The sequence below is a fragment of the Melanostigma gelatinosum genome (genome assembly GCF_949748355.1).
Source record: "Melanostigma gelatinosum genome assembly, chromosome: 21".
NCBI classification, from domain to species: Eukaryota; Metazoa; Chordata; class Actinopteri; order Perciformes; family Zoarcidae; genus Melanostigma; species Melanostigma gelatinosum.
The window spans coordinates 620,309-691,273 of record NC_136654.1 but is presented as its reverse complement, the minus strand read 5'-3'; the positions used below and the strand labels follow the sequence as shown (position 1 = coordinate 691,273).

The following is a 70,965-nucleotide window of genomic DNA, read 5'->3' as shown; positions in this document are numbered from 1 at the left end:
TCGCGGGTCTGGTCCTGGTCCTCGCGGGTCTGGTCCTGGTCCTCGCGGGTCTAGTCCTGATTCGCGGGTCTGGTCCTGGTCCTCGCGGGTCTAGTCCTGACTCGCGGGTCTGGTCCTGGTCCTCGCGGGTCTAGTCCTGACTCGCGGGTCTGGTCCTGGTCCTCGCGGGTCTGGTCCTGGTCCTCGCGGGTCTAGTCCTGACTCGCGGGTCTGGTCCTGATCAGCCCTCTTGTGTCTGTGTTTGGTGAGCAGGTGGTTCCGGGTGAGACGGCGTTGGCGTTCTACAGAGCGAAGAACCCGACGAACGCGCCGATCATCGGGATCTCCACCTACAACGTGGTGCCCTTCGACGCGGGACAGTACTTCAACAAGATCCAGGTAGTCTAGTGCTCTACGGTTCAGGTCCTGACCCGCTAATGCAGACCTGCATGATGAGCTGGTGGTTCTGTGCTGGTCTCTCCGCAGTGTTTCTGCTTCGAGGAGCAGCGTCTGAACCCCCACGAGGAGGTGGACATGCCCGTGTTCTTCTACATCGACCCGGAGTTCGCCGAGGACCCCCGGATGGCCCGCGTGGACACCATCACGCTGTCCTACACCTTCTTCGAGGCCAAGGAGGGTCAGAAGCTCCCTCTGCCCGGGTACAGCTACAACTGAGGACCGCCGGACCGGGAGCCTGGTCCTGGTTCAAGTCTCGGTCCGAGTCGGAAAGAAAATAATCATCCAAGACTGTTAATCTGGTAAAGCCCTGAAAAAGACTTTTACACTGAAAATCCAAACAGGAAATAGAGTTCTCAGTGCTGCGAAGAAATAAAATGTTCAGAGAAATGATTCAGGAAAAAAGTTAAAAAATGACTTTTACTGTGATGTGAGAGCAGTTATAAGTATCTTATTATTATTAATAGAATATATATTTGTATATTTAACAAGTGATGTGTTTTGAAGCGATCAACATAATCTAAATATCGTCATAACTCGGATGATGTAATGTGCTGAGGAGACGGAACAACATTAAAACGTTTCTGTGACTCTGTTTTATTAAGTGTGGTTTTAAAGTTCGATGAGAACAGAAAGTGAACGACGTGGAGCCTGTTAGTGATAATATACATAATATATGTCATAACTTGTATATATGCATGCATGTATGCATGTTATGACATATATTATATATATTATCACTAACGGGCTCCACGTCGTTCACTTTCTGTTCTCATCGAGAACATGCATACGAGAAGGCCGGCTCCATCATTGGCTGCAAACAAGACGATCTGGAAGAGGTGGTGGAGACGAGGACACTGAAGAAACTATGATCCACACTGGATAACCCGGACCACCACCTCCTGCAGGGACAGACTGATGCAGCTCCGCTGTCCCAGGACGGATACAGGAGAACAGTCCTGCCCTCTGCTATAAGACTCTACAATAAATCACCTCTGGACAGATCATCCTCCACATAACGACACACTGCTTCACTGTTTGCTGGGGTTAGTTCATTTAACACTATTCGATTTCATTGTATATACTGTGCATTTTAGTTTTATCTTATATATTCTATATTCTGGTATTTAATTTGTCCTACTCTGTTATTCGATTGTATATATTGTTTTTAATACTTAATATTTTGGTTACTCTGTTACTTTGCTTCTTGGTGTGTCTTGCTGCTGTAACATGTCCCCCTGGGGATGAATAAAGTACATATCTATCTATCTATTTTAGAGAGCGTCCTTAGTCCACACTCCAGTCCAGCAAGTGGCGGCAAAGCGCCCGACAGCCGCCATTAGGAAGAAGAAGAAGAAGCGGAAGAGAAGAAGAAGAAGTTGTGTATTATTGCTGCTAGCTTGACTCTGGAGCAACATTCAGAAGCAGTTTGTTTTTTAATGGTTTAAACCGAAGAGTTTCTTGTTTTCACGATTATTTTCATTGATAAACCCGGAAACGGATCCGTTATTACCGGTAACGTTTCATCAAATGTTAGCTCCACATTTACAGCCTTTATTTAACTTTGGTCTGTAAAGTTTAACCCAGCAGGTCATTGTGCTGTACTGGTGTATATATACATGTTATATATATGATACTGTATGTATACATGTTATATATATATATATGATACTGTATGTATACATGTTATATATATATATGATACTGTATGTATACATGTTATATATATATATGATACTGTATGTATACATGTTATATATATATATGATACTGTATGTATACATGTTATATATATATGATACTGTATGTATACATGTTATATATATATGATACTGTATGTATACATGTTATATATATATGATACTGTATGTATACATGTTATATATATGATACTGTATGTATACATGTTATATATATATGATACTGTATGTATGCATGTTATATATATGATACTGTATGTATGCATGTTATATATATATATATGATACTGTATGTATGCATGTTATATATATATATGATACTGTATGTATGCATGTTATATATATGATACTGTATGTATGCATGTTATATATATGATACTGTATGTATACATGTTATATATATATGATACTGTATGTATGCATGTTATATATATGATACTGTATGTATGCATGTTATATATATGATACTGTATGTATGCATGTTATATATATGATACTGTATGTATACATGTTATATATATGATACTGTATGTATACATGTTATATATATATGATACTGTATGTATACATGTTATATATATATGATACTGTATGTATACATGTTATATATATATGATACTGTATGTATACATGTTATATATATATGATACTGTATGTATACATGTTATATATATGATACTGTATGTATGCATGTTATATATATATGATACTGTATGTATGCATGTTATATATATATATGATACTGTATGTATGCATGTTATATATATATATGATACTGTATGTATGCATGTTATATATATGATACTGTATGTATGCATGTTATATATATGATACTGTATGTATACATGTTATATATATATGATACTGTATGTATGCATGTTATATATATGATACTGTATGTATGCATGTTATATATATGATACTGTATGTATGCATGTTATATATATGATACTGTATGTATACATGTTATATATATGATACTGTATGTATACATGTTATATATATGATACTGTATGTATACATGTTATATATATGATACTGTATGTATACATGTTATATATATGATACTGTATGTATACATGTTATATATATGATACTGTATGTATGCATGTTATATATATGATACTGTATGTATGCATGTTATATATATATGATACTGTATGTATACATGTTATATATATGATACTGTATGTATACATGTTATATATATGATACTGTATGTATACATGTTATATATATGATACTGTATGTATACATGTTATATATATATATGATACTGTATGTATACATGTTATATATATATGATACTGTATGTATACATGTTATATATATATGATACTGTATGTATACATGTTATATATATATGATACTGTATGTATACATGTTATATATATGATACTGTATGTATACATGTTATATATATGATACTGTATGTATACATGTTATATATATGATACTGTATGTATACATGTTATATATATGATACTGTATGTATACATGTTATATATATGATACTGTATGTATACATGTTATATATATATGATACTGTATGTATACATGTTATATATATATGATACTGTATGTATGCATGTTATATATATGATACTGTATGTATGCATGTTATATATATATATGATACTGTATGTATGCATGTTATATATATATATGATACTGTATGTATGCATGTTATATATATATGATACTGTATGTATGCATGTTATATATATATGATACTGTATGTATGCATGTTATATATATATGATACTGTATGTATGCATGTTATATATATATGATACTGTATGTATGCATGTTATATATATATGATACTGTATGTATGCATGTTATACATATGATACTGTATGTATGCATGTTATACATATGATACTGTATGTATGCATGTTATACATATGATACTGTATGTATGCATGTTATACATATGATACTGTATGTATGCATGTTATACATATGATACTGTATGTATGCATGTTATACATATGATACTGTATGTATGCATGTTATACATATGATACTGTATGTATGCATGTTATACATATGATACTGTATGTATGCATGTTATATATATGATACTGTATGTATGCATGTTATATATATATATGATACTGTATGTATGCATGTTATATATATGATACTGTATGTATGCATGTTATATATATGATACTGTATGTATGCATGTTATATATATATGATACTGTATGTATGCATGTTATACACATGATACTGTATGTATGCATGTTATACATATTATACTGTATATATACATGTTATATATATTATACTGTATATATACATGTTATATATATTATACTGTATATATACATGTTATATATATTATACTGTATATATACATGTTATATATATTATACTGTATATATACATGTTATATATATTATACTGTATATATACATGTTATATATATTATACTGTATGTATACATGTTATATATATTATACTGTATATATACTGTATATATACATGTTATATATATTATACTGTATATATACATGTTATATATATTATACTGTATATATACATGTTATATAAATTATACTGTATACATACATGTTATATAAATTATACTGTATACATACATGTTATATATATTATACTGTATACTTACATGTTATATATATTATACTGTATACTTACATGTTATATATATTATACTGTATACATACATGTTATATATATTATACTGTATACATACATGTTATATATATTATACTGTATACATACATGTTATATATATTATACTGTATACAGACATGTTATATATATTATACTGTATATAGACATGGTATATATATTATACTGTATACATACATGTTATATATATTATACTGGTATACATACATGTGGTATATATGTGTATATATATATATTTCATATATATATATATAAGTGGTGATATATTCTTTGTTATATTACAGGTGAAGATTGTTGTTGATGGTTATTTGTTGTTGAAACACAATATTATTATTTCTCTCATGCTTTGCTTCATAGTTCTTGAGCTGGTCTCATGATTGAAGTATAAAGTTATTAAAAGGAGAACTACAAAGTTGCATCAATGAATCGATCTGCTGATTAATCTGCTGATCGATTGGTTTGGTCTTAAATATGTGAGAACAATGAGCTGCAGGTCTTCAGTTTAAAATGATATGAAAGTGATTCATTGATGAGTTTAGATGAAATGAATCTTGATGAAATTAAAAAGAAGATTTAAATGATGCGTCTGGTTTCTCTGAAGGCTTCATGGCTCTCTGCTGGTTGTTGGTCCACATCTTCCTCCTCTCCTCTTCCTCCTCAGCTCACGACTTCTTCACCTCCATCGGTGAGTTCATCGTGTGTTCGATTCCCTCGTGTTCATCAGTACGTCTCCGTCCTCTGATTCACTCTGTGGATGTAAACTCGTGTTCAAAAGATATTCAACATTCACAGTAATGTGGAGCAAATATATGTTTATGACCCTGATATTAATAACTGATCGTTAATGATCCATATGAACAGATACAGATCCGTTGATGTTTGATTACAGCAGCTGGTCTACAAACATCACAATAGTTATGACGTCATCGTCCTAAACATCATTTCAACGCTCTGAAGTCAGTGAACCATCAAAAATATCAATGTTGTACTTTCACTTTGTTATGGTCAGTTATTCAGTGTGCTGTATATTCTCCATCGGGCTGTCTGTGGGATCAGTACGGTCCACTACGGTCCGTTTCACCACGAGCTGTGGATCGAAACAAACAACCTGGTCCGTGTGTTTCACAGGAGACTAAATATTTTTAAAGGGCCAAAACCATTCAGCTCCAGAACCTTCAGCTTCAAACCGGATCAGCGTGACTTTGTTTCTCCCGTTCTCTGATTCATAACAACATTAATAACTTTGACCAAATGATGAAACTGTGTGTTTTCAGGTCACATGACTGAGCTGCTGTCCACCGAGAAGGAGCTGGTCTCCGCCCTGAAGGACTACATCAGAGCAGAGGACAGCAAGCTGCAGCAGCTGAAGAGGTCCGTGTGTGTTCAGGGTTCAGTCTGAGGCTGAAGACCATCTCTGTCCACACTGAGACGTTCACGTCTGCAACCAGGTTTTTAAATGTGTGACTGTGTGCGTGTGTGTGCGTGCGTGTGCGCGTGCGTGTGTGCTTGCGTGTGTGTGTGTGCGTGTACGCGTGTGTGTGCCCGTGCGCGTGTACGCGTGTGTGTGTGTGTGTGCTTGCGTGTGCGTGTACGCGTGTGTGTGTGCGTGTACGCGTGTGTGTACGTGTGTGTGCGTGTGTGTGCGTGTGCTTGCGTGTGTGTGTGCTTGCGTGTGTGTGTGCGTGTGTGTGTGTACGCGTGTGTGTGCGCGTGTGTGTGTGTGCGCGTGTGTGTGCGCGTGTGTGTGTGAGTGCGTGTACGCGTGTGTGTGCGCGTGTGTGTGTGTGAGTGCGTGTACGCGTGTGTGTGCGCGTGTGTGTGTGTGTGCGTGTACGTGTGTGTGTGTGTGTGTGTGTGTACGCGTGTGTGTGTGCGTGTGTCCTCAGATGGGCCGACAGACTGGACCTCCTCTCCTCGGTGGCCCTCCAGGACCCCGAGGGTTTCCTGGGACACCCTGTGAACGCCTTCAAGCTGATGAAGAGACTGAACACGGAGTGGAAAGAGCTGGAGAGCCTGGTGCTGTCTGACATGTCTGATGGTAACACACACACACACACAGGATTCACGTCCTCCGACCGCGTCCACGCCACAGACGACCCACCGCTCTTCTTCTGTGGTGTTTTTTGTCTTTACAGCGTTCATCTCTAACTTCACCATCCAGAGGCAGCGCTTCCCCAACGACGACGACCAGACCGGAGCCGCCAAAGCTCTGACGAGGCTGCTGGACACCTACCAGCTGGACACCAACACCATGTCCACCGGAGCGCTGCCAGGTATCCTCATCCTCTCTCTCTGTGGTCCTGGTTTTCAAAATAAAAGTCCTGCTCCTCTATGAAAACAGAACCATCATGACTAGAAGTAGAGAGAACTAGAACATGACTTCAGTGAGAATAACTCAGTTATGATGACATCAATCGTACATAAAAGTTGAATTCCTTTGATCATTTATTTTACAAAAAATTGAAAAAAATGGAATCTAAATGTTCAACATGCTTCCAAGTGTTCCTTGTTGTCACATGACTGTTGGTCTCAGATGAATCTATCGTGACTCGTGATAGTTTCACTGAGGAGCTCACAAAACAGACGTCTCGTCCTCAGGCTCCTCGTCCCACCGGAGCGCTCTGACCGCAGACGACTGCTACGACCTCGGCAAGGTGGCGTACTCGGAGGCGGACTACTACCACACGGAGCTGTGGATGCTCCAGGCCCTGAGGCAGCTGGATGAAGGCGAGACCTCCGGCTCCGTGGACGCCGTCACCGCCCTGGACTACCTGAGCTACTCCGTCTACCAGCAGGGGGCGCTGGAGCCGGCGCTGGGCTTCACCCGCAGGCTGCTGGAGCTCGGTGAGTCACATGACATGAGTCTGTTTCTGTCTGAGGCCCAATCCCATTCTCCACCCTTTAGTTCTTCCTGACTGACTTCCTGTCTGTCTGACTGACTTCCTGTCTGACTGACTGACTTCCTGTCTGCCTGACTGACTTCCTGTCTGTCTGACTGACTGACTGACTTCTTGTCTGTCTGACTGACTTCCTGTCTGACTGACTGACTTCCTGTCTGTCTGACTTCATGTCTTTATGTCATGACGGATTATAAATGTCCCCGTTAGACCCGACACACCAGAGAGCCATGGGGAACCTGAAGTACTTTGAGTTCCAGCTGGACAAACAGAAGGGGGAGGAAGGGGGGAGGAGGAGGGAGACCCGGGGTCGCCCCCCCGACTACCTTCCAGAGAGGAAGAAGTACGAGCAGCTGTGTCGCGGCGAGGGCCTGAAGATGGTGAGTAGACTCTCACGGTGAAACACACACGCACTTCCTCTTCCTCCTCGTCATCCTGATGCCGTTTCCTCTTTCAGACTCCTCGCAGGCGGAGCCGCCTCTTCTGCCGTTACCACGACAACGACCGCCACCCGAAATACGTGATCGGTCCGGTGAAGCAGGAGGACGAGTGGGACCGACCTCACATCGTCCGGTACCACGACATCGTGTCGGACGCAGAGATAGAGAAAGTGAAAGAGCTCGCCAAACCCAGGGTGAGTTCACCTGTGGAGAGATCCAGATGTTTGGAGCTGCATTCTCTCTAGTGTCCACCAGGGGGCGACTCCTCTGGTTGTATAGAAGTCTATGAGGAAATGACTCTACTTCTCTCTTGATTTATTCCCTCAGTAAACATGAGTTTATGTCTCAATCTCTAGTTTCAAGTCTTCATCAATACAGCATGATGTTCATTTAGTACATTATGGTCCATTTACAGTCACACAGACCATAAAGCAGGGGATGCTTTAGGGCGGGGCTACACGCTGATTGACAGGTCTCTATGTCTCCACAGCTGCGTCGAGCCACCATCTCCAACCCGGTAACCGGTGTTCTGGAGACGGCCCACTACCGCATCAGTAAGAGGTGAGACATGAAGGGAGACGTCTGTCTCTATATATATTTCTCTGCACCTCCTTCTGATCAATAACTCTTCAGCATTAACGTCGGTCATGTTATTAAGTCTCCTCCCTCCTGTCTCCTGTCTCCTCCCTCCTCCCTCCTGACTCCTCCCTCCTGTCTCCTCCCTCCTGTCTCCTCCCTCCTCCCTCCTGACTCCTCCCTCCTGTCTCCTCCCACCCCCTCAGTGCTTGGCTCGGGGCCTTTGAACATCCGGTGGTCGACCGGATCAACCAGAGGATCCAGGACGTCACCGGCCTGGACGTCACCACGGCAGAGGAGCTGCAGGTAAGCAGGAGGAGGAAGAGGAAGAGGAAGATATTATTATTATTACTGTGTGCAGACACAAAACACATGGACCAGATCCAGAGTGAACATCATATTTGAATGGAACCCTAAATGTAACGTGACTCGAGTGTGTATTAAATGTTCCTGTATGCTCTTCTTCTTCTCCTTGTCTTTGTCGTCTCTTCTTCTTCTTCTCCTTGTCTTTGTCGTCTCTGCTTCTTCTTCTCCTTGTCTTTGTCGTCTCTTCTTCTTCTCTTTGTCTTTGCCGTCTCTTCTTCTTCTCCTTGTCTTTGCCGTCTCTTCTTCTTCTTCTCCTTGTCTTTGTCGTCTCTGCTTCTTCTTCTCCTTGTCTTTGTCGTCTCTTCTTCTTCTCCTTGTCTTTGTCGTCTCTGCTTCTTCTTCTCCTTGTCTTTGTCGTCTCTTCTTCTTCTCTTTGTCTTTGTCGTCTCTTCTTCTTCTCCTTGTCTTTGTCGTCTCTTCTTCTTCTTCTCCTTGTCTTTGTCGTCTCTGCTTCTTCTTCTCCTTGTCTTTGTCGTCTCTGCTTCTTCTTCTGCTTGTCTTTGTCGTCTCTTCTTCTTCTCTTTGTCTTTGCCGTCTCTTCTTCTTCTCCTTGTCTTTGCCGTCTCTTCTTCTTCTCCTTGTCTTTGCCGTCTCTTCTTCTTCTCCTTGTCTTTGCCATCTCTTCTTCTTCTTCTCCTTGTCTTTGTCATCTCTGCTTCTTCTTCTCCTTGTCTTTGTCGTCTCTTCTTCTTCTCCTTGTCTTTGTCGTCTCTGCTTCTTCTTCTCCTTGTCTTTGTCGTCTCTTCTTCTTCTCTTTGTCTTTGTCGTCTCTTCTTCTTCTCCTTGTCTTTGTCGTCTCTTCTTCTTCTCTTTGTCTTTGTCGTCTCTTCTTCTTCTCCTTGTCTTTGTCGTCTCTTCTTCTCCTCCTTGTCTTTGTTGACTCTTCTTCTTCTCCTTGTCTTTGCCGTCTCTTCTTCTTCTCCTTGTCTTTGCCGTCTCTTCTTCTTCTCCTTGTCTTTGTCGTCTCTTCTTCTTCTCCTTGTCTTTGTCGTCTCTTCTTCTTCTCTTTGTCTTTGTCGTCTCTTCTTCTTCTCCTTGTCTTTGCCGTCTCTTCTTCTTCTCCTTGTCTTTGTCGTCTCTTCTTCTCCTCGTATTTGTCGTCTCTTCTTCTTCTCCTTGTCTTTGTCGTCTCTTCTTCTCCTCGTATTTGTCGTCTCTTCTTCTTCTCCTTGTCTTTGTTGACTCTTCTTCTTCTCCTTGTCTTTGTCGTCTCTTCTTCTTCTCCTTGTCTTTGTCGACTCTTCTTCTTCTCCTTGTCTTTGTCGACTCTTCTTCTTCTCTTTGTCTTTGTCGTCTCTTCTTCTTCTCCTTGTCTTTGTCATCTGTTCTTCTTCTCCTTGTCTTTGTCAACTCTTCTTCTTCTCCTTGTCTTTGTCGACACTTCTTCTTCTTCTTGTCTTTGTCGACTCTTCTTCTTCTCCTTGTCTTTGTCGACTCTTCTTCTTCTCTTTGTCTTTGTCGTCTCTTCTTCTTCTCCTTATCTTTGTCGACTCTTCTTCTTCTCTTTGTCTTTGTCGTCTCTTCTTCTTCTCCTTGTCTTTGTCGTCTCTTCTTCTTCTCCTTGTCTTTGTCGACTCGTCTTCTCTTTGTCTTTGTCGTCTCTTCTTCTTCTCCTTGTCTTTGTCATCTGTTCTTCTTCTCCTTGTCTTTGTCGACTCTTCTTCTTCTTCTCTTTGTCTTTGTCATCACTTCTTCTTCTCCTTGTCTTTGTCATCTCTTCTTCTTCTCCTTGTCTTTGTCGACACTTCTTCTCCTTGTCTTTGTCGACTCTTCTTCTTCTCCTTGTCTTTGTCGTCTGTTCTTCTTCTCCTTGTCTTTGTCGTCTCTTCTTCTTCTCCTTGTCTTTGTCGACTCTTCTTCTTCTCCTTGTCTTTGTCGACTCTTCTTCTTCTCCTTGTATTTGTCGTCTGTTCTTCTTCTCCTTGTCTTTGTCGACTCTTCTTCTTCTCTTTGTCTTTGTCATCACTTCTTCTTCTCCTTGTCTTTGTCATCTCTTCTTCTTCTCCTTGTCTTTGTCGTCACTTCTTCTTCTCCTTGTCTTTGTCGACTCTTCTTCTTCTCCTTGTCTTTGTCGTCTGTTCTTCTTCTCCTTGTCTTTGTCGTCTCTTCTTCTTCTCCTTGTCTTTGTCGACTCTTCTTCTTCTCCTTGTCTTTGTCGACTCTTCTTCTTCTCCTTGTATTTGTCGTCTGTTCTTCTTCTCCTTGTCTTTGTCGACACTTCTCCTTGTCTTTGTCGACTCTTCTTCTTCTCCTTGTATTTGTCGTCTGTTCTTCTTCTCCTTGTCTTTGTCGACTCTTCTTCTTCTCTTTGTCTTTGTCGTCTCTTCTTCTTCTCCTTGTCTTTGTCGACTCTTCTTCTTCTCCTTGTCTTTGTCGTCTCTTCTTCTTCTCTTTGTCTTTGTCGTCTCTTCTTCTCTTTGTCTTTGTCGGCTGCAGGTGGCTAACTACGGAGTGGGAGGACAGTACGAGCCTCACTATGATTTTGGACGGGTAAATTAAATCATCATGACACTCTATGGGATTTTATTTATGATAATAATGATGATAATAATGTTGTTATTAATCGTTTAATGATGAACCTTTCAGCCCTGATCATTGGATGCTTCTCCTTTTACTTCCTGTTTGTCTCTTCCTCATGGTTTTGGTGTGATATTGATATTATTTTATATTCTTTATAGAAAGATGAACCAGATGCTTTTGAAGAGTTGGGGACAGGAAACAGAATCGCTACGTGGCTTCTTTACGTCAGTAATCATTATTAAATCAATATTTAATAATCATTACTCATTATTTCTGTTTATTGATCATTATTTGATGATAATTGAATCATTATTAACGGCTCCGTGTCTCCTCCTGCAGATGAGTGACGTACCAGCAGGGGGCGCCACCGTCTTCACTGATGTTGGAGCTGCTATTTGGCCCAAAAAGGTTCACTTTCATCATTCTCCTCATCAGTTAACCGACTATTTGTTTTGTCTTTATTCATGAAATAATGAAACATTTAAGGATATTACATTTATTATCATAAAGAAAACCAGAACATTTAAGAGTTACTGTTCATTCTTTCTTGTCCTCTGACTGCTCTGTTCTTATCTCTTGATATGAAACAATATTAAATAGTGCAGTTTATTGTGTAGTCTGCCTTTACAGATGTGATACTTATATTTAACAGGTTTATTATCTTTTAAACTGTATCCTATTGATATCTATTGGTGTTGTTATTTTTCACCATTGTTATTATTAAGAGCAATTAGAACCACTTCTGCATGTCACTGCACATATTGTACATGTTATTTAATGATGAAACGTCCTTTTATGAGGGGTGAGGATGATGAGGGTGGTGGTGAGGATGATGTGAGGATGATGATGGTGAGGATGAGGCTGATGAGGATGGTGAGGATGAGGATGGTGAGGATGAGGCTGATGAGGATGGTGGTGATGAGGATGATGGTGAGGATGATGAGGGTGATGATGAGGATGGTGGTGGTGAGGATGATGAGGATGATGATGAAGATGATGATGATGGTGAGGATGAGGCTGATGAGGATGGTGAGGATGAGGATGGTGAGGATGAGGCAGATGAGGATGGTGAGGATGATGATGGTGAGGATGAGGCTGATGAGGATGGTGAGGATGAGGATGGTGGTGATGAGGATGATGGTGAGGATGATGAGGGTGATGATGAGGATGGTGGTGGTGAGGATGATGAGGATGATGATGATGGTGAGGATGAGGCTGATGAGGATGAGGATGGTGAGGATGATGATGATGAGGATGGTGGTGATGAGGATGATGGTGAGGATGAGGCTGATGAGGATGGTGAGGATGAGGATGGTGATGGTGAGGATGAGGATGGTGAGGATGAGGCTGATGAGGATGATGAGGATGATGAGGATGATGAGGATGGTGAGGATGAGGCTGGTGAGGATGGTGAGGATGAGGATGGTGGTGGTGAGGATGATGGTGAGGATGATGAGGATGATGATGTTGAGGATGATGAGGATGATGAGGATGGTGAGGATGAGGCTGGTGAGGATGGTGAGGATGAGGATGGTGGTGGTGAGGATGATGGTGAGGATGATGAGGATGATGATGTTGAGGATGATGAGGATGATGAGGATGGTGAGGATGGTGAGGATGGTGAGGATGAGGCTGGTGAGGATGGTGAGGATGAGGATGGTGGTGATGAGGATGATGGTAATGATGATGACGATGATTCTTCAGGGCTCGGCGGTGTTCTGGTATAATCTGTATCCCAGTGGAGAAGGAGACTACCGGACCCGACACGCTGCCTGCCCGGTTCTGGTGGGAAACAAGTGGGGTGAGTTCAGAACACGTTTATATGTTCACGTATTAATATTATCAATACGATGACGTTCTGAATTCACACGGCTCATTCAAACCACAGAGTTCTGTCTCTATGTGAGGGGGCTACTTTTATTTTGAAAGGATTTGGTCCATCCCTGGTTTCCTGTTAACATACAGCGACCGTTGGGGATTTTTATTTTGAAAAAACAAGACTTGGAGTTATGTTTTCTGGTGCGTTCACTGCCTGACCAAAGAATCAGAGCACACGGCGCCAGACGTCCTCCTCAGTGACCTCGTGAGCCTTTAGAAGTGTGTTTTCTGGAGCAGAGCTTCCTCTCTTCATGCTCACCTCACCGAGAACAACCAGGACCACGTCCTCTATTCTCTGGTCCACACAACACACAACCCGTTAGCACGACGTTAGCACGTTAGCACCACGTTCACTGGCGATCCTCTGTGTAACCGCTAACGGTCATCCTCTTCTTCATCTTCATCTCTCTGTCTGCAGTGTCCAATAAATGGATCCATGAACGAGGGCAGGAGTTCAGGAGGCGCTGTGGCCTCCAGGAGATGGACTGACCTCCTCCTCCTCCCTTTCATATTTAAACACATTCAGTTCACTAAAGTTCATATCTCCCTCTTTGATCTTAATTACAACAGAAGTCACTTGAACGCAACACGAGTTATCTTGTCGATATCAATTTAAACCTGTTAAACGTCTCAAACATCAACTTTTAAAGCTTTGATCTTTTCCTTGTTGGGAGTTTAAAGGAGGTGGGATGTAATGAAGTACATTTACTCAAGTACAAACTCCTGGTACTTGTACTTTACAAGAGTATTCCCATGTTTATACTTCCACCCCTTCTCATATTTATTCAGCTTATCTTCAGTGACTTCAAAGATCGTCTTTTTGGTCACATGACCTGATCGCAGACTACAACCAGAATACACAACCAGGAAGTAAAAGTACTTAGTTACTTTCCACCACTAACTTTATTATCACGTAAAGAAACGTGTTGTTTGTGAGACACAACGGATTGTTTTGATGAATGTAAAATATGTTTCTCGTCAGAATAAATCAAGAACTGCTGCACACCAGATATTTATCCACAACAATCACCGTGTTTCCATTCACGTATTTTATGAAGTATTTAGTTGTGAATGAAAAGGAGCGTGTTTGAGTTATCAGCAGATATGAAAAACTAAATTATTAACATCAATAGAATTATTAATGTCAGTAAGATGATTGACGATTATTAATAATAACGGGGCTCCACCCTGAGAACAGGAACCAACAACAAACTATGAACTGATAATTAATACTCACTCACAATGCCAACAGTCAAAGTGCTGTTACACATTCAGAGTGAAGGTTTGATATCACAACACACAAAGTCATCACAGAAAGATGCTCTTCAGAGAACAGAGCTTATTGAGGTGGTGGTGAGGATGAGGAGGAGGAGGATGGGGATGATGATGATGATGATGGGGATGAGGATGAGGATGTGATGATGATGATGATGGGGATGAGGATGTGATGATGGTGATGGGGATGAGGATGTGATGATGATGATGATGGGGATGAGGATGTGATGATGATGGTGATGAGGATGAGGATGTGATGATGATGATGGGGATGAGGATGTGATGATGGTGATGGGGATGAGGATGTGATGATGATGGGGATGAGGATGATGAATGATGATGATGATGGGGATGAGGATGTGATGATGGTGAGGATGTGATGATGGTGATGAGGATGATGAATGATGATGATGGGGATGATGAATGATGATGAGGATGTGATGATGATGGGGATGAGGATGATGAATGGTGATGATGATGGGGATGAGGATGTGATGATGGTGAGGATGTGATGATGGTGATGAGGATGATGAATGATGATGATGATGGGGATGATGAATGATGATGAGGATGTGATGATGATGGGGATGAGGATGATGAATGATGATGATGATGGGGATGAGGATGTGATGATGGTGAGGATGTGATGATGGTGATGAGGATGATGAATGATGATGATGATGGGGATGATGAATGATGATGAGGATGTGATGATGATGGGGATGAGGATGATGAATGGTGATGATGATGGGGATGAGGATGTGATGATGGTGAGGATGTGATGATGGTGATGAGGATGATGAATGATGATGATGATGGGGATGATGAATGATGATGAGGATGTGATGATGATGGGGATGAGGATGATGAATGATGATGATGATGGGGATGAGGATGTGATGATGGTGAGGATGTGATGATGGTGATGAGGATGATGATGATGGGGATGATGAATGATGATGAGGATGTGATGATGATGGGGATGAGGATGATGAATGGTGATGATGATGGGGATGAGGATGGTGAATGATGATGATGATGGGGATGATGAATGATGATGATGATGGGGATGATGAATGATGATGAGGATGTGATGATGATGGGGATGAGGATGTGATGATGGAGATGATGATGGTGATGATGATGGTGATGGTGATGATGATGATGATGGTGATGATGATGATGATGGTGATGATGATGATGATGATGGTGATGATGATGATGGGGATGATGATGATGATGATGGTGAGGATGATGGTGATGATGGTGGTGATGATGATGGTGATGGTGATGATGATGATGATGATGATGGGGATGATGATGAGGATGATGATGATGATGGTGATGGGGAGTACTCTGTCTGACAGCTCAAGTTTCCACACAACAAGGTTTTTACAGCAGAACAAAAAGCAACATAAATGTATGATATTTAATATTCAAGCTGGAAACTTTACATGGAAACAAATGAGAAATAAAACAGGGCTGATCACTCAGACTGTATCACAACGTCATGTGCAGATAGAAATAAACCTTTTACCGTCATGAGGCGAGTTAGCTGACGAGCTAACGAATGGGGAAAGATGCTTCGACATAACGTCAGCGTCATCATGGAAACATAGCAGCAGCCTCCAGTTCCCCCTCAGGTAAACACTGTTAGCTGTGGTTAGCACTGGTCAACTGAACTATCACAAAAATATCAAATATATATATATATGTGTGTGAATGTGTGTTGTCGTGTCACGGGTTATCCCTAGGGTGGGGCAGTGCAAAAGAGAGCATCAAACAGGCACAATCAGACCGTATAAACAAAAATAAAGGTTTTATTGGCCCATCTCACTGGCAGTTCCTTTAACTCCAAAAATCACACCTCAAACAAAAAAGCCATGAATAACTCCAGGCCCCTCCAGGCATATATGTAGCGCCCCTCCACAACCTGTCCCCTTGTGATGCCACAGTGTGTATATATATATATATATATATATATATATATTGTTAGATCCTGGGGTACTTCTGGCCCGATACGGGGCTACTTACTGACTCAGCTCTCTATTAAAAGATTGTCGAGCTGGTGTTCTTGCGAGGGAACTCGCCTGGCTCCGCTAACTGCCGTTACTCCCAACGTCTACCCTGCTTCCTCCGGTCAGAGCGCACTCGGCCGAGAGACCAGTCCTGGCCCCGGGCGCTCCTACCAGTCGCGTCGGTTATGGCAGCTTCCCTCTTATGGATCCATGCTCTTGGTAAATGCCAGGTTAGGTTTTAACGGCTAGGATTAATTCTTGCTAAAACCGTAAGGGATTGTTAAGTGGATTCGGTCTCTAGAATAACCTTTCAGAACTCAGTTGTTAGACATACAATAGCTTTAACTTTTTACTGTCACGAGGAACTCTTTACTACTCGAGCAAATTAATGCACTTGAGAATTTCACTTTAAATGCAGATTAGATATTTATTGCAGGTTATATTTAGTTAGTTTGCAAGGGTTACAGCTACAGCTCACATAAAATGTCACTACACATGATTAGTCAATTTAATTATCTTCTTCGATTATACTCATTAGTTTTAGTTGCCGAGACGGCTCGGTTGGAGCTGGATTTCAATGGTGCGATGATGGTTCTTTTGGAGTTGTTAGGAGCGAAGGTCCGGCCGGACCCTCGGTCCTCCTGCTCTGCAACGGAGCCCGTTCAACAGTTCCTCAAAACTCAGTACAAAGTCTTTCTAGGCTGCCGCGGCTTCTCCGTCGTCCAGATGTTAAAAGTCAAGCAGTGGGGAGAGTTAGAAACTTCGTCTTTTAATCTCAATGTCCACGAACAGAGGTCTCCTTTCCGTGAACAGAGACGAAGCCCTCAATACATCAGTTGCAGGCGTCTGTATCTTCCTCCGATGCACTTGGTACGGCATCCGCGATGAAATCCCGTCTTGCTGTTTGCAAGTTACTTCTTTTATAACACTTTTGGGCTGCCTCTCGCGTCTCTCCCCCCTCTTCCTCAACACGGGGTCCCTCAGCCCGTGATTAACATGACATCATTGATCTGGTGCCTGTGCTTCGAAAAGTACCTAACTTTTGTGTGTGTGTGCATGAGGAAATCACCCCAACTTCCCTGTCTGGGTGTTCAACATCTGTTGCACTTCCCCTTTCTCTTTTTGCCAACTCATCCTGACAAAACACTTTTCTTACATCGCAGCTCCGGTCACACAGAACATTTGTTAATCAGTTTTTACATTTGTTAAATCGGTTTGGTTAGTACACATTTGCTTATAAAATGATTATTGATCTCATCCTTCATCATTATTGTGCTTTGTGTCTTTTCTTCTCAACCATCATTATTTCCCAATCCCTTGAAGCCAACACCCTGCTTACTTCCTCTTTCTCCGTACTTTCTACACTCAGACTGCACTATACTCAGATACACATATTATTATCAGGTTTACATTTGTTAAATCACTCTGTGTATTAAACATTTGTTATGTAACGATCATACACTTTATCTTTCGATTACACTTTAACTATTGATTTCTGATTATATGCTTTTTATATCCTGACCTTCCCCTGATCGTGTATGCATGTTTTCGAGGCAGCTCTGTGGGCTCAACTCTTCTTGACATCCCCTTCTTGAGGTCACAGGCTGCCTCGCCTTAGCTAGTAGGAATCTCACAGGAAGCTTTCGTCGGCCAGGGCAGTGATGACGAGCACGTCGTCCTCTGGTGAAGACGGTCCTGATGCCTGCTCCCAGCTGTCGATCACCACTAGGTGATGAAGGTTAACCTTGTTAACTTCTCCACACGGCATGTACCGCATATGCATGCATCCATAACCTTCACCGGTTTATGGCGCATGCGGTTAAACTCTTTTCTTTTTCCTGTGACCCGGAGTGGTTTCTGGTCTCCGGGTCCCTGCCATGAAACGGCTAGGGTGGTCGGCAGCAGGCAGACCACACAGTCATTCTTAATTTCTCTCCATTGCAACACTTCTTTTTTCTCCGGAGAGAAATCACTTCTTGCACAACCCAACTTCCTCAGGGCTCTTCCTGCCCAGAGCCCCGTAGTACTCCTTCTCATGTTAACCACCCCTTTGACATTGGCCACTCTGACAAAGGGTGGTAAAGCTTGTATGTTGGTGGCCATTCTTGAGTTCCTGGTTTTCTCCTAATACGGAACTGGCTTCAGCTGCCCTACTCCTTGGATTCCTTTCTTCTTGAGTTGAACAGCATTACTGTCCAAAATCTTGACAATTATGTCTGATTTATCGTACTTGGCTTTGACTGCAGAGTTAGAAGCACCGACCTGAGCCTTGATCCAGACGCGCTGTCCTACTCGAAGTGGCACCTTTTGCTCAAGCTTGGGCTCTTTGTCTTCTGAGCCCCGCCCCACTTCCTGTGATGTGAAGGGGCGGCGCATCAGCTCCTCCGCAGGGGAGGGCCTGTCACTTCGGTAGCGGTCGTTCAGGGCCTTGGCGATCTCCAGGGTCTTAGTGCTCCATTCTCTCGAGTTGGCATTTTTCCCAATCCAACTTTTCACCAAGCCAATGGTCCTTTCCACCACCCCGTTAGCCTGGGGGGTGTATGGGGGAGAGTAGATCCTTATTACCCCATGCTGTTGGCACCACTGGTCCACTTTTGCGTTGCGAAAATGCGTTCCGTTGTCGTTGCAACTGACCTCTGCCACCAGCTTTGTTGTAAGGCTTCGTGGCTCCAGCCGCAAAGCTTCTTTAATGGCTGTCCGCAGGTTTTCCAAACTGTTTTGATCCGTTGCGGTCCATTCCCACTTCTTGTGGGCATCTTCTGGCTTTTCTTTTCGTAGTTTTACATACAGTGGTCTTGCATACTTCTGGTAGCTAGGGACATGGTCCCTAACGTAGTTGCAGAGCCCCAGCACCTTCTGTAGTTCGTTCAGCGAGGTTCCACTTTTTCCCGGAATCCGTCTGAGAGTCCCAGGTCGTTGGAGACCTGGAACCCCAGGTAGTTCACTTGGAATCGTCCAAATTGGCATTTTTTCAGATTCAATTTCAAGCCTGCCGCTGTTAGTCGTTCTGTGACTTTTCTCAATTTTTTCAGATGTTCTTCTTCGGTGTCATCCGCAATGAACACATCATCGATGTAGATTGTTGTCTCTAGGCCGTCAAGTATGTCCATTACTGCCGACTGGAAAACATTCGGAGAGTTTTTGTAGCCTTGCGGTAGCCGCTCCCAGACGTACGCTTTACCTTTGTGGGTGAACGCTGTCTTGCCTTGGGAGGCTTTGGCTAGCCTCAACGAGAAAAATCCGTTTGCCAGATCTATGCAGGATTTGTACCTTTTCAGTCTTAGTGTCTTCAGCGTCCCTTGGGGGTTGATCAGGCTGGCTCGGTTGGCGACAGTCCTGCGGTTGAGGGCCTTGAAGTTGATAACAGGTCTCCATCCTCCTCCCGATGACTCAGGCTTCTTGACTGCCTGTATTGGGCTGTTTGTGATGGGATTTGGCTCCTCGCGCACCACTCCTAGTTCGCTGAGTTCCGTGACTATTAGGTCCATTTCTGCAACTGCCCCTGGATTCAGGGGGTATTGGCGGACGGGCGGGTGTACACCCCCTTCTATGGTGTGGGTGTACTTCGCACCCATGTCTCCACAGTCATTTTTGAACCTAGCCACTCCGGCTTTGGAAAGTATGTCTTCTAGCGTTTCTTTTCCCTCCGGAGAAAGGTCGCTGTCTTCGATTTGTTGCTTGGTCACTTCTGGAACGTTCACTGGTTTGTACCACTCTGGTGATAACGATCCCATCTGGATTAGTTTTGCCCCGAGGACTCTGAGTCGCTGTTGTATTGGGGTACGATTTCCTGAGCTGCTATGCAGCTCTTTTAGGTCTGTTATTGTCATTAAATTGTAGGGTCCTAGAGCCCATACAACTCCTTTCCAGACGCCAAACGGAATCTTTTTGATGGTTCCGTCGGCTAGTTGAACAGTCAGGTGTCCTTTTGTTTCAAGGCATTTGCGGGTCATCGACACTTCGGCACCAGTATCTACCTGATAGGGGATTCCATCCACGTCGGTGTATATGTCGTCCCCCACCCAATAGGCATGATCCACTGTGACCCGCGCCCGCTTAGCCATTACTTTCTCTGCCCTTCGCTCCCAGCTTCCATGCGGGAGACACGAAGGGCCTGTTTCTGTTCTGTCGTCAGCTTGTTGTAATCCTCGGAAGAGAGAAAACCGCTCTTGTTGGCTGGTGGGGGCCGTGGCCCCTCCTGTTGTTGATCCGGCTGGGCCCTGTGGTAAACGCCCTGCCTCTGGAAGCCTTCTTGCCTTGGAGCTCCCTGCTCCCTCTGGTTGCCTTGTGGACCCCTCTGAGGTCCTTGCTCTCGCGGGTAGCCTTGGTAGCCTTGAGAACCCCTCCGGAATCCTGGCTCACGCTCGTAGTTTTGTGGACTCCTCTGGAATCCTCCCGACTGCCTTCTCTGTGTCTGTGAAGGACCGGGTCCCTCGGTGGGCCTCGCGTTGTCATACGAGGGCCTGGGAGCCGGCGGCTTCGGCTGGTTTCCTTTTTCTCTTTTGTCTTCCAAGTGTTTTTTCTTCAAATCCCACTTTCTTACTGTTTCTTGGATTTGCTCTGTGGTACTTTTGTTGATGTTTAGGGTCACGAAATCGATGTCATTCATTAGGCCCTTTGTCAGCTTCCTAAGGACTTGCACACTTCTGTCCGGCGGAATCGCCTGTCGCAAGGCGTACCACGCCTGGGTGAGAGTTTGCCCTTTGTCTAAGCTTTTTCTTGCCTTGTCGATGTGTGACTCCTCGTCTTCGCAGTCTTCCAACACTAATCTTCGGTAGTGCTGTTCCGCGGTTTCTTCGGGACCCATCGGTTGGTCCGTCACATGAGCCAGCCACAATCTTTTCGCCTCATCGTTTGTGGAGCTAGCTTTTACCATAAGCCATTTCTGCGTCAGATATTCTTGCACTGATTCTTTTGGGTCTCGGTTTGTCACCATCGCCTTGATCTTTTTGAACTCACCAAAGCTCTGGGTGGAAGCCTGCATCTTTGTTATGCAGTCATTTTCTTCAGCGGTGGCGAGGCAGCTGCTTCGTGCGAGGCTCTGCCCTGGAGGTGGCTGTTCGTCTTCGCTGTCCGAGATGTCGTGCCGCAGCGCTTTTTCTTCCTCCGCAGCCAGCTTGTAGGCTGCTTTCTTCAGGCGTCTCAACATGACGTCGTACACGATTGTCACAAAGCCTGTGCGAAAGTTACCCGTTAGCTCCGTGGCTGTTGCGAGGGAGCCGTAGGTCGGGGTCATTAGAAAATTCGCCCATTCTCCTTTTTTCGCGTAGACCATTGTTCCTTTCATTCCCTCGAGGTCGTGCATCCATATTTCTGGAATATCATAACCTGTTTGACCGACCTCTGGAGCATAGGCTTTTCTTCCGTCTTTGGTGGTCATGGGCCCGTAGCGTTCGTCTCGGGGGAATTTCTGCGAAGCCGTGTACACTGAAACAAGGGGCAGCGCGTTCTTCTTGCCTTTTCTGCTTCCCATCTTCAGGTCGGTTATTCCTCCCGGAGCCTCGTATTCGATGGAGGTCAGGCTTGGCGCCGTTTCTTCTTCATCTGAACTTACATCTGCGGCTTCCTCCTGCGCCTCTCGTTCTGGTTCTGCTGACGGCGAGGCCGGCTGAACTGGTTCTGGCGTTCTCTGTGGAGTCCTGGGACTTTTCCTGATCCCGCCGGGACTTTCGAACCTTATCATGGGCGCTTCTCCTCCTCCGGAGTAGCGCATTGTCTGCAGGCCGACGGACTCTGCTGGGCTGGTGATCCCCCGTGGTGGTCTGGTTGGCCCGGGGGTTTCCTCTTCTGTCTGTACCGCTACTGTCCGGGGAGAGGGGATTGGAGTTTTTCTTTCCATTGGAGGTTTTTCCTGGCTTAAGCTGACCGGTGGACGTCGCTCCTCTTGTGTAGAGGGACCGGGTGTTGATTCCTGGTAGCTCCTCTGCTCGGTCCTGGCTTCTTTCTTTAATCTTGCTGATTGCGGGAGCCGTGGCAGAACTGCTTTCACAACTGGGGCGTTCTCGTCCTCGTATGTCGGCGGTCCTGCCCTCCAGTTGTTTGGCCCCTCAGTTTTGAAGAGGGGTTTCAGTATTCTCTCTTTTCTCTCGTGGTATTGGGCCACCGAGGTGACTATCACCAACTCGCGGATGTTGTACCACCCGTGGGAAGCTTTCATCAGGAGCTGCAGAATCCTCATTGCCGCTTCTTCTGCTACCTCCCATGGTAGGTTGCCGGACCGGGCCCCGTCGTTGCATATAACGACTCTTTTGAAGGCCAATTCGCTTGCTCGGGTGACACCTTTTTCTAATGCCTCCTCTATGCTGTCCCGATAGACGTCTTGATTTTCGCCATCCTCATATCTTTCGATCGGTACGTGTAGCACCGCAAAATGGCTTGATTCTCCGCCGCTCGTAACCACCACCTCCTCTTGTCTTTGTCTGCATCCGTGGAGGCGCCCCTCAAGTTCTTCTTTGTAGGGGCTGCCTGCCTCTCTTACCAAACTCTTTCTGAACCGGGAGATATGCGGCTTTAGATGTGAGTTAGTTAAGACAACCAATCCATGGCTGTCTATGTCCCAAGGCTCTCCGAAGTGGTTATATGCGGTTAACCCGGTCTGGTTTGCATATTTTTTGGTCCCCTCGGGCATCTTTTTCAATTTTTGAAGATGCTCTTCTGGGTTCGGGGAGTGAACGTGTCTGGTCTTACCCCGAGCCTTCTTGGGCCTCCCCGTCACCGGGCCGTTGTAGTCCTGCAGGACTTTTTTTACTGCAGCGGCAGCGGGAGTCCCGATTTGCATGAAGGGCGGGAGCGGTTGGTACGCATCGCTTCTGTCCAGCGTTGAGTCGTCCCTCACTTCGTCCTCCTCCGAGATCTCCCCGTCGCCGCTGCTGTCCTGTCCGTCTCCTTTGTCGGATTCCGAGGACGCCCCCGCGGAGGAGTCCGTGTGCACCTCGGTCCCTTGGGTGCTGAGCTGATCTTCGTGGGGAGCCGCGTGGTAACTTGGTTGTTCGGCTATCCATGCCGCTATGGCTTCTCGCTCTTTTTCACTTTCTTTGTAGCGGTTGGTGGCTTTTACATTCTTCTGTATAGTTATTGCCCCCGCTTCTATTTCTGCGGCCAGCATCTTCACGACTGAGTCGTATTATTTTGACGGGCTGATTACGGTGGTTATTCTTCCTTTAATGACTTTCATTACCTCCAGCCACCAACGTAGCCATTCTGCTACCTTCGGTTTGCTTTTCGGGGGTCCTTCACACCCTACTACTGCTGCCACCAGTCCTGACTCAAGGGCAAGGGGAGCAAGATAACCCCCCTTTTTTTCGCATCCAGCTTTTACTTTTTCTCCCACCTTCGCCTTATCTGCTTCTTCATGCAGCACGATCAGGTGTTGTTGAACAGATTTGTCCCAGGTGTCCCATCCTCTGCCATTCAGGATGATCTGATGTTGGACGTTGATTCTGTGTTGTGGCCCCGGTCTCGGTTCCGGCGATGCCGCTCCTTGTAGTCCAGCGTCGCTCTCTCCCTGGTTCCCGCTGCTATCTGCTGCCTGGTCCGGGGTCGATGTCGCTGGCGCGTCCTGCTGAGCCGTCGTCGTCTGCGGGCTGCCTCCGTCGCCGTCGGGTCCGCTCTGCTGTCCGTTGGCGAGTCCTCCATCAGGGCCGTTGGCTCGTCCCGCTGGGTCGCCTCCGCCGCTATCGGATCCTCCGGGCGATATGTCCATCTTGGACTTTGTCTTTGTCTTTGTTGTCTCGAGTCGCCTTCCTCCCAAAGCCTCTCGTCGCGCGTTGAGGAAGGGATGGGATCAGGCTCTGGTCCCTCTACAGGTCGGGCGAGTCTGGTCGATGCTCCCCGTCGCCTGCGGATTCTCCTGTGTTGGCCTGTAAATACCACACACAGCTTCGATTCGTGGATGTCTTCGCAATCGGACTTCTTCGAGGCTTGGGCAGCTTTGCTTTCTACCCCAACGCCTCACCTCAGGTCTTTTCGTACACGAACGACAGCCTCTCTTGGCTGCCGGGGTTCTTCTTTTAGACTCAACGTACTCCTTTTCCGTCGAGCCCCACGTTATGGGCGCCACGTGTTAGATCCTGGGTACTTCTGGCCCGATACGGGGCTACTTACTGACTCAGCTCTCTATTAAAAGATTGTCGAGCTGGTGTTCTTGCGAGGGAACTCGCCTGGCTCCGCTAACTGCCGTTACTCCCAACGTCTACCCTGCTTCCTCCGGTCAGAGCGCACTCGGCCGAGAGACCAGTCCTGGCCCCGGGCGCCCCCACCAGTCGCGTCGGTTATGGCAGCTTCCCTCTTATGGATCCGTGCTCTTGGTAAATGCCAGGTTAGGTTTTAACGGCTAGGATTAATTCTTGCTAAAACCGTAAGGGATTGTTAAGTGGATTCGGTCTCTAGAATAACCTTTCAGAACTCAGTTGTTAGACATACAATAGCTTTAACTTTTTACTGTCACGAGGAACTCTTTACTACTCGAGCAAATTAATGCACTTGAGAATTTCACTTTAAATGCAGATTAGATATTTATTGCAGGTTATATTTAGTTAGTTTGCAAGGGTTACAGCTACAGCTCACATAAAATGTCACTACACATGATTAGTCAATTTAATTATCTTCTTCGATTATACTCATTAGTTTTAGTTGCCGAGACGGCTCGGTTGGAGCTGGATTTCAATGGTGCGATGATGGTTCTTTTGGAGTTGTTAGGAGCGAAGGTCCGGCCGGACCCTCGGTCCTCCTGCTCTGCAACGGAGCCCGTTCAACAGTTCCTCAAAACTCAGTACAAAGTCTTTCTAGGCTGCCGCGGCTTCTCCGTCGTCCAGATGTTAAAAGTCAAGCAGTGGGGAGAGTTAGAAACTTCGTCTTTTAATCTCAATGTCCACGAATAGAGGTCTCCTTTCCGTGAACAGAGACGAAGCCCTCAATACATCAGTTGCAGGCGTCTGTATCTTCCTCCGATGCACTTGGTACGGCATCCGCGATGAAATCCCGTCTTGCTGTTTGCAAGTTACTTCTTTTATAACACTTTTGGGCTGCCTCTCGCGTCTCTCCCCCCTCTTCCTCAACACGGGGTCCCTCAGCCCGTGATTAACATGACATCATTGATCTGGTGCCTGTGCTTCGAAAAGTACCTAACTTTTGTGTGTGTGTGCATGAGGAAATCACCCCAACTTCCCTGTCTGGGTGTTCAACATCTGTTGCACTTCCCCTTTCTCTTTTTGCCAACTCATCCTGACAAAACACTTTTCTTACATCGCAGCTCCGGTCACACAGAACATTTGTTAATCAGTTTTTACATTTGTTAAATCGGTTTGGTTAGTACACATTTGCTTATAAAATGATTATTGATCTCATCCTTCATCATTATTGTGCTTTGTGTCTTTTCTTCTCAACCATCATTATTTCCCCATCCCTTGAAGCCAACACCCTGCTTACTTCCTCTTTCTCCGTACTTTCTACACTCAGACTGCACTATACTCAGATACACATATTATTATCAGGTTTACATTTGTTAAATCACTCTGTGTATTAAACATTTGTTATGTAACGATCATACACTTTATCTTTCGATTACACTTTAACTATTGATTTCTGATTATATGCTTTTTATATCCTGACCTTCCCCTGATCGTGTATGCATGTTTTCGAGGCAGCTCTGTGGGCTCAACTCTTCTTGACAATATATATATATATATATATATATATATATATATATATATATATATATATATATATATATATATATATATATATATATATGTATATATATATATATATATATATATGTATATATATATATATATATATATATGTATATATAATGATATACACTTATTTATTTAACAAACATTGGCTGCTTCATATCAACAGAATATTACATTTTTTACAGATTAATAATCAAATCAAAAAGATAATTGATAGAGTAGATTAATCAATGCACAGTATGATGTGTAAAGTTGAACTTCAGGAACATCTGATTGTCCTCTGATTGTCCCTTTAGTGATTAGAGGCGTTCAGGTGTCCGTCGGTACAGTCGGAGAGCCCGGCGTCGTCAAGGCTCGGGCAGGCGGTAGTCCAGCGGGTGGTTTCCACCGCGGAGGCGTCCGAAGCAGGCGAGCAGCAGCTCCACCGCCGTGCTGACCGTGGACCGGACGTCCTCTTCGGTCTGACCCCTCAGAGGATTCACCTCCACCAGGTCCACCGCCGACAGGAGACCTGCAGGACGGGCACAGACTCAGCGTGGTTCTCCGGTCTCTATGCTAAGCTAACTGGCTGCTGCAGCCCACCTGTCTGACTGAGGTGTTCAGCGATGTAGACCCCCTCTCGGTAGGTCAGCCCCCCCGCTACAGGTGTCCCCGTTGCCGGGGTAACCGAGGGGTCGATGGCGTCAATGTCGTAGCTCAGGTGGATCGGTTTCTTCCCTCTGTACAAGTAATGCATCACATGTATTAGTGGTATTAATATTATTATTGTTATATATATATATATATATATACTATTATTATTATCAGAATTATTTTAATATTATTGGTATTTTTGTAATTCATTTATTGTTATTATTTTCAGATCAATGTCACTTCTGTAAAAGCAAAGAAGAAGAAGAAGAAGGAGAAGAAGCAGCTTTGATTTCATTGGTGGATGTAAAGAGTGAAGGTCTACCTGGCAGACAGGTAGTCACAGGTCTCCTCCATGACCCTGGAGACCCCGAGCTGATCCACCTCCGACATGGAGAACACCTTCACACCCAGAAGCTTCAGGATGTAGCTGTGAAACACAACTCGTCAGCTCTTTTACCATTTCATCAGCGCTCCCTGAATGTTACCCGAGAGAGAATGAAGGAGATGAAGACCTACTGCTCTGCTGGATCCACGTCTCTCAGACCCACGTAGACCAGGTCTTTGGCCCACACACACGGTTTGATCCATGAGAAGTTGGGCAGGACGGGAATCTGGGGACACAGAACAACAACAGGTCTGTGTGGGGCCAAGAGTTTCTGAAGAGCTAGTAGTGCTAACAGTGCTACCAACGCTAACAGTGCTAACAGTGCTACCAACGCTAACAGTGCTAACAGTGCTGACAGATGACGAGTTTCTGAAGAGCTAACAGTGACAACAGTGCTCGTCCCCCTCAGGACGGACTCTCCCCCCTCAGGATGGACTCTCGTCCTCCACAGGACGGACTCTTCCTCCTCAACAGGATGGACTCTTCCTCCTCAACAGGACGGACTCTCCCCCCTCAGGACGGACTCGTCCCCCCTCAGGACGGACTCTCCCCCCTCAGGATGGACTCTCGTCCTCCACAGGACGGACTCTTCTTCCCCCTCAGGACGGACTCTTCCTCCTCAGGAAGGACTCTTCCTCCTCAACAGGATGGACTCTTCCTCCTCAACAGGACGGACTCTCCCCCCTCAGGACGGACTCGTCCCCCCTCAGGACGGACTCTCCCCCCTCAGGATGGACTCTCGTCCTCCACAGGACGGACTCTTCTTCCCCCTCAGGACGGACTCTTCCTCCTCAGGAAGGACTCTTCCTCCTCCTCAGGACGGACTCGTCCTCCCCCTCAGGACGGACTCTTCTTCCACCACAGGACGGACTCTTCCTCCTCAACAGGACGGACTCTTCCTCCCCCTCAGGACGGACTCTCCCCCCTCAGGACGGACTCTCCCCCCTCAGGATGGACTCTCGTCCTCCACAGGACGGACTCTTCCTCCTCAACAGGACGGACTCTTCCTCCTCAACTGGACGGACTCTTCCTCCCCCTCAGGACGGACTCTCCCCCCTCAGGACGGACTCTCCCCCCCTCAGGATGGACTCCTCAGGGGCGGACTCGTCCTCCTCAGGGCGGACTCCTCCCCCCTCAGAACGGACCCCTCCCCCTCAGGACAGACTCCTCCCCCCCATAACTGACCCCTCCCCCTCAGGACGGACTCCTCCCCCCTCAGAACGGACTCCTCCCCCTCAGGACGGACCCCTCCCCCCTCAGAACTGACCCCTCCCCCTCAGGACGGAATCCTCCCCCTCAGGACGGACTCCTCCCCCTCAGAACGGACTCCTCCCCCTCAGGACGGACTCCTCCCTAATAAACTGACCTTTGTGTGCAGCTCGTGGAGGAGGTAAGACATCGGCTGGCCGTGGATGTTTCCCGTGTACGAGCTCAGCGGCGTGTTGATGTCGGCGTGGGCGTCGACCCAAACGACGCTCAGATCTCCCACCGCCGCTGAGTGACCGTGAATGGAGCCGATGGCCAGACTGATGGACACAGAGACGGAGACGTTTACCTCAGACGTTCTGAGAAATGGTTTCATCAGGACTAGTACTAGTACATCTCTAGTATATGTATATATATATAATATTGTACTTTTTACTACGGTGATGAAAAACAGTGATGACTTTTGCTACTTTAATAAGTATATTTTAATGCAAATACTTCTGTGAGTTTTTACTTATCTTTTATATCACAGACGTTTCTTTTCATGCAGGTTTATTAATGTGAAATCAACTGGATCCACTTTAAGGTGAATTTAAAGGAGTTTATTACAGTTAATTATTTGGTTTTATTATTTAAAGTTTCTTCATAAATCGTTTGAATTGAGAAATATCCTCTTTGTTTCAACAGCAACATTTAAAAAATGAAAGATATGAAAGTTTAAAACAGGTTGTAGAGATGCTACTTTCTACTTCTACAGTGTAGTATTAGTACTCTTACAGAGTGTTTTCACAGTGTAGTATTAGTACTCTTACAGAGTGTTTTCACAGTGTAGTATTAGTACTCTTACAGAGTATTTTCACAGTGTAGTATTAGTACTCTTACAGAGTGTTTTCACAGTGTAGTATTAGTACTCTTACAGAGTGTTTTCACAGTGTAGTATTAGTACTCTTACAGAGTATTTTCACAGTGTAGTATTAGTACTCTTACAGAGTATTTTCACAGTGTAGTATTTGTACTCTTACAGAGTATTTTCACAGTGTGGTATTAGTACTCTTACAGAGTATTTTCACAGTGTAGTATTAGTACTCTTACAGAGTGTTTTCACAGTGTGGTATTAGTACTCTTACTGTAGTATTTTCACAGTGTAGTATTAGTACTCTTACAGAGTGTTTTCACAGTGTGGTATTAGTACTCTTACAGAGTGTTTTCACAGTGTAGTATTAGTACTCTTACAGAGTGTTTTCACAGTGTAGTATTAGTACTCTTACAGAGTGTTTTCACAGTGTGGTATTAGTACTCTTATATAGTATTTTCACAGTGTAGTATTAGTACTCTTACAGAGTATTTTCACAGTGTGGTATTAGTACTCTTACAGAGTGTTTTCACAGTGTAGTATTAGTACTCTTACAGAGTGTTTTCACAGTGTAGTATTAGTACTCTTACAGAGTATTTTCACAGTGTGGTATTAGTACTCTTACAGAGTGTTTTCACAGTGTGGTATTAGTACTCTTACAGAGTGTTTTCACAGTGTAGTATTAGTACTCTTACAGAGTATTTTCACAGTGTGGTATTAGTACTCTTACAGAGTGTTTTCACAGTGTAGTATTAGTACTCTTACAGAGTATTTTCACAGTGTGGTATTAGTACTCTTACAGAGTGTTTTCACAGTGTAGTATTAGTACTCTTACAGAGTATTTTCACAGTGTGGTATTAGTACTCTTACAGAGTGTTTTCACAGTGTAGTATTAGTACTCTTACAGAGTATTTTCACGGTGTGGTATTAGTACTCTTACAGAGTATTTTCACAGTGTGGTATTAGTACTCTTACAGAGTGTTTTCACAGTGTAGTATTAGTACTCTTACAGAGTATTTTCACAGTGTGGTATTAGTACTCTTACAGAGTGTTTTCACAGTGTAGTATTAGTACTCTTACAGAGTATTTTCACAGTGTGGTATTAGTACTCTTACAGAGTATTTTCACAGTGTAGTATTAGTACTCTTACAGAGTATTTTCACAGTGTGGTATGAGTACTCTTACAGAGTGTTTTCACAGTGTAGTATTAGTACTCTTACAGAGTATTTTCACAGTGTGGTATGAGTACTCTTACAGAGTGTTTTCACAGTGTAGTATGAGTACTCTTACAGTGTTTCCACAGTGTAGTATTAGTACTCTTACAGTGTTTCCACAGTGTAGTATTAGTACTCTTACAGAGTATTTTCACAGTGTAGTATTAGTACTCTTACAGAGTGTTTTCACAGTGTGGTATTAGTACTCTTACAGAGTATTTTCACAGTGTGGTATTAGTACTCTTACAGAGTGTTTTCACAGTGTGGTATTAGTACTCTTACAGAGTATTTTCACAGTGTAGTATTAGTACTCTTACAGAGTGTTTTCACAGTGTGGTATTAGTACTCTTACAGAGTATTTTCACAGTGTGGTATTAGTACTCTTACAGAGTATTTTCACAGTGTAGTATTAGTACTCTTACAGAGTGTTTTCACAGTGTAGTATTAGTACTCTTACAGAGTATTTTCACAGTGTGGTATGAGTACTCTTACAGAGTGTTTTCACAGTGTAGTATGAGTACTCTTACAGTGTTTCCACAGTGTAGTATTAGTACTCTTACAGAGTGTTTTCACAGTGTGGTATTAGTACTCTTACAGAGTATTTTCACAGTGTAGTATTAGTACTCTTACAGAGTGTTTTCACAGTGTGGTATTAGTACTCTTACAGAGTATTTTCACAGTGTGGTATTAGTACTCTTACAGAGTATTTTCACAGTGTGGTATTAGTACTCTTACAGAGTATTTTCACAGTGTGGTATTAGTACTCTTACAGAGTATTTTCACAGTGTGGTATTAGTAATCTTACAGAGTGTTTTCACAGTGTAGTATTAGTACTCTTACAGAGTATTTTCACAGTGTAGTATTAGTACTCTTACAGAGTGTTTTCACAGTGTGGTATTAGTACTCTTACAGAGTATTTTCACAGTGTGGTATTAGTAATCTTACAGAGTGTTTTCACAGTGTGGTATTAGTACTCTTACAGAGTGTTTTCACAGTGTAGTATTAGTACTCTTACAGAGTATTTTCACAGTGTGGTATTAGTAATCTTACAGAGTGTTTTCACAGTGTAGTATTAGTACTCTTACAGAGTGTTTTCACAGTGTAGTATTAGTACTCTTACAGAGTATTTTCACAGTGTGGTATTAGTAATCTTACAGAGTGTTTTCACAGTGTAGTATTAGTACTCTTACAGAGTGTTTTCACAGTGTAGTATTAGTAATCTTACAGAGTGTTTTCACAGTGTAGTATTAGTACTCTTACAGAGTGTTTTCACAGTGTAGTATTAGTAATCTTACAGAGTGTTTTCACAGTGTAGTATTAGTACTCTTACAGAGTATTTTCACAGTGTAGTATTAGTACTCTTACAGAGTGTTTTCACAGTGTAGTATTAGTACTCTTACAGAGTGTTTTCACAGTGTGGTATTAGTACTCTTACAGAGTATTTTCACAGTGTGGTATTAGTACTCTTACAGAGTGTTTTCACAGTGTGGTATTAGTAATCTTACAGAGTGTTTTCACAGTGTAGTATTAGTAATCTTACAGAGTGTTTTCACAGTGTAGTATTAGTAATCTTACAGAGTGTTTTCACAGTGTAGTATTAGTAATCTTACAGAGTGTTTTCACAGTGTGGTATTAGTACTCTTACAGAGTTATTTTCACAGTGTGGTATTAGTAATCTTACAGAGTGTTTTCACAGTGTAGTATTAGTACTCTTACAGAGTTATTTTCACAGTGTGGTATTAGTACTCTTACTGTAGTAATGGGCTGGTACTACTCTGTCTTGTTGTGGCAGAAACAGCAGCATTAAGTTGTTGCTGAAATGAAGAGACGTTGTTGGAGTAGCAACCAGCGGGACTGTTTAATGTACACATTGGCAGTTCATCCAAAGTATTACTTCTTACAACTTACTCCTACAGTCTAAAGCCCGCCCCCTCATGTCACTTTCCACCAATCAAAGCAGTCGGTTGAACAACAAACAAAGCACGTCCTTCTCTCCCATCTCGGTACGTTCTCTTGTCCACGTCTGGGTCAAGATAACAGAACAACGATACACCTACGAGAAATGTTCATCGTCACCATACTTCTTTCTAGAAACTGCTGACTTTCTCATTTCTAGGAAATATCTGTTCTAAGAGCAACTGTGTTGTGTGTGTTATGTGAAGTGTTTCTTCAACAGTCTCAGGTGTGAACTCACCTGTGGTCTCCTCCCAGCATCACTGAGGTGTGTCCGTCCCTCTTCACAGCCTGCACCGCCTCAGACAGCCTCTGGTTGGCGCTGCCCACCGCGCGCACACGCTTCACCAGACCCACTGGCTCGTCCTCCACCACGTCCTCAAACGCCACGTTCCCATAATCCTTCACTGCACAGCCTGGAGACGCAGACACTCAGGATGAAATGAACACAGAGCTGAGAGAACCTGTTTCACATATTATTATTATACACATTTAAATAATATATAATTATCGTAATTATTGTCGTTCTTTATTCATCTTTATTTTTGTTATAAATATTGTTATTTTTTGTTATTCTTTCTACTCGACAGTCGAGAAAAGAGAAACCGTCAGTACAGGTAGATTTTTCCCAGAATGCTCTCTGGGTGAACATTAACAGGCAGTAGATCATCTCTGTGGAAATATGTTCATGTTGCAACTAAAGTAAACAAGTTTCTGTACAACGACCTGCAGCTGAGTGACTTATGAACCACACGTACACACACACACACATACACACACACACACACACACACACACACACACACACACACACACACTATAACACACACACATCTCATCAGATTAAATCTCATCAGATTAAAGTCGTGTCTCCGCTCTGTAACAACTAATAAAGTTCAGTTTGAACATAAAGTCCTTTATTCGGTAATTCAACTCATTATTTCTTTATTTGAAGAACTCAAAAGTCTCTTTGATCTTTTTGAATTTCTTCAAGTTCAAAAACTTTATTCTTCTCTGATGTTTTAACGTGTTTGAAGTAAAAATACGGAAGAAATCCTCTGTCGTACACATACATATATATATATATATATATATATGCTGAGTGATTTATGAACTACACACACATACACACACACACACACACACACACTATATATATATATATATGTATATATATATATACACTATTTATATACATATATATAAATAGTATACTTATCTAGCTGATGATAGGATATATCATTTGTAATATGTTATACTCTGTACTTGTACTTTAGTAGGATTTACATTGTTGTATTCGTACTTTTACTTCAGTAGAGGACTTGAATACTTCTGTGAATAACACGCACGCACACGCACGCGGACGTCACCTTGCTCGTGCAGTCTGTTGAGGAGTCCCGCAGCTCTGATCAGGTCCGGTCCTCTCTCCACTCCTCCGCGAGGCTGCAGCACAACAACAACAACAACAACAACAACAATAACTACAGCTCTGTAAATGTCCCCACTGCGGGACTAATAAAGGATTCTCTTGTCTTATCTTATCTCTCACACGCACGCGCCTCCACGTGCACACTCACCTGTCCCCTGGAGAAAGGTGCTCCGATGATCCCGGCTGACCGCCCGTGATGATGACGATGATGAAGATGAAGATGATGGTGGACATGATTAAGACTCTGCAGCATCCTCGCGCTCCTCATGCTGACCGACAACTGACGACCGACCGACCGACCGGAGCATCCTAAAAAAAAAAAAACTCACACGTGACGTCACCGCCCCGGACACACGAAGATGTGACGAGGTGTGTGACGTCACGAGTTAATTACTAAAGTCTTTAATGTTTTGATTAATCTGTAATGAATTCATGAAAACACCACCGAAGAAGAGTTGATGTGGAGATGTTTTAATTATAGTGAGAATATTTAAAGCATTCAATTTAACTTTATTGTCAGTAAACACTAAACAGTATTGTCTCTCAAAGACATACTCAGATTCTTCAAATAAATACTGCAATACTCACATTCTGCGTAAGTATTACAAGTAAAATGTACACAAATCTGTTTTCAGTTTCTGGACTTTTCTTTAATATAACCAGTGGCAGCTGGTCAATATATATATATATATATATATATATATATATATATATATATAAATATATATATATATATATATATATATATATATATATATATACATATATATATACATATATATATACATATATATACACATATATATATACATATATATATATATACATATATATATATATATGTATATATATATATATGTATATATATATACATATATATATATATACATACATATATATATATATATATATATACATATATATATATATATATATATATACATATATATATACATATATATATATATATATATACATATATATATATATATATATATATATATATACATATATATATATATATACATATATATATACATATATATATATATATACATATACATATATATATACATATACATATACATATATATATACATATATATATATATATATATATATATATATATATATATAAAATAAAAATCGGGTAATAAAAATAAAAATGAAGAAGAAGAAGCGTTGCGACGGGACAGAAGAAATAGTGGAATAAAGAAACAGGATAACAGAATTGGAATGCTTAACAGCATTCCAACAATTATAATACTAATGTGTGATTGGGTAGCACTCGTATCCTAGGTCCCGCCCTACTGAGCTGTGATTGGCTAGTAACTCTGCGTGACGTGTCCCGGATGTAGAATCCCCCGGAACGAGGTCTTTTCACGTCTCACGTGTTTGTTGGAGTTACAGAAAACAGGTTGGAGTGTTTTTCTTCTATATTTATTGGTAACGTATATATTTAATATTGACGTCATACTGTTCCGGTGGTCGCGAGACATTTAGTTTCACCGTCGACAGTTTTTTTCAGAACTGCGAAATCGACAAGTTAGCTTAACAAGCTAACACGTGTGTTTGTGGAGCAAAACATCAACTCGTGTAACGAGCGAATCTAAATGATTCATTCATTTCGTCTGTCTCTGGTCTGAACGTCGTTATTTTTATGAATTGGTTTATTTGATGAGGGACACATTCATAAAAACATTGATGTAATGGTGTTACGGAGTAAACCTAAAAACAGAATATAAGTTAGTTAAGCTTCAAAGCTGCAGAAACAATGGAAGAATATTAATATAAGTAGTATCATCATTCAGGAGACTCTTAGACTACATGTCGAGTACTAACAACACGCATAACATGGTGTGTATATATATATATATATATCATAAAGTGTTCTCTCTCCACTGAACGACTTCAGACTTCATCTTAACACTAAAGATCCACTTCTTCACTTTGGCCAAAGCATGTTTAGACAATGGCGCGTGAATGCTTTTCTGTTCCTGTTCTGCGGGTGTGACCAACGTGTCAGACTGAAGGTTCGGCTCCTTCATTGAAGCCGCTTCTCTTTGCGTCAGGAGGGAGCTGAGGTTAGTCTGTTTATCCCGCTGTCTGTGTCCTCAGACTGAGACCGCCATGACGTCGTTGGCCCACCAGCTGAAGAGGCTCGCGCTGCCTCAGAGCGACTCCAACCTGCTGACGCACAGAGAGGTCGCCTCGCTCCTCTTCGACCCCAAAGATGCTGCTTCCATGGACAGGAGCACCTTCTACGCCCTCGGTGAGTCATGGTCTGGGTCTCAAATGATCACCAGCAGGTTACTCCTTCACCACGATTAACCTCTGCCCCCCCCCCCCCCCCAGGCTGCACAGGGCTGGAGGAGCTGCTGGGAATCGAACCAGCCTTCCTGGAGTTCCAGGACACCCTGTTCAGCCGGGCCTCGTTGACCCTGGAGCGCAGCGTTCAGTCCAAAGAGGTCAACGAGAAGCTGGACGCCGGCATCTCTCTCTTCCTCACCCGCCTCTCCCCGTACTTCCTCCTCAAACCGGCGCACAAGTGCATGGAGTGGCTGGTCCACCGGTACGCTTCCTGAAGTCTGATTCTGTTACCGGTCTGGTGCTGAAACACCAAACCTGTGTCCAGCGCATAGACGGGTATCTTCAGGGTTCCATTGGCACGAGTCCTCTTATCGATACTCTCATTGGTTCTTTTTGATCATTTTGAAAAAAAGTGAATTAATTAAGAAAAGATTCCACATTTCATTATTGTTCTTGTATGAAAGCAAACGCAGCGAGACTATTTAAAATCTGCTTGTGTTTTGACCACATTCAACACCTTGTTTTCTGTAAACGTTGCTCCGGGTGCGTTCAGGTGTCCTGCTGCTGTTGCACACGGTACATGTTAGTTGTGTGTCATTGTGTTGCAGCTTCCACATCCAGCTGTATAACAGCGACAGCTTGTTGTCCTGCGCGCTGCCGTATCACGACACCAACGTCTTCGTCAGAGTCCTGCAGCTGCTGAAGATCAAAGACGCCACCAACCGCTGGAACTGGCTGCAGGGCCTGCAGGTCTGACCTCCGACCCCGCTGCCCACTCCCACTGTCGTGAATATAGAAATGTGATGATAAATGTTATTCTGTGTGAACGCTGTGCTGCTGCGTCCCCAGAAAGCCGGCGTGCCGCTGTCTAGAGGAGCTCTGATCACTCACTGCTACACAGACCTGAGCTTCATGGACTTCATCTGCTGCCTGGTGACAGACGCCATCCAGGTAACGACACGCTGACAACACGCTGACGTCACGCTAACGACACGCTGACGACACGCTGACAACGCGCTGACGTCAAGCTAACGACACGCTGACAACGCGCTGACGTCAAGCTAACGACACGCTGACGACACGCTGACGTCAAGCTAACGACACGCTGACGTCAAGCTAACGACACGCTGACGTCAAGCTAACGACACGCTGACAACACGCTGACGTCAAGCTAACGACACGCTGACGTCAAGCTAACGACACGCTGACGTCAAGCTAACGACACGCTGACGTCAAGCTAACGACACGCTGACGTCAAGCTAACGACACGCTGACGTCAAGCTAACGACACGCTGACGTCAAGCTAACGACACGCTGACGTCAAGCTAACAACACGCTGACAACTCGCTGACGTCAAGCTAACGACACGCTGACAACGCGCTGACGTCAAGCTAACGACACGCTGACGACACGCTGGCGTCACGCTAACGACACGCTGACAACACGCTGACGTCAAGCTAACGACACGCTGACGTCAAGCTAACGACACGCTGACGTCAAGCTAACGACACGCTGACGTCAAGCTAACGACACGCTGACGTCAAGCTAACGACACGCTGACGTCAAGCTAACGACACGCTGACGTCAAGCTAACAACACGCTGACAACACGCTGACGTCAAGCTAACGACACGCTGACGTCAAGCTAACGACACGCTGACGTCAAGCTAACGACACGCTGACGTCAAGCTAACGACACGCTGACGTCAAGCTAACGACACGCTGACAACACGGTGACGTCACGCTAACGACACGCTGACGTCACGCTAACGACGCGCTGACGTCACGCTAACGACGCGCTGCCGTCAAGCTAACGACGCGCTGACGTCACGCTAACGACGCGCTGACGTCAAGCTAACGACGCGCTGACGTCACGCTAACGACGCGCTGACGTCACGCTAACGACGCGCTGACGTCACGCTAACGACGCGCTGACGTCAAGCTAACGACGCGCTGACGTCAAGCTAACGACGCGCTGACGTCAAGCTAACGACGCGCTGACGTCACGCTAACGACGCGCTGACGTCACGCTAACGACACGAATACATAAATATTCTGACGACAAGAATACATAAATATTTCCAGAAAATTGAACAAAATATTTATTCATTTTTTCCTCTTTGAGATTCTGAAAAAGATCAGAACTTGAGAACCTGTTTGTAACTGAAGTCTTTTTTTTTTCTCCTCCTCCTTCTTGTTCTCCTCCTCCTTCAGGCGTACTCGGGTCAGTCTGGAAGTTGCTCCCAGCTCAGAGTGATCTTCTCCTTCTACGCCGCCTCCGTCGTCCCGGCTCTGGACGCTGTGGACAAAGTGTCCGACGCCATCGTTTCCAAACTGCTGCCGTTTGTTCAGAAGGTAACGTAACGACGTTTCTTCTTCTTCTTCTTTCTGAAACGTTTCACACATAAAGTTCTGGTATCGGCGTCGTCCTCGTCCCTTCAGGGTCTGAAGTCGTCTCTGGCGGACTACAAAGCCTCCACCCTCATGATCGTGTGCCAGCTGGCGGTGAAGGTGGTGATGGAGGCGAGTCTGGTCGACACGCTCGCCGCCCACGTCGGCACGTCTCTGCTCAGGGAGCCCGTGTTGGCCAAGGAGGGTCTGGGCTGCCTCGTGGTGCTGCTGCAGAACCAGAAGGAGGGTTCCGCCGGGCCCAGGTAGGACCGGGGATCAGCGGCGCACCTGGTCTGAGGGTGTGGCCTCGTCTCGGTTAATCATCGTCTTCCGTTTCGTCCCTCAGAGCCTTCGAGCGTCTGAGCTCCATGCCGGCGCTGGTCTCCACGCTGCAGGTCATGGCGGCTTCTCACGACGTCGGTCCTCTGCTGCGCTACCTGCTGCCTCACCTGGTCCACGCCGGGTTCACCTGCGGCTCAGGTGAGACGCAGACGGACCAGCTCGCCGTGTTGGAGTCCCTCCTGCGGTCCGTCCCTCTGACCGGCGGCCTGGACCGAACCGTGGCTCGGTAAACACACCTTCACCTTCGTCTTCGCTCAAGATAAGATAGAAGTCAGTTTATCCAGACGGGAGGAGAGGCTGGAACGTGAGAATAGTTTAATATATATAACCAGTGGTGTATAAAGTACTCAAACGCCACTTACTGGAAAACTACTCCAGTAAAAAGTCACCTATTACAATACTACTTGAGTAAAAGTCTTAAAGTATCTGATATTTATTGTACTTAAGTACAAAAGTACTTAAGTATCAAAAGTAATTTTCTGACATTAAATGTACATCACAACCTGAACATTAAATGAACATCATAACCTGTTCATTGAAAGTAAAAGTACAAGTAAATGCTGTTAATAAAAAAGCAAAGGGTCAGAATTGTGAGAATGATGAAGTTTATTCTTTTAAGTGCTGTGGCACCATGACCAAGGACATGGAGCTGTGTTGAACATAATTGGGTTGCTGTGATCCATTCAGGAGCAACAATGTTCAACATAATATATTGTACATAAGTATACTTTTGCATCTACTATGAGCTTATCATCATAATTCTCCGAAAAGCAATATGACACTATGAAGGAGTCGTAACAGTGCGTTTATAAGTCTGCTCATTAGACTAGAGGATGTAGAGGACCAATGCATCATATTATGTTCAGCAAAAAATATCCACTTGATGCATCAGGTCAGTGTTTAGAGAAAGGACGCCTGCCTTGTAAACTCCTGTGGGCTGATTTGAACACAAAGGTTTCGCTCAAGCTGAATCTGCAATTGGGCGACTGCTCCCATCATAACTCCATCTGATCATCCACAACATGACTCAAATATCAAAACATGATCAATACTAAAGCAGCAGCGAAAGTAACAACCCAGTCATTACTTGAAACTGAAACATGTCCTGTTCATCTTCAAAAGAAGTTGGTTTTCAAAATTGTGAGAATTCCGTCTCGCTCTTCTTGGGCTGAAGACTCGTCCTGCGATGCTAAATAGTCTTTCACAGGCCGCTGAGGCAGGTAGAGGTGTATTCAGCATCACAGACAGCTTGCGCACTGCTGCGAAGGATTTCACTAATGCTAATGCTAACGCTAACGCTGCGCTCTCTCGGCTCCTGTCAATCCTATGGTGTGGTGGCTAGCTACAGCTAACGTTAGCCAACGAGTGCTGCACAACTCACTAACTCGCTAGCGATCCACGGGTGGTGTTGGTCTTCGTCACCACCGTCGTTTGTTTCGGGAGCAGCAGGTGCTTCCATTTCTGCTTCCATCATGAAATCAGTCATCGTAGAGTGGAATTCTACTCATGTAGTCGCCCGCTAGCTTATAGCATGTAGCATCCTGGGAATCACTGGGAATCAAACACCGCGGCTTTGAGAGCACTTGTTTGCAATTGTGCATTAACGTGATTAACCAATGATTTAACTTGCTGCTAGCACCACTGATTCACCAAACCTGCTTCCAGTCTGTGTTCCACCACAGTCCCCGACGCTGCTCTCAGGATTCATTTTGTTTCTGAAGATAGATTTGATTTTGTAGCGAGTAACGAAGGTTTCAGGGGAAATGTATCGGAGTAAAAGTATCAGTTTTCTTTGCAAAATGTAGTGAAGTAAAAGTAAAAGTCAACAGAAATATAAGTAGTAAAGTACAGATACCCAAAAAACGACTTAAGTACAGTAACGAAGTATTTCTACTTCGTTACTGTACACCACTGTATATAACTACAAGATGATAATTGACTATAACAATGATTGACGTCATCATAACTGTTATTCTGCACTAAAGTCGTGTTCTAGTTCTCTCTACTTCTAGTCATGAAGGTTCTGTTTCCATAGAGGAGCAGGACTTTTATTTTGAAAATCAGGACCACAGAGAGAAAAACTGGAGCGAAACCTGAACCTACTTTAGTGTTCAGAGGGTTGGCAGTGAGGATCATAGAAACAACAATAATACGGTTTTCCTTTTCCTCCGTCTGTTCTTCTTCACGTCGCTGCTACAAACAGGAAGTCTTCATCTCAGGTGTTTGTGTTGCAGGTTGATGCTGGACGAGTATCTGAGTCAGACTGAACTCTCTGCTGAGGACATGTCGGCCCTCGACCGCCGGCTCCTTCCTCTGGTTCGCCTGTTCGAGTCCAGGTGAGTCCGGTGGTCTTCATTTATGCGTGTTTTACTGTGAAATCTTTAACCAGATTAAGAGAACGTTGTTATTACAAACGAATAGTTTGGTCTATTACTATCGGTCCCAGCTGGACATCATTTCTATTTACATATTTAAATATAAAACACATCAGTCCATCTTGAGGAACACTGAGTTAGCGTTAGCTCTGAGTTAGCGTTAGCTCTGAGTTAGCGTTAGCTCTGAGTTCGCGTTATCTCTGAGTTCGCGTTATCTCTGAGTTCGCGTTATCTCTGTGTTAGCGTTAGCTCTGAGCTAGCGTTAGCTCTGAGCTAGCATTAGCTCTATGTTTGTCCTCCCTCAGATACTGTGCAGCTCTGGACAGCGTCCTCGCGGCTCACGTGACCGACCTCAGCAGCAGCGAGCAGAAACATCTCTACCACCAGTTCCTCTCTTTGTCCATGAGCAGCGGGAAGTACCAGGTACACACAGTATTGTGTTGTTGGTACTGAAGAAGTATTTGTCTGCTAACTTATGACGTTGGTGTTCTTAATGAATTCTTCCTGTGTTTAGATAATGGGCGACTCTGACACGTCGCTGCTCCTCAGTCTGAAACACCCTCAGCCTTCAGTCAGAGTGTCGGCGGTGGATCACCTGATGGACGTCATCGCCTCCGCACAGGTACGGCAGACGGTGCAGGTGAAGTCAGAATCACTGGAGACGGACTGGTTCTCTCTGCTCCCTCTTGAATATTCATTCTTCTGTGGAACTACTTCAGAATAATGACCTCGTCTACAAACACACTTCTGGTGTTCCTCAAGGCTCCAAACTGGGCCCCGTTGTTTTCTCTGATTATTTAAAAACATCATGTACAGTATAATAAAGATACACACTGTAGGTATAAATACATACTGTAGGTGTAATACACACTGTTAGTATAGATACACACTGTAGGTATAAATACATACTGTAGGTATAAATACACACTGTAGGTATAAATACACACTGTAGGTATAAATACACACACTGTAGGTGTAATACACACTGTTAGTATAGATACACACTGTAGGTATAGATACACACTGTAGGTATAAATACATACTGTAGGTATAAATACACACTGTAGGTATAAATACACACACTGTAGGTGTAATACACACTGTAGGTATAAATACACACACTGTAGGTGTAATACACACTGTTAGTATAGATACACTGTAGGAGCGGTCGGTCGATTGACGCGCATTCTCTCGTAGTGTCACTTCAAAACTTTCTTTTATTCCAGAACAGCATCAGAAGCATACATGGAAATAATGTCAAACAGAAAAACCTGCTTTGTCTCATAATGCGGTTTCGTAATGCGTAATGCGGTTGAAAATAGTTCGCCCTTCCGCTCTCTAGTCGCACGAACACACCTGCACGTCCTCAGGTGAGGTCTACATAAAGAGTTAACGCCCCCTGACGTCATCATTGTGTCATAATCATTTCGGCAGTAACATCTTAACAGGTTCAACAGTAAATCATAATTAGCATGGTTTGATGTACAATCGGTAGCATGACTATAATTTCCTTAAAAGTATAGAATGTACAGGTACAACACAAATCAGAGTAATGGCTTCTACATACACACTGTAGGTCTAAATACACACTGCGGGTGTAATACACACTGAGGGTGTAATACACACTGTTAGTATAGATACACACTGTTAGTATAAATACACACTGCAGGTATAAATAACCACAAATGCATCTCATGTTTCTCAGCAGCAGAGTTTGGACGAAGTCTTCCTGAAAGACGCCGTCATGGACCGATTGAAGGACGACGTGCCGGAGGTCGTGTCTGCCGCTCTCAAAGTCCTAGAGGTCAGTGTGATGGGGGAGGACAGGTGTGACAGTGGGGAACAGGTGTGACAGTAGGTGTGACAGTGGGGGACAGGTGTGACAGTGGGGAACAGGTGTGGTGGATGAGTGGGGGACAGGTGTGGTGGATGAGTGAAGGCTTCAGCGGCGCCCCCTATAGGTTAAACAACACAGTGTTGTTTTAAAGGATCAGCTGATGGTTGTTGTGTTCAGGTGCTGTTGGATGTGTTGGACCCCGAGGACACCGTGTCCTCTTTACTGTCTCTGCTGCACAGAGGCGATCTGTCGGCGGCTCAGCGCTGGTCAGTGAACTACACACACATCCATAACATCAACGTAATCGAACGAAATGATGTCACGTTATAATGACATCATCATATCCGTTATTGCGACTGTCCTGTAAACGATGCCTTCGGGTGTCGTCAGTAACTCTGAGCTCCGTGTTGTCTCCTGCAGGCTGCCGGTTCTGACGGAGGCGGTGCGTTTACTGTCCGACCCCCGGCTAGGAAAAGGGGACACGGAGCTGCTGCAGAAGACGGGTTGGAGGCTGCTGCCCTTCCTGGTGATCACCTCCTCCTCAGAGCTCCGCTTGGCCTCCTGCGTCGCCCGGAGCTCCGTCGTCCTCCGACACCCGCTCACCCGGAACTGGGCTCAAGGTGACGGATCAACTTTAAACGTCTCGTCAAGTTCATGCAAACAGTGTTATTAAGAAACATTTATAATATAAATACTGGAACACAAGATTCTCCTTAGCTTAGCATAAAGATGGGAACCAGCTAGCCTAGCTCTGTCCAGAGGTAAGTGTTTAAATAAACAGCACCTTTCATACAAACATGCAGCTCAACGTGCTTCAGAAGAAATAAGGAATAAACAACAACAATCAGTCAAATATAACTTAAATACAGAGAGCCGTGTTCTAATAGCAACACATCAACACATCAGGAACATCAACAGATCGACACGTCAACACATCAGGAACATCAACAGATCGACACGTCAACACATCAGGAACATGAGCAGAAGAGCTGAGTGACCTGATATCACGTGACATGTCTGACGGAGGAACTCAGAGCTTCACTGTGACGCTCTGTCTCCTTTCATCTGTGGAAGGAGGTTTTCCTGGTGGTCCTGAGTCTTGAGACCATGTCGTCTCATGCGGTTTCATGCGGTTTCATGCGGTCTCATGCGGTCTCATGCGGTCTCTTGCGGCCTCTTGCGGCCTCTTGCGGCCTCTTGCTGCCTCTTGCGGTCTCATGCGGTCTCATGCGGCCTCTTGCGGCCTCTTGCGGCCTCTTGCGGTCTCATGCGGTCTCATGCGGTCTCATGCGGCCTCTTGCGGCCTCTTGCGGCCTCTTGCGGCCTCTTGCTGCCTCTTGCGGTCTCATGCGGTCTCATGCGGCCTCTTGCGGCCTCTTGCGGCCTCTTGCGGTCTCATGCGGTCTCTTGCGGTCTCATGCGGTCTCATGCGGCCTCTTGCGGCCTCTTGCGGCCTCATGCGGTCTCATGCGGTCTCTTGCGGTCTCATGCGGCCTCTTGCGGCCTCTTGCGGCCTCTTGCGGCCTCATGCGGTCTCATGCGGCCTCTTGCGGCCTCTTGCGGTCTGATGCGGCCTCTTGCGGTCTCTTGCGGTCTGATGCGGCCTCTTGCGGCCTCTTGCGGCCTCTTGCGGCCTCATGCGGTCTCTTGCGGTCTCTTGCGGTCTCTTGCGGTCTCATGCGGTCTCATGCGGCCTCTTGCGGCCTCATGCGGCCTCTTGCGGCCTCTTGCGGTCTGATGCGGCCTCTTGCGGTCTCTTGCGGTCTGATGCGGCCTCTTGCGGCCTCTTGCGGCCTCTTGCGGCCTCTTGCGGCCTCATGCGGTCTCTTGCGGTCTCATGCGGTCTCATGCGGCCTCTTGCGGCCTCATGCGGCCTCTTGCGGCCTCTTGCGGCCTCATGCGGTCTCATGCGGCCTCATGCAGTCTCATGCGGCCTCTTGCGGCCTCTTGCGGTCTGATGCGGTCTGATGCGGCCTCTTGCGGTCTCTTGCGGTCTCTTGCGGTCTCATGCGGCCTCTTGCGGCCTCTTGCGGCCTCTTGCGGCCTCATGCGGTCTCATGCGGCCTCATGCGGTCTCATGCGGCCTCATGCGGTCTCATGCGGTCTCTTGCGGTCTCTTGCGGTCTCATGCGGCCTCATGCGGTCTCTTGCGGTCTCTTGCGGTCTCATGCGGTCTCTTGCGGTCTCATGCGGCCTCATGCGGTCTCTTGCGGTCTCATGCGGTCTCTTGCGGTCTCATGTGGTTTCATGTAGTCTCTTGTGGTCTCTCAGAACTGGACGAGCTCCTGAAGAGAAGCGGTGAACCGGACTTCGTAGGTTTGGCCAACGAGCGTCTCGTCTCCACATTGACCAAGAACCTTCTGAAGATGGAGACCTTCTCCAGACGGGACGCGGTGAGTGTTGGGGGGTCAGAGCGTCTCTGTAGTCACATGACTGTTTGTCTCAGATGAATCCATCATGACGTCATAGTTTCACGCTAATGTTTCTACTCTCTGGTTGAAGTGAACTCTTTACATGTGTTTGATGAAATATCACACATTTCAAGCTTTGTTTTGGCTGCTTCTTCTAACTACAGCGTTTATCACACATGATGTGTTTAAGGACCCTCAGAAAGATGATAATCTGCCGATAATGACTGTTATTACAGCGTCTGGCTGTGATAAACGGTGTAGTTTTGGCGATTGTTAAAGAAAACATGCTTTTTCCTCAGAAGGTGAAGTTGGTTTCTACTGAAGACGATCTTTAAAAACACAAATGTTCATCAGACAAACAGCAGGATGTCTTTGTTGGTATTTCCAGCAACGTTTGTGTGTCTCTGCTCTTCAGATGGAGAAGCTGGCTCTGTCGGTGGAGCGGCACCGGGGCTCCGGCCTCAGGTCCAGGGCCTCGTTCCCGGTCCTGACCAAGACTCTGCTGCTGGTTCTGGGCGAGCTGAGCGAGACCCAGCACCTGCTCACCGCTCAGAGGGTCTACGCGCTGCTGGAGGCGCCGCTGCTGGAGGTCATCGGGGAGGCCGCCGCCACGCAGGTCAGACCAGATCCAGGTCCTCGAGGACCAAACCTTTCATAACGCCACAGAGACGGGGACGGGGACAGAAAGTGGACCGAGTTGATCTCATGAAATCTTTTGAGTTAATTTGACATTTTATTTGTCGTGTGTATTGGATGACGACTAAGTTAAAAACATGAACAATATGATTTAAGGGGAATTAGTAACGTTGGAATTAAACCAACTATCACAGATGAATATGGTATAAAATCATATCAGTAAACTCACTGATATGATTTGACACACGTGTCAAACATGTTTGTGAAACATTTAAATCGATGAGTTTGTTTATGAAGATGAAGTTTTATTATTTGAACCGAGAAAAGAGTCAATTAACTTTATTCTGAATCAGAAGGGAAGAAGTTCAAACATTTTGAAAATCTCATGAGAATTATTTCTACAATAAAGTAACAAAGTAAGTTGCAGCTGACATGTTTCTGAACGAATATTTGATAAAAACATCTTTTATTGAGAGCTCGTTATTGTTTTAACAGGAAGCTGGGTGCTGTGTCGCTGCCCCCCCCGCCTCCTTCTCTGAAGCCATGACTCTGTACCTGAGCAGGTGTGGCCAGCAGCCAGGTGAGCGGCTGGCCAGAGAGTTCAGCTTCGTCCTGATCTCTCTGCTCGGAGACTTCATCTCCTCCCTCAGGTGTCACGACTCGTCCTTCAAAGGTAAGTCCACTTTAGTTACTTAGAGTTCACCTGACAAGACACTCGCCATGTCGTGTGTTCAAGTCTCTACCAGGTGAGTTCACCTGAAGAGAGACCTTCATCATGTCGTGTGTTTACGTCTCCACCAGGTGACGTGTGGTGGAACCCGGAGAAGCTGGACACAAACACCTGTTGTTATCTGGGGCTCACCTGCCGCCTCTTCAGTGTCATCATCAGCGGTGCCGGCGAGGGGCCGGCAGCTGGCAGCTTCAGAGATTTAATGAAGCTGCTCATCCAGGTATGAGGTCACTTCCTGTTTACCAATCACGCCTGTGATTCACCTCAGATCGATTGTTGTTTTTTTACTTTAAAAAAATGATCACAAGTTTTGGGGAAATTATGTTTATTCAGGTTGTGGATTTAGAGAAGATCTGTACCAGCCGCTTAGCTTAGCATAAAGACTAGCCAAACTAGCCTTTACCCCAGTTTATAGTCTTTATGCTAAGCTAAGCTAACCAGTATCGGTCTGACTCTCAGAGAGGCTTCCACTACATGTTCACTGTTCCTTTAAGGCACATGTGTCAAACTCAAGGCCCGCCACGTCATTTTATCTGGCCAGCAAAAAATAAATCATTTTTATAAATTGTTTTTGGAAAAATAAATAAAAGTTAGACTTGAGTATCCGCATGGTCGGAATTATGAGATATAAAGTTGAAATGATGAGACAGCATGTTGTCTGTGTACCGACATTAAAACGATCACAACAGGTGGACAGGAGAGGCAACAGCCGTAAAGAGGTTTTCCAACGACTGAAAAAGATCCACAAATAATCCCAAAATGTCCACGAAGAGAAAGACAGTCTTACAGTTAACCGGCCCTTTGAGGGACCGTGATGCTGATGTGGCCCAGAGAAGATGAGTTTGACAGCCTGCTTTAAGGTGACTCTTACCTTCGTCCACCTCTTCCAGGTTCACCTGAGCGAGCCGCCGATGCTCTTCCGCTTCCTGTGCGTGCTGTGGGGGTACAGCAGTAACCACGGTGACCAGCTGGACGTGAAGGTGGACGCCATCCTGCAGACCCGGGCTCTGTACGTGGGCGGAGCTCTGCTGAACGCCCAGCCGGCCGCCATGCTGGAGCAGCTGGTCGCTGCCGACTCGCCTGGTAAAAGAAAAACCTCATTAAAGGGTCCATCTGGGTTTAGCAACATGCTAACATGCTAAGCTAAGATGTTGACAATCACTCTCTGTCTGTCTCTCCCTCTGTCTCTCTCTGTGTCTCTCTGTCTGTCTCTCCCTCTGTCTCTCTCTGTGTCTCTCTGTCTGTCTCTCCCTCTGTCTCTCTCTGTGTGTCTGTCTGTCTCTCTGTCTCTCTCTGTCTCTCTCTCTCTGTCTCTCCCTCTGTCTCTCTCTGTGTGTCTGTCTGTCTCTCTGTCTCTCTGTCTGTGTCGCTCTGTGTCTCTGTCGCTCTGTGTCTCTGTCTCTCTGTCTCTCTGTGTCTGTCTCTCTGTGTCTGTCTCTCTCTCTGTCTGTCTCTCTCTCTGTCTGTCTGTCTGTCTGTCTCTCTCTGTGTGTCTCTCTGTGTGTCATTCTGTCTCTCTGTCTGTCTGTGTGTCTGTCTCTCTGTCTGTCTCTCTGTCTGTCTCTCTCTCTCTGTCTGTCTCTCTCTCTGTCTGTCTGTCTCTCTCTGTGTGTCTCTCTCTGTGTGTCATTCTGTCTCTCTGTCTGTCTCTCTGTCTCTCTCTCTGTCTGTCTCTCTCTCTCTGTCTCTGTGTCTCTCTGTCTGTCTCTCTGTCTCTCTCTCTGTCTCTCTCTCTCTCTGTGTGTCTCTCTGTGTGTCTGTCTCTCTGTCTGTCTCTCTCTGTCTCTCCCTCTGTCTCTGTCTCTCTCTCTCTGTCTCTCTCTCTCTGTCTCTGTCTCTCTCTGTCTCTCTGTGTGTCTGTCTGTCTCTCTGTCTGTCTCTCTGTCTGTCTCTTAGTGGTCCCGTCCTTGCTCTGCTGTCTCACCTCTCCGGTTCGGGAGGTCCGGAGGGCGGCCCTCGGTGCTCTGCACAGCCTATCAGGAGCCGGTGCTTCTCCCTTCCAGCCAATCACAGAGAAGCTTCTGAAGACCTCGGAGGAGATCATCGCCGACCCGTCGTACCTGAGCCAGGTGAGCCTGAGTCACACGAGACAGGGACCCGTCATGTCATAGTTTGTGGAGGTTTTTCAAATGAATGTCTTCAGGGTGTCCTTTTATCTGCTTCAAACCTTTACAAAGTAAATATAAATACACATGTATCCACATCGATAGGCATCATATAACCGTGTTCTTTGCGCTGGCGGCTGCAGGCTCTCGGCGTGCTTCATGACGGGCGTTCGTCCGTTAAAGTGACGACGCAGCAGAAGAAGCTGCAGTCGTCGATCCAGCAGCTGCTGCAGAGCGTTCAGACTCCCAGCTGCCCGACCTACAGCGCCTGCAGCCTGCTGCGAGCGCTGAGCCGCCTCAACGGACAGGTGAGGGCAGGAACACACCTGTAAACGCTCATCGGCAAACGGACCCGGCGTGTCGTTCTAATCGCGTGGATCCGGTGTCTCGTCCTCTCAGTCCGTGCTGTCCGAGCTGCTTCCGGTTCTGGATCGTCTCCTGGAGCAGAGCGGCCCCGACACCCCGACCCTGCTGCGGGCCGAGACCCAGCTGATGCGCCTCGTCCTGGGGAAGTACGACGAGGCGTCGGCCCCCCTGCTGGCCGAGGACCACAACTGTTTGGATCTGTTTGTCAGAGCTCTGAAGACCTCGACCCAGCCGCACCCCGACATCCCCAGCTGCCAGACCATCGCCCTGGAGCAGGTCAGTGAGACACCAGGAGCCCGTTTGAGTTATCAGCCTCTTCCGCCTTCCTCTTCCTCCTTCCTCTTCCGCCTTCCTCTTCCTCCTGCCTCTTCCTCCTGCCTCTTCCTCCTGCCTCTTCCTCCTGCCTCTTCATCCTGCCTCTTCCTCCTGCCTCTTCCTCCTGCCTCTTCCTCCTGCCTCTTCCTCCTGCCTCTTCCTCCTGCCTCTTCCTCCTGCCTCTTCCTCCTGCCTCTTTCTCCTGCCTCTTCCTCCTGCCTCTTCATCCTGCCTCTTCCTCCTGCCTCTTCATCCTGCCTCTTCATCCTGCCTCTTCATCCTGCCTCTTCCTCCTGCCTCTTCCTCCTGCCTCTTCATCCTGCCTCTTCATCCTGCCTCTTCCTCCTGCCTCTTCATCCTGCCTCTTCCTCCTGCCTCGTCATCCTGCCTCGTCATCCTGCCTCATCATCCTGCCTCATCATCCTGCCTCTTCATCCTGCCTCTTCCTCCTGCCTCTTTCTCCTGCCTCTTCATCCTGCCTCGTCATCCTGCCTCTTCCTCCTGCCTCTTCATCCTGCCTCTTCATCCTGCCTCTTCATCCTGCCTCTTCCTCCTGCCTCTTCCTCCTGCCTCTTCATCCTGCCTCTTCATCCTGCCTCTTCCTCCTGCCTCTTCATCCTGCCTCTTCCTCCTGCCTCGTCATCCTGCCTCGTCATCCTGCCTCATCATCCTGCCTCATCATCCTGCCTCATCATCCTGCCTCTTCATCCTGCCTCTTCCTCCTGCCTCTTCCTCCTGCCTCTTCCTCCTGCCTCTTCATCCTGCCTCTTCATCCTGCCTCTTCCTCCTGCCTCTTCATCCTGCCTCTTCCTCCTGCCTCGTCATCCTGCCTCGTCATCCTGCCTCATCATCCTGCCTCTTCATCCTGCCTCTTCCTCCTGCCTCTTCCTCCTGCCTCTTCATCCTGCCTCTTCATCCTGCCTCTTCCTCCTGCCTCTTCATCCTGCCTCTTCCTCCTGCCTCGTCATCCTGCCTCGTCATCCTGCCTCATCATCCTGCCTCGTCATCCTGCCTCATCATCCTGCCTCATCATCCTGCCTCTTCCTCCTGCCTCTTCATCCTGCCTCTTCATCCTGCCTCTTCCTCCTGCCTCTTCCTCCTGCCTCTTCCTCCTGCCTCTTCCTCCTGCCTCTTCATCCTGCCTCTTCATCCTGCCTCTTCCTCCTGCCTCATCATCCTGCCTCTTCCTCCTGCCTCTTCATTCTTCCTCTTCCTCCTTCCTCTTCATCCTGCCTCTTCCTCCTTACTCTTCCTCCTTACTCTTCCTCCTTACTCTTCCTCCTTCCTCCTTACTCTTCCTCCTTCCTCTTCCTCCTTCCTCTTCCTCCTTCCTCTTCCTCCTTCCTCTTCCTCCTTCCTCTTCCTCCTTCCTCTTCCTCCTTCCTCTTCCTCCTCCTCCTTCCTCTTCCTCCTTCCTCTTCATCCTTCCTCTTCATCCTGCCTCTTCATCCTGCCTCTTCCTCCTGCCTCTTCCTCCTGCCTCTTCCTCCTGCCTCTTCCTCCTTCCGCTTCCTCCTTCCTCTTCATCCTGCCTCTTCCTCCTTCCTCTTCATCCTGCCTCTTCCTCCTTCCTCTTCCTCCTGCCTCTTCCTCCTGCCTCTTCATCCTGCCTCTTCCTCCTTCCTCTTCCTCCTTCCTCTTCATCCTGCCTCTTCCTCCTGCCTCTTCCTCCTTCCTCTTCATCCTGCCTCTTCATCCTGCCTCTTCCTCCTTCCTCTTCCTCCTTCCTCTTCATCCTGCCTCTTCCTCCTGCCTCTTCCTCCTTCCTCTTCATCCTGCCTCTTCATCCTGCCTCTTCCTCCTTCCTCCTTCCTCTTCATCCTGCCTCTTCCTCCTGCCTCTTCCTCCTTCCTCTTCCTCCTGCCTCTTCCTCCTGCCTCTTCATCCTGCCTCTTCCTCCTGCCTCTTCCTCCTTCCTCTTCATCCTGCCTCTTCATCCTGCCTCTTCCTCCTTCCTCCTTCCTCTTCATCCTGCCTCTTCCTCCTGCCTCTTCCTCCTTCCTCTTCCTCCTGCCTCTTCATCCTGCCTCTTCCTCCTTCCTCTTCCTCCTTCCTCTTCATCCTGCCTCTTCCTCCTGCCTCTTCCTCCTTCCTCTTCCTCCTGCCTCTTCCTCCTGCCTCTTCATCCTGCCTCTTCCTCCTTCCTCTTCCTCCTTCCTCTTCATCCTGCCTCTTCCTCCTGCCTCTTCCTCCTGCCTCTTCCTCCTTCCTCTTCATCCTGCCTCTTCATCCTGCCTCTTCCTCCTTCCTCTTCATCCTGCCTCTTCATCCTGCCTCTTCCTCCTGCCTCTTCCTCCTTCCTCTTCCTCCTGCCTCTTCCTCCTGCCTCTTCATCCTGCCTCTTCCTCCTTCCTCTTCCTCCTGCCTCTTCCTCCTGCCTCTTCCTCCTGCCTCTTTCTCCTGCCTCTTCCTCCTGCCTCTTCATCCTGCCTCTTCCTCCTGCCTCTTCATCCTGCCTCTTCATCCTGCCTCTTCATCCTGCCTCTTCCTCCTGCCTCTTCCTCCTGCCTCTTCATCCTGCCTCTTCATCCTGCCTCTTCCTCCTGCCTCTTCATCCTGCCTCTTCCTCCTGCCTCGTCATCCTGCCTCGTCATCCTGCCTCATCATCCTGCCTCATCATCCTGCCTCTTCATCCTGCCTCTTCCTCCTGCCTCTTTCTCCTGCCTCTTCATCCTGCCTCGTCATCCTGCCTCTTCCTCCTGCCTCTTCATCCTGCCTCTTCATCCTGCCTCTTCATCCTGCCTCTTCCTCCTGCCTCTTCCTCCTGCCTCTTCATCCTGCCTCTTCATCCTGCCTCTTCCTCCTGCCTCTTCATCCTGCCTCTTCCTCCTGCCTCGTCATCCTGCCTCGTCATCCTGCCTCATCATCCTGCCTCTTCATCCTGCCTCATCATCCTGCCTCATCATCCTGCCTCTTCATCCTGCCTCTTCCTCCTGCCTCTTCCTCCTGCCTCTTCCTCCTGCCTCTTCATCCTGCCTCTTCATCCTGCCTCTTCCTCCTGCCTCTTCATCCTGCCTCTTCCTCCTGCCTCGTCATCCTGCCTCGTCATCCTGCCTCATCATCCTGCCTCTTCATCCTGCCTCTTCCTCCTGCCTCTTCCTCCTGCCTCTTCATCCTGCCTCTTCATCCTGCCTCTTCCTCCTGCCTCTTCATCCTGCCTCTTCCTCCTGCCTCGTCATCCTGCCTCGTCATCCTGCCTCGTCATCCTGCCTCGTCATCCTGCCTCATCATCCTGCCTCATCATCCTGCCTCTTCCTCCTGCCTCTTCATCCTGCCTCTTCATCCTGCCTCTTCCTCCTGCCTCTTCCTCCTGCCTCTTCCTCCTGCCTCTTCCTCCTGCCTCTTCATCCTGCCTCTTCATCCTGCCTCTTCCTCCTGCCTCATCATCCTGCCTCTTCCTCCTGCCTCTTCATTCTTCCTCTTCCTCCTTCCTCTTCATCCTGCCTCTTCCTCCTTACTCTTCCTCCTTACTCTTCCTCCTTACTCTTCCTCCTTCCTCCTTACTCTTCCTCCTTCCTCTTCCTCCTTCCTCTTCCTCCTTCCTCTTCCTCCTTCCTCTTCCTCCTTCCTCTTCCTCCTTCCTCTTCCTCCTTCCTCTTCCTCCTCCTCCTTCCTCTTCCTCCTTCCTCTTCATCCTTCCTCTTCATCCTGCCTCTTCATCCTGCCTCTTCCTCCTGCCTCTTCCTCCTGCCTCTTCCTCCTGCCTCTTCCTCCTTCCGCTTCCTCCTTCCTCTTCATCCTGCCTCTTCCTCCTTCCTCTTCATCCTGCCTCTTCCTCCTTCCTCTTCCTCCTGCCTCTTCCTCCTGCCTCTTCATCCTGCCTCTTCCTCCTTCCTCTTCCTCCTTCCTCTTCATCCTGCCTCTTCCTCCTGCCTCTTCCTCCTTCCTCTTCATCCTGCCTCTTCATCCTGCCTCTTCCTCCTTCCTCTTCCTCCTTCCTCTTCATCCTGCCTCTTCCTCCTGCCTCTTCCTCCTTCCTCTTCATCCTGCCTCTTCATCCTGCCTCTTCCTCCTTCCTCCTTCCTCTTCATCCTGCCTCTTCCTCCTGCCTCTTCCTCCTTCCTCTTCCTCCTGCCTCTTCCTCCTGCCTCTTCATCCTGCCTCTTCCTCCTGCCTCTTCCTCCTTCCTCTTCATCCTGCCTCTTCATCCTGCCTCTTCCTCCTTCCTCCTTCCTCTTCATCCTGCCTCTTCCTCCTGCCTCTTCCTCCTTCCTCTTCCTCCTGCCTCTTCATCCTGCCTCTTCCTCCTTCCTCTTCCTCCTTCCTCTTCATCCTGCCTCTTCCTCCTGCCTCTTCCTCCTTCCTCTTCCTCCTGCCTCTTCCTCCTGCCTCTTCATCCTGCCTCTTCCTCCTTCCTCTTCCTCCTTCCTCTTCATCCTGCCTCTTCCTCCTGCCTCTTCCTCCTGCCTCTTCCTCCTTCCTCTTCATCCTGCCTCTTCATCCTGCCTCTTCCTCCTTCCTCTTCATCCTGCCTCTTCATCCTGCCTCTTCCTCCTGCCTCTTCCTCCTTCCTCTTCCTCCTGCCTCTTCCTCCTGCCTCTTCATCCTGCCTCTTCCTCCTTCCTCTTCATCCTGCCTCTTCATCCTGCCTCTTCCTCCTTCCTCTTCATCCTGCCTCTTCCTCCTTCCTCTTCATCCTGCCTCTTCCTCCTGCCTCTTCCTCCTGCCTCTTCCTCCTTCCTCTTCCTCCTGCCTCTTCCTCCTGCCTCTTCATCCTGCCTCTTCCTCCTTCCTCTTCATCCTGCCTCTTCATCCTGCCTCTTCCTCCTTCCTCTTCCTCCTGCCTCTTCCTCCTGCCTCTTCATCCTGCCTCTTCCTCCTTCCTCTTCCTCCTTCCTCTTCATCCTGCCTCTTCCTCCTGCCTCTTCCTCCTGCCTCTTCCTCCTTCCTCTTCATCCTGCCTCTTCATCCTGCCTCTTCCTCCTTCCTCTTCATCCTGCCTCTTCATCCTGCCTCTTCCTCCTGCCTCTTCCTCCTTCCTCTTCCTCCTGCCTCTTCCTCCTGCCTCTTCATCCTGCCTCTTCCTCCTTCCTCTTCATCCTGCCTCTTCATCCTGCCTCTTCCTCCTGCCTCTTCCTCCTTCCTCTTCCTCCTGCCTCTTCCTCCTGCCTCTTCATCCTGCCTCTTCATCCTGCCTCTTCATCCTGCCTCTTCCTCACTCCTCTTCCTCCTTCCTCTTCATCCTGCCTCTTCCTCCTGCCTCTTCCTCCTGCCTCTTCCTCCTGCCTCTTCCTCCTGCCTCTTCCTCCTGCCTCTTCCTCCTGCCTCTTCCTCCTGCCTCTTCCTCCTGCCTCTTCCTCCTGCCTCTTCCTCCTGCCTCTTCCTCCTGCCTCTTCATCCTGCCTCTTCCTCCTGCCTCTTCATCCTGCCTCTTCATCCTGCCTCTTCCTCCTGCCTCTTCCTCCTGCCTCTTCCTCCTGCCTCTTCCTCCTGCCTCTTCCTCCTTCCTCTTCCTCCTTCCTCTTCCTCCTCCTCCTTCCTCTTCCTCCTTCCTCTTCATCCTTCCTCTTCATCCTGCCTCTTCATCCTGCCTCTTCCTCCTGCCTCTTCCTCCTGCCTCTTCCTCCTGCCTCTTCCTCCTTCCTCTTCCTCCTTCCTCTTCATCCTGCCTCTTCCTCCTGCCTCTTCCTCCTGCCTCTTCCTCCTGCCTCTTCATCCTGCCTCTTCCTCCTTCCTCTTCCTCCTTCCTCTTCATCCTGCCTCTTCCTCCTGCCTCTTCCTCCTTCCTCTTCATCCTGCCTCTTCATCCTGCCTCTTCCTCTTCCTCCTTCCTCTTCCTCCTTCCTCTTCATCCTGCCTCTTCCTCCTGCCTCTTCCTCCTTCCTCTTCATCCTGCCTCTTCATCCTGCCTCTTCCTCCTTCCTCCTTCCTCTTCATCCTGCCTCTTCCTCCTTCCTCTTCCTCCTGCCTCTTCATCCTGCCTCTTCCTCCTTCCTCTTCCTCCTTCCTCTTCATCCTGCCTCTTCCTCCTTCCTCTTCCTCCTGCCTCTTCCTCCTGCCTCTTCATCCTGCCTCTTCCTCCTTCCTCTTCCTCCTTCCTCTTCATCCTGCCTCTTCCTCCTGCCTCTTCCTCCTGCCTCTTCCTCCTTCCTCTTCATCCTGCCTCTTCATCCTGCCTCTTCCTCCTTCCTCTTCATCCTGCCTCTTCATCCTGCCTCTTCCTCCTGCCTCTTCCTCCTTCCTCTTCCTCCTGCCTCTTCCTCCTGCCTCTTCATCCTGCCTCTTCCTCCTGCCTCTTCCTCCTGCCTCTTCATCCTGCCTCTTCCTCCTGCCTCTTCATCCTGCCTCTTCCTCCTTCCTCTTCCTCCTGCCTCTTCCTCCTGCCTCTTCCTCCTGCCTCTTCCTCCTGCCTCTTCCTCCTGCCTCTTCCTCCTGCCTCTTCCTCCTGCCTCTTCCTCCTGCCTCTTCCTCCTGCCTCTTCATCCTGCCTCGTCATCCTGCCTCTTCCTCCTGCCTCTTCCTCCTGCCTCTTCCTCCTGCCTCGTCATCCTGCCTCTTCATCCTGCCTCTTCATCCTGCCTCTTCATCCTGCCTCTTCATCCTTCCTCTTCCTCCTTCCTCTTCATCCTGCCTCTTCATCCTGCCTCTTCCTCCTGCCTCTTCCTCCTGCCTCTTCATCCTGCCTCTTCATCCTGCCTCTTCCTCCTGCCTCTTCCTCCTGCCTCTTCATCCTGCCTCTTCATCCTGCCTCTTCCTCCTGCCTCTTCCTCCTGCCTCGTCATCCTGCCTCTTCCTCCTGCCTCTTCCTCCTGCCTCGTCATCCTGCCTCTTCATCCTGCCTCTTCATCCTGCCTCTTCATCCTTCCTCTTCCTCCTTCCTCTTCATCGTGCCTCTTCATCCTGCCTCTTCCTCCTTCCTCTTCCTCCTTCCTCTTCATCCTGCCTCTTCATCCTGCCTCTTCCTCCTTCCTCTTCCTCCTTCCTCTTCATCCTGCCTCTTCCTCCTGCCTCTTCATCCTGCCTCTTCATCCTGCCTCTTCCTCCTTCCTCTTCCTCCTTCCTCTTCATCCTGCCTCTTCATCCTGCCTCTTCCTCCTGCCTCTTCCTCCTGCCTCGTCATCCTCGTCATCCTGCCTCATCATCCTGCCTCATCCTCCTGCCTCATCCTCCTGCCTCTTCATCCTGCCTCTTCATCCTGCCTCTTCCTCCTTCCTCTTCCTCCTTCCTCTTCATCCTGCCTCTTCATCCTGCCTCTTCATCCTGCCTCTTCCTCCTGCCTCTTCATCCTGCCTCTTCATCCTGCCTCTTCCTCCTGCCTCTTCCTCCTGCCTCTTCCTCCTGCCTCTTCATCCTGCCTCTTCCTCCTGCCTCTTCCTCCTGCCTCTTCATCCTGCCTCTTCCTCCTGCCTCTTCATTCTTCCTCTTCCTCCTTCCTCTTCATCCTGCCTCTTCCTCCTTACTCTTCCTCCTTACTCTTCCTCCTTACTCTTCCTCCTTCCTCCTTACTCTTCCTCCTTCCTCTTCCTCCTTCCTCTTCATCCTTCCTCTTCATCCTTCCTCTTCATCCTTCCTCTTCATCCTGCCTCTTCATCCTGCCTCTTCCTCCTGCCTCTTCCTCCTGCCTCTTCCTCCTTCCTCTTCATCCTTCCTCTTCCTCCTGCCTCTTCCTCCTGCCTCTTCCTCCTTCCTCTTCCTCCTGCCGCTTCCTCCTGCCTCTTCATCCTGCCTCTTCCTCCTTCCTCTTCCTCCTTCCTCTTCATCCTGCCTCTTCCTCCTGCCTCTTCCTCCTTCCTCTTCATCCTGCCTCTTCCTCCTGCCTCTTCCTCCTTCCTCTTCCTCCTTCCTCTTCATCCTGCCTCTTCCTCCTGCCTCTTCCTCCTTCCTCTTCATCCTGCCTCTTCATCCTGCCTCTTCCTCCTTCCTCCTTCCTCCTTCATCCTGCCTCTTCCTCCTGCCTCTTCCTCCTTCCTCTTCCTCCTGCCTCTTCATCCTGCCTCTTCCTCCTTCCTCTTCCTCCTTCCTCTTCATCCTGCCTCTTCCTCCTGCCTCTTCCTCCTTCCTCTTCCTCCTGCCTCTTCCTCCTGCCTCTTCCTCCTTCCTCTTCCTCCTTCCTCTTCATCCTGCCTCTTCCTCCTGCCTCTTCCTCCTGCCTCTTCCTCCTTCCTCTTCATCCTGCCTCTTCATCCTGCCTCTTCCTCCTTCCTCTTCATCCTGCCTCTTCATCCTGCCTCTTCCTCCTGCCTCTTCATCCTGCCTCTTCCTCCTGCCTCTTCATCCTGCCTCTTCATCCTGCCTCTTCATCCTGCCTCTTCATCCTGCCTCTTCCTCCTTCCTCTTCATCCTGCCTCTTCCTCCTGCCTCTTCCTCCTGCCTCTTCATCCTGCCTCTTCATCCTGCCTCTTCATCCTGCCTCTTCCTCCTGCCTCTTCCTCCTGCCTCTTCCTCCTGCCTCTTCCTCCTGCCTCTTCCTCCTGCCTCTTCATCCTGCCTCTTCATCCTGCCTCTTCCTCTTCCTCCTGCCTCTTCCTCCTGCCTCTTCCTCCTTCCTCTTCATCCTGCCTCTTCCTCCTGTCTCTTCATCCTGCCTCTTCATTCTTCCTCTTCATCGTCTCAGATCACCAGGCCGTTCTTCTCGGCCCTCGGAGACGAGGCGGTGCAGCAGAAGCTGCTGTCGGTGATGCTGGACGTGCTGGTGGAGAGCCGGAGTCCTCTGGTGGCCAACACCATCAGCAGCGTGTTTAAAGGGGTGAGAGACCAGCTGCTGCACAGCCTCAACCTCTGTAGACACCACTTCCTGTCTGTTAGACACCACTTCCTGTCTGTAGACACCACTTCCTGTCTGTTAGTCAGCTGACCTTTTGTTGTTCTCTGTGTCAGCTGACGCTGGACGCTCAGCTGGTGGCCAATGAGCTCGCTCCTCCTGAGAAACCCAAAGTGAGCGTGACGGTGCAGCAGAGCCGCCGCAGCAGAATGAGGTGAAGTTTATTTACAAGTACTGTACTAAAGTACAATAGTGAGGTACTTATTGTAATGTTCCTGCTCCTTTATACTCGACTCCACTTCATGTCAGAGGTACATGTTGTACTTTGTGTGTCCATCAGGAGGCCTCAGGAGGCCGGTGACGGGCGTCCACAGGGGGGCGCTGTGTCCTGGAGCAGAGTCACTCTGATCCTGGAGCTGCTGCAGCACAAGAAGAAGCTGAAGAGAGCCCAGACGCTGGTGCCGGTTCTGTTCTCTCTGCTCGCCAGGTAACATCTGTCCTGCTCTCTCGGTGACCATTCATGTGCTCGTTGGTTAGGAAGTGATGTGCAGTACATTAGAACAGAAACAGGGTCAGACCTTCTGACATGTGTTGTGTTCTCAGGAGTCTGGAGCTGGGTCCAGATGATCACACCAACATGGAGTACACCAAGCAGCTGCTGCTCAGCTGTCTGCTCAACATCTGCCACAAACTGTGTCCTGAAGGGGGCGCTGTGGGTCCCGGTAGGTCATCGGAGGGAGGACGGGTCGTGAACACCGTTTCCTCTGCAGGAACTCACTAACCGAGCCTGTTGCTCATGTTCTCCTCCTCAGACGTGCTGGATGAAGATAAGTTCAGCGTGGAGCTGGTGGTTCAGTGCATCAGAGCGTCCGACATGCCGCAGACGCACCACCACGCTCTGCTGCTGCTGGGCGCCGCCGCCGCCATCTTCCCTGTGAGTGTGTTCATCTAAAGCCAGCATTGTTATGATGTAGCAGAACACTGACGATGGTCTGACCTGTGTGTGGCCCTCCAGGAGAAAGTCCTCCACAACATCATGCCCATCTTCACCTTCATGGGAGCCAACATCATGCGCCTGGACGACGCCTACAGCTTCAGAGTCATCGACCAGACGGTGCAGATGGTGATACCGGCTCTGATCCAGGTGGGACTGGAGACCAGCTGCTGGAGGCCAAGAGCTACAGGATGGAAAGATCCAGTAACCTTCTTCCTCCTCCTCCTCTTCCTCAGGCCCACCAGCTGTCTGACGGCAGCTCTTCGTCTCACGTGGTGTCTGTGGTGACTCGTGTTCTTCACGTGTTTGTTGACGCTCTTCCTCACGTTCCTGATCACCGGCGTCTTCCCATCCTCAGTCAGCTGGTGACCACGCTGGGCCCCGCCCGCTTCCTCTGGGTCCTAATGCTCCTCCTGTTCAAGCTGCACGCCACGCAGACCGCCAGCTCCACCGGCGAGAAGGCGAGTGTCGCAGCAAGGCATTGTGGGAGTTGTAGTTGAGACTTTAACGTGTGAATCCACGTGTACATTTTCAGCTTCGACTGATCCACAGCAGGAAATGAAAAGTGTTTGATGTGTTTTTAGGATGCAGCTCTGGAGAAAGACGTGGACTTCTGGATTTCTCTCTGCTGTGAGTTCGAGGTCAGCGATCAGCTCACCTCCCTCATCAACGTCCTCACCTTCCTCCTGCAGCTGCCCGACGACAAAGACGACGGTGAGGAGCTCATCAACACAACAAATAACGTGTCCTTTAGGCTTAAGAAGACGAAAACTAACATTTAAGTCTCTGCAGCTCCGGTGAAGCGCCGGCCGGGACCCAAGAAGAAGACTGAGGAGGAGGAGGAAGAGGTAGAGGAGCTGATCTTCAGTCTGGAGGCTCACAGCAGCAAAGAGCTGAGACACTTCAAGTTCCTCTCCGTCTCCTTCATGGCTCAGCTGCTCGGCTCGGCCGGCTTCATCGGGAAGGTGGGCGATGTCTCCGACGCGGCGTTCACAATCCCCAGCGTTCTGTAGCGTATGTAAACATGTGGTGGTCTGTGTTCAGGTGGCAGACAGAGGAGACGCTGTGGACGAGTCTCTGCAGCAGAGGTGAGTTTAAAGTGACACTTGCAGGTGAGTTTGGATGTGAAGCAGCAGGCTAACGGCTCGCTGGTGTTTCAGGCTGCTGGAGGAGATCCTGCGTTACATCCACGGCGTCGCTCGCTGTGTGGAGGACAACGCCGACAAGCCCACCGCCAAGTTCTGGAGGGTTCTACTCAACAAGGCCTACGAAGTCCTGGATAAGGTCAGTAAATACATCTTCATATCCATCTATCTGAATACAAGGACCCCTCAGATGTGTCGTTACCTCCGTCACCCGCCAGCACATCGGTCACCGTGTTGCGGTCTTCTGTTGCTCAGGTGAACTCCTTGTTGCCCACGGACGCCTTCATCACGGTGATGAGGGGGCTGATGGGCAACGAGCTGGCGTCAGTCAGGAGGAAAGCTCTGGAGCTGCTGAACAACAAGCTGCAGCACCGCACGCAGTGGGAGGACCAACAGGTGAGGCTGTACAACACGTGATGTCATAACAACACGTTAGCTAGTGAAGCTAATGTAACGTGCTTTATATGTAAAATCACATAACGACATTACAACATGTGTGTAGCGTTGATAGAATCACACGTTATAAAGTAATTATAACATCTACTTCAGTTTGATTTTATTATTTCATCATTCTCCTCTCAGGTCACTGTGCTGTTACAGCTGATCGGCGACCTCCTGAGCATTGTGGGTAAAAGTGGTTGTCGGGTGATGGAGGCGGAGCAGGAGGCGGAGCATGCCATCAACCGACAGACGGCGCTCTACAGCCTCAAGCTGCTCTGTCGCAGTCTGGGCTCCGCCCACCAGGAGGCGTTCGTCCCCGTGCTGCAGCAGACGGTGGACATCGTGATGAAGACGGAGGAGGAGAAGAACGTGACGAGCAGCGCTCTGCTCTGCATCGCCCAGGTGGTCGGAGCGCTGAAGGCCCTCGCCATCCCTCAGCTACCGAGGTATGTAAATATAACGCAACATAATATGTACCTCTGAACGTTAGTGATAGTAACTCCTCTGTTCTGTCCCCAGGTTGATGCCGGCGGTGTTGACCGCGCTGACGGACAGGAAGGAGCTGTTGACCAATGAGATCTACCTGCTGAGCGCCGTCACCGCCCTGCAGCGCGTCACCGAGACGCTGCCTCACTTCATGAGCCCGTACCTGCAGGACACCACCTCACAGGTACGCCTCACCGGAGCGGCCCCGGCACAGGAAACGACACGCTCACCAGGTGTTTGACGCTTCACTTCCTGTCCCCCCCGTCCCCCCCCCACACACACAGGTGTGTCGGCTGACTCGTCTGCTGGAGTCTTCCTCGTCCTCTTCTTCGGCCGCCGCTCAGCTGAAGATGCGTCTCTCCTCCCTCAGGAGCTCCCTCGCCACCCGGCTGCCCCCCAGGGTCCTGCTGCCCACCCTCACCAGGTGCTACATCAGCATGGTGCTGGACAGGAAGGTAGAGATGAACTGCTTCCTGTAGTTCTCTACACTCGTAAACAAAGAGGTTCTCTCTCGTAGATCTGGAGGAAAACTTCTTTTATCTTCTGCTTTCATTTAAAAGAACGTCAAAGAAGCTGAGGGATAGAAGTCAACTACTTCTCCCAGAATGCATTTCACTAAAAACATAACATATCTGAATCTGTCACGAACATGAAGCATAATAATCACAGATCGGCTGTGCTTCCCTGCAGCGGCAGCTGGGGGCGCTGATGAGCATCCTGAAGGAACACATCGCTCACATGGAGAAAGACCAGCTCAACTTCCACCAATCAGAGCTCACCTCCTTGTTCCTCGTGGCCCTGGACTTCAGAGCCCAACACTGTCGGGTGAGTCCGATGTTTACGCCTCGTTGTTGTTGTTGTTGTTTACAGGTGTTGATGTAAACAAAGTGTCTCACGTTCAATCTCTAGTTTCAAGTCTTCTTCAATACAGCATGATGTTCATTTAGTACATTATGGTCCATTTAGAGTCACACAGACCATAAAGCAGGGGATGCTTTAGGGCGGGGCTACACGCTGATTGACAGGTCTACCAGAGACGTCATTGGTTCACGTCTCGAGCTTTAACCCCTGACTTGCTGTCTGCAGGGAGATCTGCAGAAGACGGCGGAGGTCGAAGGTCATGTTATCGACTGTCTGCTCACCATGGTGATGAAACTATCAGAGGTCACATTCAGACCACTGTTCTTCAAGGTAACCTGTCTGTCTCTCTGTCTCTCAGCTGTCTGTCTCTCAGCTGTCTGACTGTCTGTCTCTCTGTCTCTCAGCTGTCTGTCTCTCAGCTGTCTGTGTCGCTCTGTCTCTCAGCTGTCTGACTGTCTGTCTCTCAGCTGTCTGACTGTCTGTCTCTCAGTCTCTCAGCTGTCTGATTGTCTGTCTCTCAGCTGTCTGATTGTCTCTCTCTGTCTCTCAGCTGTCTGACTGTCTGTCTCTCTGTCTCTCAGCTGTCTGTCTCTCAGCTGTCTGACTGTCTGTCTCTCAGTCTCTCAGCTGTCTGTGTCTCTGTCTCTCAGCTGTCTGTGTCTCTGTCTCTCAACTGTCTGTCTCTCAGCTGTCTGACTGTCTGTCTCTCAGTCTCTCAGCTGTCTGTGTCTCTGTCTCTCAACTGTCTGTCTCTCAGTCTCTCAGCTGTCTGTCTCTGTCTCTCAGCTGTCTGTGTCTCTGTCTCTCAACTGTCTGTCTCTCAGCTGTCTGTGTCTCTGTCTCTCAGCTGTCTGTCTCTCAGCTGTCTGACTGTCTGTCTCTCAGTCTCTCAGCTGTCTGTGTCTCTGTCTCTCAGCTGTCTGTCTCTCAGCTGTCTGACTGTCTGTCTCTGTCTCTCAGCTGTCTGACTGTCTGTCTCTCTGTCTTTCAGCTGTCTGACTGTCTGTCTCTCAGCTGTCTGACTGTCTGTCTCTCAGCTGTCTTGACTGTCTGTGTCTCTGTCTCTCAGCTGTTTGACTGTCTGTCTCTCTCTTTCAGCTGTCTGACTGTCTGTCTCTCAGCTGTCTGACTGTCTGTCTCTCAGCTGTCTGACTGTCTGTCTCTGTCTCTCAGCTGTTTGACTGTCTGTCTCTCTGTCTTTCAGCTGTCTGACTGTCTGTCTCTCAGCTGTCTTGACTGTCTGTCTCTCAGCTGTCTTGACTGTCTGTGTCTCTGTCTTTCAGCTGTCTGACTGTCTGTCTCTCAGCTGTCTGACTGTCTGTGTCTCTGTCTCTCAGCTGTTTGACTGTCTGTCTCTCAGCTGTCTGACTGTCTGTCTCTCAGCTGTCTTGACTGTCTGTGTCTCTGTCTCTCAGCTGTTTGACTGTCTGTCTCTCAGCTGTCTGACTGTCTGTCTCTCAGCTGTCTTGACTGTCTGTCTCTGTCTCTCAGCTGTTTGACTGGAGTAAGTCGGACACTAAAGAGCGTCTCCTGACTTTCTACCGTCTGGTGGACTTCATCTCAGAGAGACTCAAAGGACTCTTCGTCCTGTTCGCTGGAAATCTGGTGAAACCGTTTTCTGAGCTGCTGCAACAGACCAACCGCTCCAAGACAGGTTATTATGATTATTATTATGATGATTATGGTTATTATTATTATTATAGTTATTATTATTATTATGGTTATTATTATTATGATGATTATTATTATTATTCTGGTTATGATTATTATTATGGTTATTATTATAGTTATGGTTATTATGATTATTATTATAGTTATGATTATTCTTATTATGGTTATTATTATTATTATTATGGTTATCATTATTATTATGATGATGATTATTATTATGGTTATTATAATCATTGTTATGATGATTATTATTATTATTATGATTGTTATTATTATGGTTATGATGATGGTTATTATGATTATTATGGTTATTATTATTATTATTATGATTATTAGTATGGTTATTATAATTATTGTTATTATGATTATTATTATGATTATGATGATTATTATTATGCAGTGTTTGATTTATGTGCAGTTCATCCTTTATTGTATTCTACTCTTTTAATTGATTTAACCTTGTTTTCTTTTTTTAAACTTTATTTTATTATATTGTAATCTATTACATTTTATTTTATTGTACTTTATTGTACAAGACTTAATTAAATTATATTGTTTTATTTATATATTTTATCCTATTTGATCCATTTGATTTTAAATAAAGTAACTATTTTGTACATTATTTATTTATATTATATTTATATTTATATATAATATTTTAATGAAGTTATTTCACGTCATGTTATTTACTTAATTGTTGAATGTCGTCTTTCAATTTTAATTGAATTTGTTTTTAATGTTATTTTATTATTATAATATAATATTTGACTTTGATTCATTCGATGTTATGATTATTGATCATGTCTGATAGATGATGATTATTGATCATGTCTCTGATAGATGATGATTATTGATCATGTCTCTGATAGATGATGATTATTGATCATGTCTGATAGATGATGATTATTGATCATGTCTCTGATAGATGATGATTATTGATCATGTCTCTGATAGATGATGATTATTGATCATGTCTGATAGATGATGATTATTGATCATGTCTCTGATAGATGATGATTATTGATCATGTCTGATAGATGATGATTATTGATCATGTCTGATAGATGATGATTATTGATCATGTCTCTGATAGATGATGATTATTGATCATGTCTGATAGATGATGATTATTGATCATGTCTGATAGATGATGATTATTGATCATGTCTCTGATAGATGATGATTATTGATCATGTCTGATAGATGATGATTATTGATCATGTCTCTGATAGATGATGATTATTGATCATGTCTGATAGATGATGATTATTGATCATGTCTGATAGATGATGATTATTGATCATGTCTGATAGATGATGATTATTGATCATGTCTGATAGATGATGATTATTGATCATGTCTGATAGATGATGATTATTGATCATGTCTGATAGATGATGATTATTGATCATGTCTCTGATAGATGATGATTATTGATCATGTCTCTGATAGATGATGATTATTGATCATGTCTCTGATAGATGATGATTATTGATCATGTCTCTGATAGATGATGATTATTGATCATGTCTCTGATAGATGATGATTATTGATCATGTCTCTGATAGATGATGATTATTGATCATGTCTCTGATAGATGATGATTATTGATCATGTCTGATAGATGATGATTATTGATCATGTCTGATAGATGATGATTATTGATCATGTCTGATAGATGATGATTATTGATCATGTCTCTGATAGATGATGATTATTGATCATGTCTCTGATAGATGATGATTATTGATCATGTCTCTGATAGATGATGATTATTGATCATGTCTCTGATAGATGATGATTATTGATCATGTCTCTGATAGATGATGATTATTGATCATGTCTGATAGATGATGATTATTGATCATGTCTGATAGATGATGATTATTGATCATGTCTGATAGATGATGATTATTGATCATGTCTCTGATAGATGATGATTATTGATCATGTCTGATAGATGATGATTATTGATCATGTCTCTGATAGATGATGATTATTGATCATGTCTGATAGATGATGATTATTGATCATGTCTGATAGATGATGATTATTGATCATGTCTGATAGATGATGATTATTGATCATGTCTCTGATAGATGATGATTATTGATCATGTCTGATAGATGATGATTATTGATCATGTCTGATAGATGATGATTATTGGTCATGTCTCTGATAGATGATGATTATTGATCATGTCTCTGATAGATGATGATTATTGATCATGTCTGATAGATGATGATTATTGATCATGTCTGATAGATGATGATTATTGGTCATGTCTCTGATAGATGATGATTATTGATCATGTCTGATAGATGATGATTATTGATCATGTCTGATAGATGATGATTATTGATCATGTCTCTGATAGATGATGATTATTGATCATGTCTGATAGATGATGATTATTGATCATGTCTGATAGATGATGATTATTGGTCATGTCTCTGATAGATGATGATTATTGGTCATGTCTCTGATAGATGATGATTATTGATCATGTCTGATAGATGATGATTATTGATCATGTCTGATAGATGATGATTATTGATCATGTCTCTGATAGATGATGATTATTGATCATGTCTCTGATAGATGATGATTATTGGTCATGTCTCTGATAGATGATGATTATTGATCATGTCTGATAGATGATGATTATTGATCATGTCTGATAGATGATGATTATTGATCATGTCTGATAGATGATGATTATTGATCATGTCTCTGATAGATGATGATTATTGATCATGTCTGATAGATGATGATTATTGGTCATGTCTCTGATAGATGATGATTATTGATCATGTCTCTGATAGATGATGATTATTGATCATGTCTGATAGATGATGATTATTGGTCATGTCTCTGATAGATGATGATTATTGATCATGTCTCTGATAGATGATGATTATTGATCATGTCTGATAGATGATGATTATTGATCATGTCTCTGATAGATGATGATTATTGGTCATGTCTCTGATAGATGATGATTATTGATCATGTCTGATAGATGATGATTATTGATCATGTCTCTGATAGATGATGATTATTGATCATGTCTCTGATAGATGATGATTATTGGTCATGTCTCTGATAGATGATGATTATTGATCATGTCTGATAGATGATGATTATTGATCATGTCTGATAGATGATGATTATTGATCATGTCTCTGATAGATGATGATTATTGATCATGTCTGATAGATGATGATTATTGGTCATGTCTCTGATAGATGATGATTATTGATCATGTCTCGTGTGTCTCTCGCAGAGTGTCTCTTTGACTGTGAGGAGAAGTCCTCTCTGCTGCTCTTCTCCGTCCTCGACTGTCTCTTTAAGATCTTCATGTTCGACTCTCACAAGTTCATCAGCAAAGAACGAGCTGAAGTTCTGATGCTCCCATTGGTGGACCAGGTGAGGGTCACACACCTGTCTCTCACAAACACACACACACACACACCTGTCTCACACACACCTGTCTCACACACACCTGTCTCTTTGGTCCCTGCAGCTGGAGAACACAGCTGGAGGAGACCAGGTCTACCAGCAGATGGTGACCCAGCACCTGGTCCCCTGTGTGGGTCAGTTCTCTGTGGCGCTGACAGACGACTCCCAGTGGAAAACTCTCAACTACCAGATCCTGCTGAAGACCAGACACCGGGACTCTAAGGTGAGCACGCACACACACACACACACACACACACACACACACAGAGACACACATACTCAGAGACACACTCAGACACACACAGACACACACGCAGAGACACACACACACACACGCAGAGAGACACACACACGCAGAGAGACACATACACACGCAGAGACACACACGCAGAGACACACACACACACACGCAGAGACACACACACACACACGCAGAGAGACACCCACACGCAGAGACACACACACACACACGCAGAGACACACACGCAGAGACACACACACACACGCAGAGACACACACACTCAAAGGATGCGGGTTCAGACTGGTCTTCTGGGTTTCTAAAATTGTGTACTTTTACTGCAGTAAAATATCTGAATACTTCCTCCTCTCTCTCCTCTCCCTCCCCCTCTCCCCCCTCCCCCTCTCTCTCCTCAGGTGCGTTTCTCCTCTCTGCTGATGCTGATGGAGTTGGCCTCTAAACTGAAGGAGAACTACGTGGTTCTCCTTCCAGAGACCATCCCCTTCCTGGCTGAGCTGATGGAGGGTGAGGACACACACACACACACACACACACACTCTATTAGTGCTGGGCAAGTTATCGCGTTAACGCATTCATTCATTAACGCCGACAATTATATTATCGCGCGTTCACGCAGTTTTGTTTATTTTTATTATTAAGCAACATTTTTAACACAGCAGAGTTACAGTGAACACAACGCGCTCTGACACCCGACATCAACATTGTTCGTGTCAAGAACACGTACCATTCTACTTCCTTCAAAGTAAAAGCACTTCCGTTTTCATGCTCTTCACAATAAAAGTCAATCAAACAATTTACAACAGTGACAATATTAAAATACATATTGTCGAGTTTTTAAAGTGTTTTGTGTGTAATATGTATAATAAGCATCATTTAGTATCACTACTGAGAATTTAACAACATAAAAACATGACGTAGATAGGTTTCAGTTTTCAAGAAGTATATTTAAATATCATCTCTTACACACATGAAGATGAAGTTGTGAACACCTGAATATCTATGATCAGAATCATTGTAACTGTGTTATAACTGCTGCTGTGTGAAGAGAACACTGCTGCTAACAACAACCTGATGTGTTTAAAGTGTTCACACACAATGTTATTCACCTTTAGTTCATAGAGCAGCACTTTAATATAAAAGTGCACAATACACGACTTATGAATTCATGATTGAACTTTGACATAACAATGAGATTAATCGTTGCCCAATACTATATATACATATATATATATATATATATATATGTGTATATATATATGTGTATATATATGTGTGTGTGTGTGTGTGTGTGTGTGTGTGTGTATAATATAATGTGTATATATATAATATAATGTGTATGTATATATATATATATATATATATACATTATATTATATACATTATATTATATTATATATATACATTATATTATATTCATTATATTATATATATATACATTATGTTATATTCATTATATTATATATATATATACATTATATTATATTCATTATATTATATATATATATACATTATATTATATTCATTATATTATATATATATACATTATATTATATTCATTATATTATATACATTATATTATATTATATTATATTATAGTATATTATATATATTATATTATATAATATAATATATGCTGTGTATATCTCAGTAGATGTCTCATCAGTGATGTGTGTGTTTCAGATGAGTGTGAGGAGGTGGAGCAGCAGGTCCAGAAGGTGGTTCAGGAGATGGAGCACATCCTGGGAGAACCTCTGCAGAGCTACTTCTAACACACACACACACACACACACACACACACACACACACACACACACCTGATGTGAACTTTGTGTTTTCTGTTTTACAGAAAGTAAGTTTCATAAACGTTTCTGTTGTTATTGTTTTCGTATGAAGTTTATTTCTCAGAAGTTGTCGTGCAAATCAAACGAAATATAAAGATGATTATTAAAACATATTTACTCGTGCTGGGCAAGTTAATGCGTGAATGCATTCATTAATTAACGGCAGCGCGTTAACGCATTTTATTATTTTATTTTGAAAGCCCGTTGCTCACTGGCAGCGGTGGAGGAACGGAGACTACTGGACATCGCTGCAGTAAAGTCACACACACTCACATGTTAGTGCACCTACACGCTGACATTCACACGCCACAGATCGAAGGAGTTTAAAGATTAACGTGAGACAACATCCGGTTTTCAGAATAAGATGCCAAAGTATGAATTATAGTCACATTAAGTATAAAACATGCTGCGTCTCGTGAGTTAAAGGGAAAATACACCGAAAGTGTCTTTATTCTTTGATGGCTGGGTCACCATCATAGTGATGAAGAGTAGAGCAGCATCATAGTGATGAAGAGTAGAGCAGCATCACAGTGATGAAGAGTAGAGCAGCATCATAGTGATGAAGAGTAGAGCAGCATCATAGTGATGAAGAGTAGAGCAGCATCACAGTGATGAAGAGTAGAGCAGCATCATAGTGATGAAGGGTAGAGCTGCATCACAGTGATTAAGAGTAGAGCTGCATCATAGTGATGAAGAGTAGAGCAGCATCACAGTGATGAAGAGTAGAGCAGCATCACAGTGATGAAGAGTAGAGCAGCATCATAGTGATGAAGGGTAGAGCTGCATCACAGTGATGAAGAGTAGAGCTGCATCATAGTGATGAAGAGTAGAGCAGCATCACAGTGATGAAGAGTAGAGCAGCATCACAGTGATGAAGAGTAGAGCAGCATCATAGTGATGAAGGGTAGAGCTGCATCACAGTGATGAAGAGTAGAGCTGCATCATAGTGATGAAGAGTAGACCAGCGTCATAGTGATGAAGAGTAGCGCTGCATCATAGTGATGAAGAGTAGAGCTGCATCACAGTGATGAAGAGTAGAGCTGCATCACAGTGATGAAGAGTAGAGCTGCATCATAGTGATGAAGAGTAGACCAGCGTCATAGTGATGAAGAGTAGCGCTGCATCATAGTGATGAAGAGTAGAGCTGCAT

At 46.0% G+C, this 70,965-nt stretch overlaps 4 protein-coding genes across 7 annotated transcripts in view; 3 read left to right on the top strand and 1 right to left on the bottom strand.

Annotated features, from left to right (window-relative positions):
* The window catches only part of cox11 (cytochrome c oxidase assembly homolog 11 (yeast)), a 3,356-nt gene extending 2,331 nt beyond the window's left edge, over positions 1–1,025 (top strand). For both annotated transcript variants that reach the window (XM_079293493.1, XM_079293492.1), the window contains exons 4-5: positions 253–378; positions 466–1,025. In XM_079293493.1, coding sequence (XP_079149619.1) covers positions 253–378; positions 466–654 — 315 coding nt within the window. In that variant the 3' untranslated portion in view covers positions 655–1,025. The remainder of the gene's footprint in view (positions 1–252; positions 379–465) is intronic.
* A 789-nt stretch (positions 1,026–1,814) lies between these two features.
* Positions 1,815–14,476, top strand: LOC306795326 (prolyl 4-hydroxylase subunit alpha-1-like). Of its 2 annotated transcripts, none has more exons than XM_079293806.1 (15): positions 1,815–1,950; positions 5,401–5,484; positions 6,074–6,170; positions 6,686–6,837; positions 6,935–7,072; positions 7,398–7,643; positions 7,907–8,076; positions 8,154–8,330; positions 8,627–8,697; positions 8,919–9,018; positions 11,515–11,568; positions 11,757–11,822; positions 11,938–12,006; positions 13,303–13,399; positions 13,895–14,476. In XM_079293806.1, the coding sequence occupies exons 2-15, from the start codon at positions 5,406–5,408 to the stop codon at positions 13,963–13,965; spliced, it is 1,587 nt and encodes a 528-aa protein (XP_079149932.1). In that variant the 5' UTR covers positions 1,815–1,950; positions 5,401–5,405; the 3' UTR covers positions 13,966–14,476. The 2 variants fall into 2 exon arrangements, with proteins under 2 accessions (XP_079149932.1, XP_079149933.1); XM_079293807.1 differs by having other exon boundaries at positions 1,815–1,967.
* A 12,238-nt stretch (positions 14,477–26,714) lies between these two features.
* Positions 26,715–34,405, bottom strand: arg1 (arginase 1; the record flags this gene model as incomplete). Its single annotated transcript, XM_079292970.1, has 8 exons — positions 26,715–26,975; positions 27,047–27,183; positions 27,420–27,524; positions 27,614–27,708; positions 28,849–29,008; positions 32,950–33,124; positions 34,079–34,151; positions 34,286–34,405. 8 exons carry the CDS (start codon positions 34,403–34,405, stop codon positions 26,812–26,814), a joined length of 1,029 nt encoding a protein of 342 aa, XP_079149096.1. The 3' UTR covers positions 26,715–26,811.
* Positions 34,406–35,513: 1,108 nt separating this feature from the next.
* Positions 35,514–69,851, top strand: heatr1 (HEAT repeat containing 1). Of its 2 annotated transcripts, none has more exons than XM_079293324.1 (44): positions 35,514–35,554; positions 36,256–36,409; positions 36,493–36,709; positions 37,056–37,197; positions 37,297–37,398; positions 38,661–38,801; positions 38,889–39,100; positions 39,184–39,405; positions 41,414–41,515; positions 41,860–41,977; positions 42,069–42,176; positions 43,263–43,358; positions 43,569–43,657; positions 43,812–44,011; positions 45,663–45,784; positions 46,218–46,418; positions 46,934–47,111; positions 47,240–47,388; positions 48,059–48,251; positions 49,065–49,237; positions 49,417–49,581; positions 49,673–49,915; positions 58,509–58,640; positions 58,772–58,869; positions 58,996–59,142; positions 59,259–59,377; positions 59,468–59,589; positions 59,671–59,799; positions 59,886–60,110; positions 60,234–60,363; positions 60,442–60,614; positions 60,694–60,737; positions 60,810–60,933; positions 61,050–61,190; positions 61,377–61,681; positions 61,755–61,905; positions 62,006–62,176; positions 62,412–62,546; positions 62,808–62,912; positions 64,074–64,236; positions 67,540–67,682; positions 67,780–67,938; positions 68,370–68,478; positions 69,655–69,851. In XM_079293324.1, exons 2-44 carry the CDS (start codon positions 36,268–36,270, stop codon positions 69,741–69,743), a joined length of 6,429 nt encoding a protein of 2,142 aa, XP_079149450.1. In that variant the 5' UTR covers positions 35,514–35,554; positions 36,256–36,267; the 3' UTR covers positions 69,744–69,851. The 2 variants fall into 2 exon arrangements, with proteins under 2 accessions (XP_079149450.1, XP_079149449.1); XM_079293323.1 differs by having other exon boundaries at positions 43,260–43,358.
* Positions 69,852–70,965: the final 1,114 nt, after the last annotated feature.

Coding starts and splice junctions, on each gene's coding strand:
- LOC306795326 (XM_079293806.1), top strand. CDS start 5,406: ATGGCTCTCTGCTGGTTGTTGGTCCACATCTTCCTCCTCTCCTCTTCC. Junction 6,171..6,685: donor AAGCTGCAGCAGCTGAAGAG/GTCCGTGTGTGT, acceptor GTGTGTCCTCAG/ATGGGCCGACAGACTGGACC. Junction 8,331..8,626: donor AAGAGCTCGCCAAACCCAGG/GTGAGTTCACCT, acceptor ATGTCTCCACAG/CTGCGTCGAGCCACCATCTC.
- heatr1 (XM_079293323.1), top strand. CDS start 36,268: ATGACGTCGTTGGCCCACCAGCTGAAGAGGCTCGCGCTGCCTCAGAGC. Junction 39,406..41,413: donor CTGGACCGAACCGTGGCTCG/GTAAACACACCT, acceptor TTTGTGTTGCAG/GTTGATGCTGGACGAGTATC. Junction 42,177..43,259: donor ACGTCATCGCCTCCGCACAG/GTACGGCAGACG, acceptor CATGTTTCTCAG/CAGCAGAGTTTGGACGAAGT.